General features: G+C 38.5%; 1 protein-coding gene and 2 long non-coding RNA genes across 3 annotated transcripts; 2 read left to right on the top strand and 1 right to left on the bottom strand.

The window, feature by feature from the left end:
- Positions 1 to 43,013: 43,013 nt before the first annotated feature.
- LOC129742846 (uncharacterized) lies at positions 43,014 to 43,785 on the bottom strand. Its single transcript, XR_008736567.1, has 3 exons — positions 43,674 to 43,785; positions 43,419 to 43,620; positions 43,014 to 43,355 (listed from the first exon to the last, which is right to left on the bottom strand). It is a non-coding gene; the product is annotated as an uncharacterized LOC129742846 (long non-coding RNA).
- Positions 43,786 to 45,218: 1,433 nt separating this feature from the next.
- Positions 45,219 to 47,084, top strand: LOC129750175 (uncharacterized). Its single transcript, XR_008738323.1, has 5 exons — positions 45,219 to 45,428; positions 45,493 to 45,719; positions 45,829 to 45,985; positions 46,046 to 46,146; positions 46,735 to 47,084. It is a non-coding gene; the product is annotated as an uncharacterized LOC129750175 (long non-coding RNA).
- A 5,085-nt stretch (positions 47,085 to 52,169) lies between these two features.
- LOC129746352 (angiotensin-converting enzyme-like) lies at positions 52,170 to 70,412 on the top strand. Its single transcript, XM_055739972.1, has 8 exons — positions 52,170 to 52,286; positions 52,477 to 52,567; positions 52,714 to 52,890; positions 68,329 to 68,558; positions 68,621 to 69,227; positions 69,291 to 69,399; positions 69,528 to 69,607; positions 69,663 to 70,412. The coding sequence occupies exons 1-8, from the start codon at positions 52,217 to 52,219 to the stop codon at positions 70,279 to 70,281; spliced, it is 1,983 nt and encodes a 660-aa protein (XP_055595947.1). The 5' UTR covers positions 52,170 to 52,216; the 3' UTR covers positions 70,282 to 70,412.
- The last annotated feature ends 1,677 nt before the right edge of the window (positions 70,413 to 72,089 follow it).

Raw genomic sequence — 72,089 nt, 5'->3', positions numbered from 1 at the left:
AGAAGAGTTTTAATGGTCAAGCTTCAGGAAACATTATACTTGATCAAAAATAGCTTTAATTTGAAAAAAAAATGGTGGTTCATGGTTTGCCTCGTAAATGGTGCACGTGGCGCCCAAAAATGAAAGTCGATAAACTTCTTAATTGGAGACTATCTGAAAAACCATTTGACAGAACGTCTCAAAGAAATTTGCACATGTTAACACAACTAGGCAGCTTCACTAGAGAACTAATAAGTAAACAAACTACCATATTGTAGTTTTTGGTTAAGTATTTGGATTGCGAATGTAGTGAAACATCAGATTAATAAATGAGGGCTCAGGTTCGTTAATGCAAAATCAAATTTCTAAATTCAGACACCGAATTTCAATTCATGAATAACCAAATTTTGTATTTTTAAATTCGAATTCAGGCTCAGCTCTCTCATTAAGAATTCATATTTAGTATTCAAAACATATGTAGATACAGCATTCTAATTCTCAGTTTTTTTCCTTTCAAAATTCAGTTTAGGAAACGTTTCTCAGTTGGGAATCAGAAATTCAAGTGCAGATCTGATAAGGGTTAACCGACCTCAAATTAAGGTCTAATATCTTTACGCTAGGAAAATTGAAACAACTTATTTTGGATTATAATCCAGAATGAAAATTATAAATCTACAGAGCGTTCTAAATTCTGTCAAATTCTAAATTAAAAATTGTAAACAGACCTAGCTTTACCAGAAATATTTAGTAAAAATTACAAAAGAGTTAACTATCGAAGACAAATAAAACCGTTCAGAGTCTTTATTCAGAGTTACAATAGTGAAACCGGATTCAAAACAGAGCTCAGCATTAGAGTCTATTTTCAGCATTTAATTCAAATTCAGAATTTCGAATTACTTTTCCAAACGGGCCGCAGCCCGTAGGGTAGAGGATAACCTTCAAGTCTTCTAAGTCAGCTGGCATAAGATCGAATCTCGATCACGGTATATATAGTACACTTTCTGTGGGTAGGTAGTTTTAGCATTTGTGAGATGCTAGCCATCATATCCTCGAAAGACGTTAAGAAAGAAAGACGTTAAGTTAAAAAATAAAAGGAGATTGAGATCCTGTAAGTGTTTGTGTTCGTTTAAAAAAAGAATAAAAAACAGAATTAAGGATTCATTATAGAATTTAGAATCGGGTTTAGAATTTCTAATTTTAAACACATAATTAAATTTTTGTAGCGTTCGGTATTTGAAACGAAATTATATTTACTGATTGTTGTTGTGAAGATCATAATCAGTGGAATTAAGAGAATGATAAAAAAATCCACATTGGCATGATGATTGGTGTTTCAAACTGTTGAAACTCATCAGTTCGGTTTTGGATCCTCTGGAGCCAAACGTTTTGCGGATCGGAACAATCCGACTGCAGACAATTACTGAAACGCCGTGCAGAACCAAAACACGCTTTGTTTTGGTTCGCCACTCACTTTGTGTTCAATCAGCATTCGAAGAACAATGGATCAATGATTGCTGATGTTTACATGATCACACGGATGAGTACTTTCCCGGTCAGGGAATATGAGAAGTGGAAAGTGACAATTAGTTGTATTGTGATGACCTCACAGACGAAACTGAATAAAGATAACTCAAATCCATATCTATAGGGTCGAGGAGCCAGCCAGGAACCAGAGGACCTTCGAAGAGGGCCAGCCGACTGTCGGAAGACCGCCAGCGCAGACACGAGCCAGCGAGATGTCCCAGGCCTGCACGAAGGTTCCGCCAGAGGTCGATTCCGGGGAGGTTCGTGGACCGAGAAGGTTACTCTCGATGCCGTCACGAGCCCTGCTGCGGTCAGCATGCGTGAGCTCACATCCGACGGGCCAGGAGGAGTCCCTGGATCCGCAACCGGGCAGCGCGATGATCAGGAGGTCCACTCCGGGTTAATTGGGTGGAGCTGATAGCCGAGAGGGCTACTCTTGTGCATTGGTTGTAAGCTGTGGTCAGCATGCAAGTACACAGCGGACCACCAGCGCAGAGGCCATGAGATGCTCCAGGTCAGCCAGAAGGTGCCACAGGAGTTCGAGATCACGAAGTCGGGATTAGAAAGGGTTACTTTCGATGCAGTGTGTTTATTTCCGACGGCCGGGAGGAAGACTTTCGGGATCTGCAACCAGGATTGAGCAGGTTCGAATACTCCTGATGGAGGATACGCCCGAAACGGAGGTCGGAGTAACCTTCTTGTAGAGAGGGTTACTCTCGGGATGTGGAGCTAAGCTGCAGTTAGCAGGCGTGAGCTGATCCAAGTCAGCATGTTATTTTTCCTTTGGATTTGGATATATTTTGGGCGACGTTTAGTTGCCAGCAACTTCAGCAGTGCATCAGAGCCAAATTGGGCGCATGCTGCTGAAGGTTTCCTTCTGGCTCTTCAGAGCAATAAAAGCTTTGGATAAACTGGACAGTCACTAAAGCTGTAAGCCGAGAGGATTATTCTCGTGCTTTCGAGTTGCGTTGCGCATGTGGTTAACATGCGTAACATCCGAGCGGCAGCCGATGTGCCAACAACAGAACATACATCTGAGCGGTTAGCTAATGTGCCTGCTGATCTAAATCGTACTGAGAGTGATCAAGGTTGTAATGTTGGCTTGTAGATGACAGAGAGCGACTAGGAAAGTAGCATGGTATTTTCTAACGATGAGGATCAAGATTCCGTCAATCCATTACCGACTCTGAGACGCAGTCAGCAAATCAGAAAAGCTACTAAGCGCTACGAGGCTAACGTAGCTGCTGATATTAATGAGGAGTTATGTACCTCAGATCATCAGCGAGATCCAGTTCCGGAAAACTGGGTCTTCTGGAAGACAGCTATCGACAGGTGGATGGCAGCCCTGGAAAAGTAAGCGACATGGCCAGCGGCTTATCCTAGCTCACAGATTTCGTGACATGAACTTTCGATGTAGAAAGTTGAACGATGGTGAAGTTATCACCGAGCAGCCGCTCAAAGAGTTAGTTGATCGATTATTTCCAATATCTAGCGACTTCATCGAGACCGAATATCAGTGCCGCGATTAGCGCACTCAGCAAATACCAGGCCAGCCCGACGGGTAGGCATTGACAAGGCCTGAAGCGTGTTCTGCGATACCATCGATGACCGTTATGGCGTTGGTAAACATAAGAAACGAGACACCGGAAACACTAATTCATTAATTGGATATGCAGATGCAGATTATGCCGATAATTCTGATGACCGAAGATCTGTATCGGGTCAAGCTTACATGATCTTCGGGAATCTGTTTTCGTGGTTAGCAAAACGTCAGCAGACGGTCAGTCTGTCGTCGACCGAAGCTGAGGTTCTAGCCCTTTGCCATGCAGTGAAGGAAGGTTTGTGGTTAACAAACTTCCTCGGTGAATTGGGTGTGGTTAGCACTACTTTCGAGTTAATGGATCCCTTACATCCAGTACCTAGAGGAAGCGCGGACCCATCAGCAAATGAAGCACCTAGACGTGAATCATGCATTCATCAGGGAAATCGAAGAAGCGTTCAGGTATCTCCACACATCTCCACTGCGGATGCGTTCAAGTTAAGCAAGAATACTCAAATTGGGTTCATGGTAACACAACAGTGTTGCCAGAAATTATGAGTAGAAGAATCATTGGTAAATGAGTACTTTCCCGGTTAGGGAATATGAGAAGTGGAAAGTGACAATTAGCTATCTGTAATTAATATAGTTGTATTGTAATGACCTCACAGACGAAACTGAACAAATATAAATCAATTCCACCACAAAAACCTGCCTTTTCAACACAAACAAGTAAGATTAAAATAGTAAATACCAATAAAGAGTTTAATTTCATTCGTAAATTTTCAATTTCTGTGGAAATTCTTAACTCTAAATCACAATCGATCTCTAAAATTTATTCTAATTCCTTGAAAAACTAGGCAAAATTAAACGGTAAGGTAAACGCTTCAGATTTGTATGGATTCAATTTCTCAAAAAGGCTAATTAATGGAAAAGATTTTTCAGATTACAAAACCGATCATTCAGTTTTTGAAACGAGACCTATAAGAAATAAAATTAAAATTCTCGGATCACAATTCTGGTAATTCTAGAATAATAAGATCAGAAACCAGAAATATAAAATATTTGCTGTTGACACACAAAATTTATTTTCAGTATTTGGATTAAAAATTTAGATCCGGAAGAGTAATCCAACCCGGCAACTGTAATGCTATAGAATCCATGTGGAGCACATCTCTCAGATTTAAGCTTCTTTTGTCAGATTTAATCCTTTTTCTCAGATTTAAGCTTTTTTCAGATTTAAGCATTTTTTCTTAGATTTGAACTTTCATCTCCAATGCTCTCAAGGCAAAAAAGCTTAAATCTGAGGAAATAAAGCTTGAACACGAGAATCACTAACACTAACAAATAGATTTTGGTCACACGATACATAGACAAATCCTATATCATTGCAGCCCTGTGTATCCAACAAAGTTAGTAAGCAATCTGATTTTAAAAGAAAATGATGCTATGATCTGAATAAGTAAAAATCATGTTTAAATTCTTTTAAAGCGTTTTGTTATTTTCTCAGAAAAGCAGCTAGAGAAATTTTAGTTCTTACCTCAGTTTTTTTTTGCGTAATCTTCACAAAAGTTTAATAAAATTTTGGTTAAGTAAATTTTTGATCTAAAAGCTCACCTGTCTTTTCTTTGATTTCGCATAGCACCGCGAACAGGACCGGCTTCATCCGGTGGCAGTTGAGCGTGTGCTTCCGAGCCTGCGCTTCATCGAGCGACTGATCGGTGATGTTCATGATTTGCTGTAGAATCTCGCCAATATCCTGTTTGCGGGGATCATTATCGACGGAGCTGTCATTCGGCATGCCATAGTTCGGCGGCATCAAGCCGGCATGGCCCATCATCCGATTCGGATCCTCCATGATGGCTTTTGTGCTATGTTATGCTGTGGGGAGATAGAAAATTTGAGAATTAGAATAATTTGCTAAAATCTATGACGGTTCAGTCTTTCAGTCTGTCTAGTCTCTTTCTTTTTTCGTAACCGAAGATATTCATCAAACTAACAGCTCATCAGCAAATCATCACTCAATTCCTCGGAAAAATAAGTAATTAATACGTCTCCCGCAACCTGTCGACAGGTTATCTGGCACATCGGAAAGAAAAATCGCCCCGGACATCAATCAACCACACCAAGAGCAAACATAACCATACCTAGAGAGCTAAGTAAAGATAGACACGCACCCATTCATCCATCACTCTTGGGCGCTTGCGTTCGATTTTATACTTAGAGAAGGCAAATGAATGAATAAGTACCGGACCAAAGCTACTAAGTAACAGCACTCAGAACTTCGGGTGTCTCAACCGGGTCAAATGCTGCTTCCTTACCTAGGCCAGAGCAGAGAAAAATGGCTAGAAAAATTATAGCTAAACAAAATCATTCCCGTCCACGCCGACAGCTGACAGATAAATTACGTCCATCAATTAGGCTGTTCCGCCGCATGGCCGCTTATGCACATTTTATCGGTACTCGTATGCTGCTTCTTTGCTACTATCTATCTGTGTCCGGCAATTAGCATTCGGATATGGAGGGGACCCATCATTATGATGGTGGAACCCTTTTCCCGGTAGGTCACCTTTGGTTGAGCTGCGTGCATACATGCATGCATAACTATCAACAGTCAATGGGAGTGGAAGAAACCCACTCACAATTATGTTTGTCACATTGCATTAAACATGTGCAGGTCCCAGTAGGCCTAGTTTGAATGGCGCACTAATGATTCTGAACGGTGAAATCATTAGAATGAAGACAGATTAAGCTCAGATTGTACGTTTCACAAATCTGCAACCAGTAGACTGAGGTGTCAACAATAATTGCATAATTCGGTGTATTTCAGACATGAGCCGTCTCAAATAAAGAAATTACAAAAAAGATTTATAGTATACCAATCTTCTTCATATCTAGAATGCAAGACAAATGAACACACTTTAAGCCATTTGGCTTTAGAGAAATTTATAATTGTTTTAAGAAAATTTATTCAAAATATCACAGTTTTATCAATGTTTTGTAGAAACTATTGTTTCATTTGAAAAAGAGTAATTTAAAAGTATTGTTGTATCCGATTGTAACTTTGAATAACTCAACCATTTTTAAAACGAACACAATTTCGAATCGTCATTAAATGGCATTTAATCTGTGAGTCGATACACACAAAAGAGCCCTAATACTGAAGCGCTTTACATTGAAAACGATCGTTCAATTGTCAAAACAGCGAAAAAAATGTAATAGAGATAAAACTTAAAAACATATGTGATTTGAACAGGCCTTATTGTTCTCCAGATTAAACGCAACCCGATTTTTTTTTTCTTACGAGCAATGAACATCAAACCGAAGAACATTAACGAACTTAAAAGTAGTATACGAGCTTAAATAGGCGTTATAAAGCGCGAAAAGCTGACCAAATGTATGCAGAATGCCCAAGTAGGACGCCTTCCATTGAAAAAAAAATTTTTTTTTTTAATTTCTTAGTTGAAATAATCATCCTTTTAAATTAAATTTCAACATTATTCAAAAACAAGCAATTCATCAGACCTTCTAGATTGAACAGAGTCTAAACGTAACTTGAAGGTTTGAAGGTTGAAGGATCCACAGGAGGGATATTCTAACAATAAAAAATCCCTTTTAATTTAAAAAAGACATCACCCTTGTTTAGAGCGGGAGGAGTTTTCAAACACAGGAAATTTGCACATAATCAAAAAGTCTGCCAAACTTTATGAAAACACTAAGACATTGGTTTTGTCAATGATATGTATTTCATTAATATGAGTCTTCATTCATGAACATGGGAAGTATTTATCAATACAATAATTTATTTAAATTTTGTCGTGAAGCTTCAATTTTTTTTAAAAAAGGGTGATTTTTTTTTGAAGTTCCGTATGAAATCATTGCATTGAGATTTTGAGCAAGGTTTAAAAATCTTGAAAAAATCATAATTTAACAGTTTTTTTTCCAGATTTGTCAATTTTACAGTTTTAATTCTTGTTCTAGAGAGTTTGTACAGATTTCCTAAATTTTCTTAATTTTATTGAGAATCTCATGACTGGTAATGTGGATTGCTAATTTTCAAGAAAAATGACTCAACTTAATCGATGTTTGGCATGAAGAGGAGTAGGCTACGCGTCGTGCGAACAACACGCGTTTTTTTCCGTTCAAGAAATTTTTGTTTTTATAAAGTTTTTAAGAAATATGTACATTAAAGTGAAATGCTCAAAAAGTGCTTCCTCTGGTTGACAGGGAGCCGGGATACATCATGGAAGTGATAACCGGAAGACCGTGGGTTGGTTTTACCAAAATTGGGACGACATTTGCCCGGTTTGAAGCACACGCGTTTTCTCTGCGGTCCGTGAAATTCCCCTTTATAGCAATTTTTCCGATGTTTTTTTTTTGAAAAATAAAAAGTTTGTTCATGTGATTGAGTGTTTCTCGATGGAGTTTTATCGATGGTGTCGAGAAACTGCTGTGAAAAAGTGTATTTTAGTATATTCATTCGGCTGAATGTTGGCGAGAATTCATGGAAGGTCGACAAGTTCTTTTTACTTTTTCTTGGTTTTGGCGAGTGAATTAATGCGGTGATTGCGCATAATTTTTCCTTCCACATGGATTTGAAATGTTACTAGGATTATATGAACGGTCCAGTTACAAAGGATTTTTAATTTGTTGGAGTTTGTTGTGGAAACAAAAATTTTTTAAAATCGTCGAAAAGTTAAAAGTGTCGTGTTTGGATATCTGATGGGAAGGGAAAAAGGGAGAAGGGAAGAGTCTTTTTTCTAGCTCGCTTACTTGTTCGAACGAGTTCATCAACGTTGATGGTGGTATTTTTCCGGTTCAATCTTCGTCAATTTCATGGAAGAATTCCAGCTTTATTTAAGTCTGTTTTATGTGAATGGTGGATTTTTTTTAACTATCGAATTCCTTCGAATGGGATTATGAAGACCGCTGAAACAGCATCCGAAGCAAGACTGAACGAATTCGATCGCAGAGTGAGACGCAGCTTACTAAAACTCGGTGAGGAAATTTTATATCCCTCTTTTTTTTCATTTACATCTGATAAGTTTACTGCTCGTTTCATTCCAACAGTATTTATCTCTTTCATGGCTTCATGCGTATGGTTTGTCCACAAAAGCAAAACACTGTACTTTGATCTTATACAGAAACAAGCTCCCGATTTTATTTTTTCAATTCGGTACATTTAATGAGGTTTTAAATGTTTTATTAAATTTTAACAGATTTCTTCTTGTTAAATTTGTTCTTTGTAATGTAAAATTTATTATAAAATTTTCAAAATACCTAGTAAAAACCGACAATACAACCAAATCGTAAAAAAATGATTAGGGTAAACATAAGCAGTCTCAGATATATTTATAGCACAAAATGCTAAATATGATTTAAAGGAAGTTTTTTAATTAATTTTAGAATTTAGGGTTAGGTAAATATTTCATTCACAAACATAAACATGATGTCCACCCGGAGAATTAATACAAGTTTAATGTGATTACTTAATTTGCAAGGCCGATACATAATCAATCCAGATTGTAATTTCCTTACTTCTCGGATAATTTTCATCACGACCATTGATTTTTTTTCTAAATAAACAGTGTCAATCTCGTTTGAACCAACAAATTTGAATGAATTTGCCATACACGGCCAATCACGGAGTGCAACCATTATGCCATTGGCCAGGAAGGGCCGCAGGTGGTTGATAGCAAGCTCAAGCTCAAGCTCAAGCTCAACTTATTCGATGTTTGGCATGATTTGCTAATGAAATTTCTGAAAATAGCATCACAGATAACAAATGACAGCAAAATTCACATTTTTCTGAGGTACAAGGAATCTCAGAATTGATTTTGACTTTTTTGGGAGTGCAGATTCCAAATATTCAATAAGTTTTTTTTTGTCAGCTCTTGTTTTTTAGATAACTTTTAAAAATAGGTAAAAAAATAGTGATTTAATTAGTGTACTTATTTGACAAAACTGTAAAATACAAATGCTCATTGACTCAATGATCAACTTTCCCAAAGGCCGCCAGTAATTTTGAGCTCTGAGATCAAAGTTATGGAAGTTTTCTTTTTGTTATTTTTTCCAAACCTGCAAGAAATGGGAATTTTTAGGAAAGTTTATAGACGAATTTAACTGAATTGAATATTTTATACTTTTAAAACCGTTATCATTTCGCAATCTTTAACAAAGCTATTGAATGAGTTCAAATCTGTAATATCCAACATTCAATGACTTTCTGTGTTGATGTCAGAAGAAGTTGTAATCAATTTTTTTTGAATTTCTATAAATTGTAGAATTCATTTTTTGAAAGCGTTGTACCTCTTATACAAGTCTATCTTGGCAATATCTGAGTCCTTGATTGAATGAAAGATAGTAAATTGATTCAAAATCAGCTTTTGCCTTTTGATCAGTGATAAAAGAACGATTTTACCCAAAACTGATCAATTTTAAAATTTTATTGAAACGTAGGCACCAAAAATTCTGTTCCCCTGAGCAATCGTTACAAACTCTTTGGGTTGAATAACAGAATTACAGATGTTATTTTTTTTTTCGGGAAACCAGAACTTTGCTGGGTGTTGTCAATAAGAAATCTTTAATCGTTTACTCAATCTGTATAATAAAACTTTACTTATTTTCGTCATTAATTAGGAACAAATATAAATCAAAATTCATCATACAATTTTACCTTTGCTTGAAACGAAAAATAAGATTTAAACAACTCCTTTAAATACGTTTTTACAATAAATAATATTGCCTTCATTTCTTTAAAAGAACTCAATATAAAGCTTTAATCCTACAAAATACAACAATCTGGATGATTATGGGACAAATGCAACTGCAAACAAGCAATGTGCATATGTATGATCAAGTAATTAATCAAGTAATCAAGTAGTTAATTGAATATATCAATTTTCGGTTCAATAGGGACTGCTGTTTTATGATAATTAACAATCTTTCGTAGAAAAAAAACGTGAGATAAACTTAATTTGAGATAAGCGGGCCGCGGTTTGCTCATCTCTGGAATAAAGGATAATCATTTGGTTTAAATATTTTGTTCAAGTTATGGTTTGTTCGTTTACCATAAGGTTGCCTGAATTTTTTTCAGCTCGTGTCCGGGTCGGACAAACCAAGCATTTTTTTTAAAAAACCTTGCAAAATCTTGCAACTCTTCAAAAGTGACGACCATAAATCCAGGCAATATCCGTGCAAATTTTCTCAAACCCCAGAAATTACTCAACAAAAATCAAGAATGAAAATTAAAAAAAAAATTTATCATTACTTATCGGCAGATTTTGAATTGTACATTAGGCTTCCAAAAAACCTTTCTTGATTATTCTTATAAAACTTGCTAACAAAAATTCGTTTTGGAGGCGTTTGTTGTTTTATTTTGTTTGTTTTGACAAATTAAATTAATATATTCGGGCATTTTCCAATGGAATCCGGGCAACCGGGCCGAGCTGGACTGTTCCCAAATTTTGTATTAAATATCCGAGCAAACCCGGATAAAACCGGGCAATATGGCAACCTTAGTTTATCAGTTATAATTGACTGATCATGCTCAAAAATGATTAGTTTCGTTTTTTTAAACGGCACATTACCAGAACTGGTGATAGACGAAGTCTGACAAAAGATTTGAACATCAACAATGCTGTTCCCTTGGTTATAAAACTCATTAAGTTTTAAAAGGAATTTAAGAGTAAGTATGAATAAGTAAGTAGGTTGGTAAGCAAGTTATGAGTAAGTGAATGAATCGTCATTGTGTTTGATGGCATATTATACAACTTTAATCGATCAATTTTTCACTGTTACGAAATTTAATAATGATTATAATTGTAATGGCATGTGCGGCGGAATGAAAACTAGAGAGAATTTATTTTATAGAAATTTGAAAGAAAGGTGGATAGACAGGCATTAGTGCGCCAATAGGAGAAAGCTTGATAGGTGTTAAAATTTTAGGCTAGAGGGCATGTTGATGAAAAGCTCCCATGAATTGCTCCTGCCTTTGCTCTGCACTAGCTAACTATACATGAGAAACCCAGACAGAGAAAACCCATGTGTAGCGAGCCCAGTGGTTTGAGAGCGTGTTTTTACGCACACTTCAAACGAGCAAAAACGTAGCAACCCATGGGCCTACTGAGCTTTCCTTATGCGAGAACAGGGCTCGCTATACATGGGAATTCTCTTTCTGAGTTTCTCATGTACAGTTAGCTAGTGTAGAGCAAAGGCGGGAGCAATTCATGGGAGCTTTTCATCAACATGCCCTCTAGCCTAAAATTCCAACACCTATCAAGCTTTCTCATATTGGCGCACTAATGCCTTTCTATCCACCTTTCTTTCAAATTTCTATAAAATAAATTCCTTCTAGTTTTCATTCCGCCGCACATGCCATTAAAATTATAATCATACAAATTACGGCGATTAAAATTATATAACGAAATTTAATAATGTATTAACTTTCCAAAAGGAGATGGTTATTCGTAAAACGTTTAAAATTCAAATAATTGCTTTCAAACGGCTTTTTGAGATTTATTGTAAACGACTTTTTGATGCTATCAAAGCTTACATTATTGTAGGGTTGATGAGATTTTTATGTGATCTAAAAAATATAAAGTGAGTAAGCTTAAAAAATCTGTGACACTTCGGCGTTTCTTTTTAGTGAAGTTCATTAAAAGGCCATGCCAGATATTTTGAAGATAAAATTCGTTTTTATACTAACTAGGTTACTTTCAACAAAAGTTATTAAATCTTTAAATACATTCTAGAAATCAAGCCTTAAAAATCAAGATTAACATTCAAATCAATGAATAATCCTTAAAAATTGTGACATTCTAACAGTTCTTTGATCTGTGTTTGAAATTTGCTAAAAAATAAATAGTGGCCACAACTTTTTAATTTTAAAATCCCGGTTTTCCCGGTCCTCAATTTAAAGTTTTGGTTGTCTATTTTAGTCAAAATAAAGCAACATTTTGAACTTATCTAATTTTTTTTATTTATCATACTACAAATCATCATTTTGAAATTCATCATTTTAATAAAAATATATCAATGCTGAACTTAACGACTCATTACAATGAATTAGAAACATTTTTTTTGATGTTTTAAACAGGACTTTTCAATATATCAGTAGTCATTATGGCCACGGTAGGAACCAAAAAGTATTCGAATGTGATATTCATTCTTTGAAAGTTACAGATACAAACTACCTGTTTAATTATAACACCTATTACAGTTAATAAAATCCATGTCTCTGAAAGTTTAAAAGAGTTCTGATGTTCTTTCAATTATGTAACTAATGAAAATAACTCGTTAAACAAAACTCCATCAGTTTCTGAAATCTGTAGACATGAGGTTATTGAACAAGATTACTTTCTCCTACGTCAAAACGGAAATAACCCATCATCAATGGTAAATATTGAAATCCTATCATGACGCAGTGTTAAGATGTAACATTCCTCTAGAAATATTAGGAATTACAAATAAATAAAACAAATAAATTTAAAGAAATTGGAAAAACTAAATACTAAATATTTGAAAAAATCACGATTAAAACGGTGAAAATAATCCCATCTTCCACGGTTTAGTTTTTGCTCTTGGAATTGTATGATATCGTACTAATTTATCCATTTTTTTCATAAAGTTCTTTAAACTTTATCCATTTACCCCTTGAGGTTATTTGAAAATATCGAAGAGGAGGGTGGCAAGAGAAGAACTTTGAATTAGAAAATTTACACAAACTACTCATTTTTTTATTCGAGCTTGCATGTTCTTTTTCAATATGTGATTAGAATAAATAATCTTACTTAATAAATGTACAAAAAAATATTACTTAATTTGATTTTTTCATTCATATCAAGGAAGTTTTTAACGATATGTTTGTATTTTCAGTTACATTTAACATTTTTCTAACGCTATCATGTTTATTTATGGAGATGCTTGAAAAAATTGCATCGGTGCGTTTGAACTAGAATTGTTTCGTTTCAAATGTTTTCCAACAGTCATAAAACAGATTGATTTTAGAGTCTCGAAGAAAGCGTTATAATATTTCAACAGAGCCTTGAAAAACCAACAACCCTCGGTGTACTAAGCACTCCAGTGTCTCGAACGCGTGGGCGTTTGTGTATCTTGGGTAAGTAGATATTATCGCTGGCTGGTGTAGGGTGGTGTATCTCCGGGCTAAATTGGATTACGGTCCCCGGCTTAACCCATTAGCAGCCGCTACCGGCCGCTGCTACTGATGCGATTGACCTGACACCAACCAAGTAACACATTTATCAGAACCCAACCCAACCCAACAGCAAAGGAGACGACGACGACGACGAACCAAGCAGGGCCAAAGCAATCCATCCGGATAAACATACCGGCACATGGCCGGTGTTATGTGCCTTATTTATTTTGCTTTCGAAAAGTTTGTTTGGAATAGCTTCCAATTTCATCTTGCTGTTTCTGCTGGTGCTACAAGTTTGCCTCGGCTTAGTTTACAGAGCTCTCTGTGCGAAGATCCACTGGGCGACGATGGCCTGGATACGACAGGGTACCTGAACGACCAGATCCGAGGTGTGGTTGAAGGTATGTATAAGCGGAAAGTCAACTTTGAAGGTCTTTGTTCAACCTTTTTGCGATCCGCTTCTTCTAAGTATTGCCACCCCCAACTACAAAAATAAAAACAACACAAGACCGGTCGATCTCGCATCGGGTGACTTCTATCCTCAGGTAGGTATCATTCATATAAACATCTTTCGCGCGACTTAGCCTGAACCTGAGTCTGAGTAAGAACACAAGCCTAGAGAAGGTTGTACCCTCCTCCGGGATTTGTTTCTCCTCGTCCTCCGATGAGTGTTACCTGTCCTCTACTCGGTGCTCTGTATTACTTATTTCTCATCCGTTAGATTATAAGGTGGTGCGAAACTCCCGAGTACCTTTCTTCCAAAATATCTTTCCCTCTACCCAGCTCCCAGTCACCGAAATCAGAACTTCGTGTTAGGGGCTGTTTTTGTAGCAGGAACGAACTTCCACATGCCTGGATTCCACCAACAAACAACACGGGTAAGGAAGGCGACAGCATAAACAAATAAAATATGCTGCTTTATGACACTCGGTTTGCTCTAGCGATAAAGTTGAACAGTTTATGGGCACCTTGGCGGCGCGCGTAGTTTACTTGCTCCTGGCCTGGCCTAGCAGAGCGGTTCCATCAGGCGAGTAGGATAGTAGAAGCAGTTGAAGGTAGGGATTGGTTTCAGTATGGATAAAGATGTGTGTAATATGCAAATAGAGTGACCAACTGATTAGGGAAAGGCGTCCGTTGTTGGGAAGACGGGTACAAGCTCCAGATTGTTGGTTGGGTGTAATTTCGAGTTTGGAATACGGAAAACAAGCTGTTGGTTGGGTTGAATAATTGCGACCTGTTACAACAGCAGAAGAGGGAAATGTGTGCCTTCCGTTGGTTCTACCCCGCAAGTCAAAATTATCGACTTGATTAAGGGTGGGTTGGGTTGATAATCCTACGAAACGGTTAGTTTTGTGAACCAGATTTCGAGCGAATGTGATTGCTTACTTCCATTCTATAATCTATAGTTATTACATATATGTATGTAAGCCAACGACTTTGGCGTAATGGTTAGAGTTCAAGTTAACTACGCCAAGGTTCATGAGATCGAATCCCGATCATGGCATATGAAGTACACTTTCTGTGGTCTGGTGGTTTAAGCATTTGTAAGATGCTAGCCATCAGAACTCCAAAAGATGTACGCTAAGAGTTGAGGAAAGAAGATCTCTTCAAAGAAACATGAAGTTTCACTGAGACCCTTTGTGTGTGTTCCTTTTAAAAAGAGCATTTTTTCAATGACTTGATAAATAGTTTTTACATTACATGGCATAGCTTCCAGTACAAGTAATTTTACTACGCGTTTGATGTAGACTAAACTGAATGCAACCGTTTTCTTCCATAAGAGCAAGTTCACTCGTGTTGGGAAAAAGTGGTGAAAATTTTGACACTTGTTGGGCGTTGTATTTTTTTACAACACTGCACAAAACTTGAAGGCCATAGATCTTGAAAATGTTTTTGCATGGCAAAATTTTCAAAATGTGCTAAAAGTGTAAAAACTTCTACCACTATTTCCCAACACCAGTGAACTTGCTCTAACAAGTTGTTAATTAGGAGGAAGTAGGCGATGTTTTGTTGGTATCGCACGTGTTTTTTTTGCTCCGTCGCGGTGAATTATTAATTCACCCTTTAATTTTTTTTTTAATTTATGTAGTTTCTTATTGTAAATTGTGATTTTTTCTTGAATTAGTCGATAATGCATAGTGAACAATAATTGCATGTTTCATTGTTTGTGCCGACCCGATTCTCCATTGATTTCGTCCGCCCTCAGCAGAAACACAATTGCTAAAGGGTGTTCGGATTAAAAAAGTGGTCAAACTAAATTGCGTGTAAATCGATTGTTTATTTGTTTAAAGTTTAAAGTTTAAAGTTCAATTTGTATGAAAGACGTAAAAATACTCAATTAAGATTCCAGTCGACCTAGTCCAAATTCGCGAGACTTTCGTTTGACGCCTGCCATCATATTTTGGCTTTTCCGATCCGCATCTGTGACATAACACCCCGGAAACCACCACCGAAGCAAAGGGCCTCCGACCGCCGCAGCAGGCGATCGTCGGGTGGAGCAGCCGCCGAAGCTCCTCGCCGCATCTGTGGCGTTACAGCCGGGAACCGCCGCCGAAGCTCCTCGCTGCATCCGTGGCGTTACAGCCGTGAACCGCCGCCGAAGCAAAGGGCCTCCGACCGCCGCAGCAGGCGAATATCGGGTGGAGTAGCCGCCGAAGCAAAGGGCCTCCGACCGTCGTAGCAGGCGATCAATCGGGTGGAGCAGCCACCGAAGATCCTTGCCGCATCTGTGGCGTAACCTCCGCCGAAGCAAAGATCCTCCGACCGTCGCAGCAGACGATCATCGGGTTGAGCAGCTGCTGAAGCTCCCTGCCTTATTAGTGGCGTAACATCCGAGGGAACCTCCGCCGAAACGAAGGGCCTCAGATCGCCGCACCAGTGGCGAAGGAGCCGGGGACGATCGCCGAATCCGCCGGCCATCTATCGCCGATCCGGTGGGAGAATCCCGGCGAATCGGTGCGAATAGTATCGCTCTCCATGGCCGCACCAGTGGCGAAAGCATCCAGAGCGAATTTCGTCGCCGCACCAGGGGCGTAAGGGGATATCGCTGCCGATCCGGACCGGATTGCGTCGCTGTAGTAAGGAGCATCCAAAGGAACTTCCGCCGAAGCAAAGGGCCTCAGCCGCCACAGCAGGCGAATATTTGGTGGAGCATCCGCCGAAGTTCCTTGCCTCATCAGTTGCGCAACATCCGGTGGAACCTCTGCCGCAACGAATGGCCTTAGGTTGCCGCACCAGTGACGAGAATGCCCGGTGACGATCGCCGAATCTGCCGGCCATCTGTCGTTGATCCGGTGGGAAAAATACCGGCGCTTTCCGTTGTCGCATCCGTGGCAAAAGTCATCTGGTGGCACGACCGCCGATAGGGTTCGCTTTTCGTCGCCGCACCAGTGGCGAAGGAACTCCGGTGGTAAGCTGCCGAACCGAATCGAATTTCATCGCCACAGCAGGGGTCAACATTCGAAGGAAACGTCAACGAATCCAGAGCAAACTTCGTCGCCGCACAAGTGGCGTACAATCCCGAGGACGATCGTGGAAGCTGCTTGCATTCCAACGCCGTACTGGCCGTGGCGAAGAAAAACCAGCGAGCCGAGGCAAACAGGTTCGCTTTCCGTCGCCGCACCAGTGGCGACCAACGTCTGGTGGCCGAGCCGCCGAAAAGGTTCGCTTTCGTCGCCGCACCAGTGGCGAAAGAATTCCAGGGTACCGCTGCCGTCGCGGACCGAAGTTCTTCGCCGCGGCGGGGGCCAACCTCCGCCGAATCAGAGGGCGCTCAATCGCCGCACCCGCGGCGAAATCCAGGTGGTGCAGCTGCTGAATTCGTTCGCCTCTCGTCGCCAACAGATTCCAATCGCCGCACCAGTGGCGAATGTCCAGTGGGTCAGCCGCCAACTTCGAGGCATCCGAGGAGGGAGGAAGCATGTTGCAACCTTGTGAAAGCGAGTGAGTACACGCCATTTCGGGGATGATGGGAGGTTGAGTTTCCTAAATGTTGCCCAATACACGCAAAGTTAATCCCAGCTTGATTCTTTTTTAATTGTGGCACCGACCACGAAAAGCCCTCATAATAAATGGCGCAGAACGCCAGTTTGCTTTGAACTGCTTCTAGTTGCTTATAGATTTTTGGGTCTTCTTACGGTTTTGCTTAACTTTATCGTCCAATATTTTACGATTGGGTTGGTTGGTGTGGAAGGGTTTTTATACTTGGGCACAACCTGAATGTTGTTAACTGCATACACTTTCATGGACTTTTTTCATAATGGCAGGATTCCAAATCCGACCTAAACAGCAAACACAAGTCATGTTTCGTCTGTAAGGCATCGAACGCTTTTAAAGACACTCTTTTACGTAAATTTACTAATTGGCGGTCCCGGTTGCAACGAAAATGTCACTTTACAAGCCTCAGATGCAGATGGCTTCCCAAACGAGATATTTCTTGGCAAACTTTGATATCTATCATAGTTTATTTCTATGCTTGAAAACGTCTGCCACCTTTCCTAATCCGGTTGCTGTATAAAATTCTTGTTCCGGAAGCTGTCTGAAGTCTGCCTTGGCGCAGGTTTCGTCGTCCATCACCACGCAATCAAATTTTGTCAACAATGTCGTATACAGCTTCCGAGAACTTGTTTTTGCCGTAAGGTTGCGATTAGCAGTCACTACCTTCGTATAAGCCGATAGTTCGGATCGTTTTTTAGCTTCATGCACGGCGACGTTTATTGGCGACATCTCGAACGGAGAGATTGGAGTTTCGTATGAAAGTGCTAGCCACTCTTCTGGTTCGTCACTGCGGCTCCCAGATTTCGATTTCCCCCAGATCCCGGCTTTCTAGTTTTCGAAATACGTTCCCCCGATCACTTTTATTACTTTTGCGACTTTTTAAACGTCTAGACAAACTAAACAAACTCACAAGGGCCAACAAAGGATGAAGGTTAAAGTGTAAACAACAATTGAGGCCCTTACACAAGATTTTTTTTTTTGCTGGAAACCAGCAAAATTCTACTGGTTTTCCAGAAAAATTTCCAGCAATATGAATTGGAGGAAACGATCAGCAAACTAAGTTGCTGGAAAACCAGCAATCCGAAAAAAATGATTTTCTGGAAACCTAGAAATGTTCGGTTATTTTAAAGGGCGTTTTTCAGTCGTTATCATAAAAATTTTCTAAATTTAAAACTTTTAAATGCATTTGTTAGACATAATTAACTTCATTTATATCAGAAACGCGTAATATGAGAAATCAGAATGTTTTTCCAAGATCTATCCGTGGCGAGAAACAACAGCCTTTCATTATGTTTCGGCCCACCAGTTGCTGTTTAAAGTTGTTTTTTGGCTGGAAATCGTGGCAAAAATTTGCTGTGTGGAGCCAAAGGTGTAAAAACTTGTGCTTGTTGATAAGGATAAGAAAACATAAAGATGTACTTTTGATAGAACCAATTAATTTATTGTTTGTTGTTTTGATGGGAAATGTGCTCTGGTACAGTAGGTTCAGGTCTTTAGATTGACCAAACAACAATTTTTCATCGAGATGAATTGTGGAACTGATAGTGCAGTGTAAAGTTCAGTGCACATATCATCGGTCAGTTCTGACCATTCTGACTACGATCCGGATTTAAAAAAAATCTCCAGTGGAATCTCTGACATTGAAAAGATGAATATGCGGATTGTGTCCTTGGATTTACGGAAACTTTCTTTTATCAAGAGCTAAGTATTTTCGAATTCTTTTTAAATTTATTTGAATTTTTTTTTAATATTTATGAAGGATGAGTAAAGAGATCAAAAGAAGCTTTGAAAAATTCTCACCGTGAATGGTTTTAAATACATTTTTATTTTTATTTTTTTTATTTTATTTTTGTGTTCAAATAGTTTCCAGTTTTGTTTTGTGTCACTTCGAAAAAAAAGAGAGTTTAAGTATTGGAAATAATACTAGTAATAGAAAACTTTGTTCACTTATTTATATTTCTTGATGAGTGAGTCACCTCGTTTGTATTCGCATTACGTTTCTGGTTGCATTATTCTCACAGTCGTTAATGTCTTCCTAATCAGCTATAGGAAAATTGTGCTACCTAGCTACTTTATGTACGTCTCAGGATGGCTAAAGAAAAGTTATCTGATGCATCAATTGACAATATATCTATCAGTTGTTTCATCTACCGTTGGGTAAAAATATATAAAAGAAAAAAAAACCGATACTTTCTGTTAAAGATGGAAATTTAGTGTTTTTGAGTTAATCGGTCGAATTTTTATCAATGTTCAATCATCATATTTTTTGCAATTCAAGATAGGATTAATATATAAAGCGCTCATATAAAAAATTGGTAATCATCAACTAGATTTGCTACTGAATTTTTCAAAAACATAAAATAAATCTTACAGTTCACCGTAACACCAGTCAAAAGTGTCCCCCAACCAATTCCTTTTACTCCACTTCCAACCAGAATTATTTTTCTAGGATGCAGAGATAACGTCGGTTCTAACGCATAAAATAGACCTTTCATCGCTTTCTTTTTCCTAGTCAATCCATTGACTACTAGGACGTGGCCGGCGCCGTTATTGACATTCAAAGAGAGAGAATTAGTTTTGTGCAGTGTGAATGATCTGCTAATCCCAAGCAACATTTATTTGACCTCTGAACAAAATTGATGGCCTCGGTCAACCACGGTGTAGCAACCATTGGCGATGTGGAATTCGTTCTACTGAGCCACGCTTGCAATTGTGGAATTTGAAATGCATTGGTATTGGTTGTAACGATAACTTGAGTATAGCGATCTATGTTAAAAAAATGACCTATGAGGTGGACGTGCTATGCTAAGCTAATTTCAAGCGATATACTTTGCAATTGTGCAAGAAATTCAAACTGAATTAAAATAAAAGATGTTTTTTCCTTGTTCTTCTACCTATTTTGTGCTGTAAGTCTTCATTCGAAAACTGATAATTAGGTACTGTATTATTTTCAAATCTCGACAAAGCTAATAAAAAGTAATTCCAATCACCGTAAAAGGCTTAACATTTTTTTTTGCTGGGAATTCCTAAAATATATTCTTTATTCAATAAATAAGAGATCGTAAGTATTATTTACATTGTGGGCAGAAATTCAAAATTGTTCAAATTTCTACACTGCAAAAAATACACATTTAAAGAGTATGTTTTTCCACACATGCCATTTTAAAATTGTTCTGCACATTGATTTTATATTGTTCAAATAAAAATCATTTTCATCACATGAAAAATATATTTATTAACTTTAGCATGTATATGGTCAAAACATAGAAAGTATTGATAGAAAAAAATAAGCGTGCAGCGAAAATTTTCGAGTCAAAATGGCGACAAACAGGGCGACAGAATTCGCGTCGATCATTTTGAACGATTTGCAGCTGCCAGAGAAAGATTTGAAAGTGTTTGGTAAGTGTATTATTATCAATTTCTGATTAGTTTACCTATAATGTTTTTTTTTCGATTTCAGGAAGCCAGTTTGGTGTGAAGCGCCTCGTCGAAGTTTCCCGGGACGAAATTTCTTCGCTTTTTGCCGAGTCCTCCCCCGATGAGGAAAATAAACTGCTGTGGAATGTGGAAGAAATTTTCCGCATAGAGGAGTGGCGACAAAAACAGGTAAGTTTTCTATAGGTTTTCTATCCGCTCTTTCGAAGCTGCGCTGCTGCCATCTGGAGTAGTACGATGTAGCGTGAGCAACATTCTGGGTGAACGATAAATTATAGACAACTTTACATTGCTTTGAGTTAAGTTTTCATAAATCCGAATGATTTTGAAAAAAAAAAACACTCCTTTGAAAAATTGGAGTTTGTTTTAAAGTAAATTTAAATAAATTAGCCTGGTAGGAGAGTAAATTCTATCTGATAGTTCCATTTTAAAAAAAGTCAGTCGGTCAGAGAAAACTGGGGCCGTTCAGATACCACCTGGACAACGGGGGGAGGAGGGGGTATGAAAATGTCCACGGAGAGGGGGGAAGGGGTTTGGGTAGTGTCCACGTGGACATACTTACTTTCAAAACATTTTCTAAAGGTGAATAAATATTAAGATGTTTTTATCAAAATCTTAAAATTGCAAAGCTTTCCAGTTCAAATTTAAGCAACAAGTAGCCACTTGAAAGCAAGCTATAAATATGATAATTTTGAAATTAATAATAATTATAATTATTACAAATTAGATTACAAAAAAAAAACAATTTCAAATCTGTCCACGTGGACAAACGGGGAGGGAGGCAGGGGTTTGCCAAATGTCCACGGAGGGGGAGGAGGGGGTCAAAAATCTCATTTTTCTGTCCATGTGGTATCTGAACGGCCCCTATGTGAATCAATCTTTTCATCCATTTTCTTAAGTTTAAATTTTTGCCAATAATCTATATTTTTTATCATATCTTCATATTAAATTTTATGCGATTCTCGTTGGTCTATATAAAAGAACGATTTTCCCGTTGTTACTTTAAACTATAACTATTGGATTTGGTTTAGTTGTTACATTTAATATATACGTTATATAAAAATTTAAATAGTTTCAGCGTAAGACAGTATAAAATGTTAAGTTTTAATTTAAAATTTTCTACGGCTAGTGGTTGTATAAATATAATTTTCAATAAAATTTTCCAAAAAAAATAAGATCATGAGGTCCGATAAAAATACAAAACATTTTATAACCCTTGAACGATGGCAATTGAAAAGCCTTTAAGTAAACTTGAATTGTGTAGTAATCCAAGGATATAATTTTTTTTCTTGTCAACAGCCATCAAATATAAAAATCCGCTTTCCAGCTTTTAAATTATTACGCCTGATTGTATGCAGCTGCAGAAGGAAACCTAATAGAAAATAGCAAAAATTTAGGTTTTTTCGAATAAAAAATTCTACCTTACCAATTGTTGGGTCTTTCCCAAATTTTAAAGGAACGTTAATTGACTACTCTTTTAACAAACTGCAATTGAAAATGTGCATTTGGCTCGAGTTTTCATTCAAAAATATGTGAAATACTCAGAATAGTTTTTGGAGTAGTAAAAAATTGACCTTTTTTGATGTCGATTTGCGATGCTTCACGGTACATACACATTTTCTCCTATAGCTCATAATAATCTCTGAACCTTCTACTCCAAATCTGTATCCGTCATTTTCTGAAAATCCTAACCAAATCAAAGAAAATAATTATTAATTAGAAGCTAGTATTTCCACCCGTTTGTTTACATTTTCTTGCACACACACGAGCTGTCAAAAATTAGCTTCGAAATCGCGAATAGAACTTAGGGATCGTACGCTCTGGCAACCCTATAGGACACCGTGTGCGATATGATATGGGAAAGCTCCTGCTGCTTGCTGGACCACTGACTGTTCCGGATGAATCGAATCGATCCCGAAATATAACGTAAACCTCTGGTCGGGCAGCAGCCAGCCAGCCAGCGACCAAACGGTTCTGTCGAAAGGTAAATTTATTGATATAAACAAAGAAAGTACGGCTGCGAGTCCTATATTGGATATATTGTGTGGGACCGAAAAGTGGAGGAAATAGCGCAAATTTATGCCCCCTACCTACATACATAGTTGGTTAGTGAGAATAAGAAGCTAGACTCGAGGACTGAGGAGAAAACTGAACTGTTTTCTCGTTTTCCGGAGATCGGTTCCCGGGTTCCATATTTCTCAATGGTGCAGAGCATTTTAAATTATTCAACCATTTTGACTAGGTTATTTTTCGTCCATCGTCACTTGTTTCAGCTCAGCTCACTGCTCGTCTACTCAGGGCAAATTACAACACTATATGGACGTAGAGAAGGTATCTCGTCGAGTCGAGTCGAGCTGCTGATGTTGAACTGAAGGTGTATACGGCATACTTTAGTAATAGATGAAGCACACGGTGAGAATGTTTGGTGTTTTTTTCTACTTTTTTGACTTTCGGGAACACCAAGGCAAGGTTCTGTTTTAAGTGGGAGAAGGTTAACCGCGTCAAGTCAAGCCAAGCACGGGGGAGTTGTGTAGCGAATGCCTACCCCAGTTTCCAAGATCGTAGGGAAGAGGAAAATGGGTGACGCGGAAAAAGTCAAATTTATTTATTGGGGAAATACTGAGGTGGACTGGATCCTGATGAAGAGGAGAAAAAACGAGGGAGAAGAAATCATACGTAGGCCAATACCAACTCTAGGCGGTTGAGGTCGGTTAACAATCTCGGGCTAAATCGAGCGGTTTTAGGGTTCGTTGGCCCCTTTACCTTTCCATTTGAAACTTTCTAAATTTTAATTGGAGTTTTAGTTTTCCTTTGTTATGTTAAATTCACTTTGAAATTCACTTTGAATTAATCAATCCACTGAATTATTAAAATTCACCTATTCGTTTCATGCTCACGAATGATTATTTTTTTACGGGATTAGAGTGGATCCGATTATTGTGTGGATCACTAACCTCAGTTAAACAGCCTTAGAACTTTTGAACTAAATTGGTGTGTCAATGTATATCAGTGAACCTCATTTTTGCTGCAGTTTCGTACCAGAGTGTTGTTAAAGAATATTCTGATTTAGTTTTATGACATATCGGACAATTATATCATCCAAAGTAGAATTTCAATAAAAAATTAAAAAAACTTTTTTTTTGGTTTACAGAAGTTGTTTGCTAATTTTTGTCAATAAACTTTAGGCTTAGTGTTAACCCTTTACTGCATACTCTCGAATTATGGTTGAATCATCTAAATGGATAAAAATCCCAAGAAAAAAATACGTATCAAAGTTTTTTTGAAAATATTTTTCAAATCAGTTATTTTGTTTTTTATTACCGGTTGTCACATAAAAGTTTCTGAATATTCTGTAATAAATTATCAAACACTCGATATTAAAAACGACGGATTTGTAAAAGTTTTACAATTTGTTCGGTAAATATTGAGGTGTTTTAACCTTCCTAGGCTGTTCGCCAAATTTTCAACAAATTATTTTTCGCTTGTTTTGACTAGTAAATTGATTTCGTTCCACTGGTCACATATCTTGACCGATATTTGTGACTTAAGATTCATTGTTTAGGTAATTTATTCAAGATTTTAAATATATAAAATATAAATCGATTTGACTTAGCACATGACCTATAGAACGCTTTGAACAGAAAACCTCCGGAAAAAGACATCATTTTAAAATTCTTATATCTGCAGTATCTGTTGGTGTTTAAAATTCTTTTTATGTGTTTTGAAATTGTGAAAAATAAATCTTTTCAAAAGTATATAAACATTTTAGGGTCCGATGGGTGTTTTGGCCGTAATCTTGGAATTACCGGAAAAAAAATTCTCACTTTTCAAAAGAGGTAACATTTTTTCTTAGCAGCGCTGTATCTCATTCCTAATTAAACCGATTTACAAAATTCAAATTATAGTTTTATTTTGATAACATGATTATCTTTTTCATTTATTTTATTTTATTTTATTTATTAATTTTCATTTTAAGAATCCTCATTTTGCAAAATAATTTCGGTGGCATATTCTTTGATTTTTATTATGACATAAAATTTACATACATACATCACCCATAGAAGAGGTTGCAAAAATCCAATGCCTATTTAGCACATCTCTGTGCCGATAATGCGCTGAAATGTGCACTGTGCCGAAGATGATATGTTTGAAAAACCGTAACTGGCATAAGGACTCGGCTCCCAACTAAAATGATGCATGACCACTACATTCAAGCAAAACAAGAAAAACATTTTATGGGATTTCGTTCCTATTGGATAATTCATCCCAGAAACAAGAAAATAAAAATATAAACCACAGCGCCCGTAGGGAGAATCGAACTCAAATCACTAACCAAATGGTCTTGCCAGACCGACATCTTAACCAGTGTACTATTTGAGCTTCATGCAGGAAGAGGGATATTTGTCATAGTCATTCTGCCACCGATCAATCACAAAAGAAACGCACGACAGTGGCTTCCCGGCGTTTGGCCTCCTTTCAAGGTATTCATTTGTCTTGCGATGGAAACGGGAAAGGAAACGGGAGTGGAGGAAACGGGAAACCTATTGAAAGAGAACTGTGCTTTGCTTACTGCCTGCTATTACACACACACGCTACATATACACAGCTGCTAAAGCCGGGCAGCTTGGCCGGTGCTTGTTTGCCGGTGAATTGAAGGAATATATTCATGTAGCCTGTAGCTTTTGCTACATACACACGCACAGCTTAGCCGTGGTTGTTTGCCGGCGAATTGAATTGAAGGAATGTTTTTTTTGTTGTTGCTTTTACTGCATACACACGCACAGCTCGGCCGTGGTTGTTTGCCGGTAGATTGAAGGGATTGAATTAGAAGGATGTTTTTGTTGTTGCTTTTGCTACATTCACACGCACAGTGCTCGGTTCGCTGGCTGCCTGGTGTTGGCCGGTATTTATTTCCATCCTTCTTCGTCTTGTGATGCGATAGGGAGGGACGTGAAAGCGTTTTTATTTTGTTTCTTTCAGACATACGCAATTCGGTTAACTTGGGAGATTAATGCCGGTGGGAGCAAATCGAATCAGCACCGGTCGCGTTATCTTCTTGTACCAATGATGCTATGTAATTGACTACACGCCATTGGCACAGAGGCTGAATTTTGGGTGTACTACTTTTACATACACACATACATGCTGTTTATGTTTCAGATAACTAATAATCACTATGTTATAATAACAATCAAAGAAGATGCCACCGAAATTATTTTGCAAAATGAGGATTCTTAAAAATATCTTAAAACATTTCTGAACTAGGTCTTTGTAACTTTAAAAAGCTGAAAAACAATCAAAATGATGAAGACAATGACTTAGCTATGAGTTTCATATAAATATTCATACGTATCAGCACAAACCACCCTACGTGGCCATGCGAGCGATTCCTTCAGTCTGCTATAGGAAGGCAGATTCGAGAGCACGACCGGGAGAGCCATGGATTTTGTTCGATTTAAGCTCTCCCGGGGGGTTGTGCTTGCTTGCTACAAAACGTGTGAAAATCTGGTCGAATTCCGATAACTTTTAGTAAATTCGGAAAACGTTGCTACAAATTTTTGAAAAACCACATAAAAAGCATATCAATTGATTGTAGAGATTAAAATCTATCATTGGGTATACAAAAAGTGGGCAGGTTTTATGGAAAGTTTTAAGAAATCACGATAACAAAATGAGAAATGTGCGCATCATAACAGCCGGGTACGAAAATCACGATTTTTTCTTGTTTTCATTCTCGTATTACGAATAACAGTAATATTTGAGATACTATGTGTATTCAGTGAAAATGATGATCATGTTATCAAAATAAAACTAAAATTTGAATTTTGGAAATCGGTTCAGTTAAGAATGAGATACAACACTGCAAAGCAAAAGTTCAAAAAAAAGAAGCTTTTTTCAGAAATTCAACACTAGCGTCCAAAAATTCCATTTGACCTTCAATTTTTCTATATGTTTAAAAAGATTTATTTTTCACAATTTCAAAACTTATAAAATAGTTTCAATACGTCAGAGCAGTTAGAAGATATGGGAATTCTGAGAAGACATTATTTTCGGGGTTTTTTCCATTCGGAGCAGAATCCAAACGTTCGGATAAGTTACATCAACTGAAATTTTATAGATTCAAAAACTAGAATAAATTTCCTAACTAATGAATGTAAAATCATGAAAATCGGTTAACATAGATCATCAGGGGAACGCGCGCAAACTCTCGGGTCATATTGACCCGAACGGCTTATGTGTAACTTTTTTTTCGGCTTGCCAGTTGTGGCATTTCCGGTGGTCACCGGAAGTTGCTTTTTCTACAGGTTATGTATCTCGTGGTTTTAGTAATATGTTCCAAATTTCATATTTTCCGATTTTTTTCAAAAGAGTTAAGACGATTTTAAAGTTCACTTCGGGTCATATTGACCCGAACGGCCTAGGAAGGTTAATAGATACCCAATACTAGTTACTTTTGTAGATTGAAAAATACCGGCATGTCGAATTTCGGTTTAAAATTACGACAAAGACGAATTCTACACGCAGCTGGAACGTGAATACGACCGCTACCCAAAACATGATATCAAGATCGTCATCGGGAATTTAAACGCTCAGGTCGGCCAGAAGGAGGAATTCAAACCGACAATTGGAAGGTTCAGTGCGCACCAGCTGACCAACGAAAAGGGCCTCAGATCAATAGATTTCGTCACCTCCAAACGAATGGCCGTACGTAGTATCTTTTTTCAGCACCACCTCCGACACGAGTATTCCTAGAGATCACCGTACCAAATGCAATCACAGATCGAACACGTTTTGGAAGACAGCCGGCACTTCTCGAACATCATCCACGTCAGATCTTGTCGAGGCGCCAACATCGAGTCAGGTGATCGTGAAGATGCGCCCAAAACTCTCTGTAGAGAACAACATACGAAACCGACGCCCGCCTCGGTTAAATATCGCACGACTGAAGCAACCTGAGGTCGCGGCGGACTACGCGCAATCGCTGAAAGCGGCACTGCCGGTAGCTTGAGCGAGCTTGACGAAGCCGCTCTCGAGGTTTGTTGGGATACCATTGAACAGCGTTGCGGAAAAGTCATCGGGCATGAGGAGCGAACTAGACGGAACGACTGGTTCGACGAGGAGTGTAGGAGGGTGATGGACGAAGTGAACGCCGCGAGGATGGTTGTAGTGCTAAGAAGCACCCGTCGAAACGTGGAAAATCACCGACAGCGGAAGAGGCAGCGAGTCTAAATTTGCCAGTAGAAAAAGCGCCGCCTGGAGCAGGAGAAGGTCGAGAAGCTGGAGCAGCTGCATCGTTCCCAAGAAACACGAAAGTTCTATTAGAAACTCAACGCATTCCGCAAAGGCTTCTTGCCGCAAGCCGAAGTGTGCCGGGATAAGGACGGAGGCATCCTGACGGACATTCGTGAGGTGATCAAAAGGTGGTGCAAAGATCAAGACGGTGGGGAAAGGTACATCGCCGGCGTAACCAACGACGTAGAGGAGCCACTTTCGACGAAGGAAGCCATTTGCCAGCTGAATAGCACAAATCGCCTGGCAAGGATGGCATCGCAGCTGAACTCCTCAAAATAGGTCCGGACAAGTTGGTCGATTGCCTACACCGGTTGATGGTTGGGATCTGGAAGCAAGGGATAATACAACCCATCTACAAGAAGGACGACAAATTGGACCGTAAGAAATACCGAGTGATCATTGTCCTCAATGCCGCGTACAAAGTGCTTTCCCGAAAGCAAATAGATTTGTGGGAAGTCATCAGGCCGGCTTCATGGAGGGACGATGGTCTACGATGGACCAGATCTTCACCTTGCGGCGAATACTCCTAAAATGCCGTGAACACCAAGTCCCTACGCATCATCTATGTATTCATCGACTTCAAAATCACCTATTGTCCATTTAAATGAAATATTTAGAAACGTCGCAGGTAAACTGGCAACAAAACACAGGCTTCCGACAATCTAGTACTTCACTTTTCTTTGGCGGAAGTCTGTCGAATGTCGGAAGTCCGAACTTCAAAAGTAAAATTTAGTGCTGGCGCGATAATACAACACGATCTACCGTGACGATCTATGGAAAAGCTCGTCACAAAAGTGCATTGAGGTAATTTCTTCCAGGCTGGCTTGCTGGATGGTTGGTTGGTTGCGCCTGTAGGTATGCTGCAAAAACTAACTAAAACTTCAAATTTGAGTTTCAGCTTGAACAACATATAGGCGTGGCCCTGAGGTAGCGTGTTCAATTGTCATCATGAAGGTCGGGGTTCGATTCCGAAGCCGGATCAGTTTTTTTTTCAAAATGCATGTATGGGTTGTATGATGGAGGAGCAAACCAGCAGCAAATTGAACTCGCTCAAGCCAGTACATTATCGTCGTAGCCGAGGGGATTATGACCTACTGCATCTAATATGGGTTTTTGACGAAGATGCAAATGAATTTCTGCCAGTAAATGCTTCAACCGAACAGGAGCTGGCTTTTATCGTAGCAACAATACTCACAACAGCATCCGGCTTCTCACAGAAGTGCTCTCTCTTGAACGTCAATGGGAAAATAGCCGACTTAGTTAGTGTAAACAGAATTTGTACACCAGCCACCCGGCGGGTGTACAAATTCTTTGCTCGATGCCGACTTAATAGATGCAGTTCACACTCGGGGACACAACTTAGACTTCGGATAATTCGGGATATCGATCGTGTGGCAGAACTTTTGACGGAAACAGACTGGCCTTCAGCATTTGAAAATGCGACAATCGAAGATGAACTTTCTGCCTTCTATGACCATCTATGGGGGATACTACATCAAAACATTCGTCCTTGACGATCACACCGTCACAAGTCGTTCAAAATATTTCGAACATAAAGCGAGAAATTAAATAAAATCCATCGACGTTTTGAAAATTTATCAGCAGCCGCCACCATTCGAATACTATTCCATCGTCTGTATCATTCCAAGGATGCACGCCAAGCTGTATTAAAGAATCAGTCGATTTTTTTGCCGAATTTTTTAGCAGCGTTTATAGCTTGATAACTCCAGATTGCTCCGATTCCTATTTTGGAACTCTGCCCTACTATGACGTTAGGTTTACGCAACCGCTTTTTACTGAGCAGGAAGTTACAAATGTTCTGGGTACTCTGAATTCCTCCGTCGTTGATTTCGAGAATTGCAGTTTCCCTCGTAAGACCGCGTTGTCTGTTACTAAACCGATCAATTTCAGAAGAAGTTTCTCCGAGCCTTTGAAAAACCGCGTCAATTGCACTGATTCAAAAGTCTGGAAATGCACACCGGGTGGAAAATTACCGACCGATTTCATTTCTCTGCTGAACTACTCCGTTGCTCACCGAGGCATTGCTTTATTAAGAAAAGATCAACATTGACCAACTTGATGTGATATGCCAGTGATTTACATGCCGCAATTATTAAAAAAAATGCAAGTGGATTCCATATACATCGACTTTGCAAAGCCTTCGACAAAGTTCCTCACATTCTCGTGAGAAAAAAAATTGAGGCGCTTTGGATTTCCAGAGTGGGCAACTAAATGGTTAAATTCGTATCGTCAAGTTTAAATAAACATTTGTGGAACTCACTCAACTGTGTTCGAAATACCTTCCGGTGTTCCACAAGGCAGTCACTTAGGACCACTAATATTCGTGCTCTTCATAAACTATCTGGATACTTTCCTTTAATCGTCTAAACTTATGTTTGCAGACGGCTTAAAAATCTATCGGATCATCGACTCCAGAGTGGATTGCGCAGCACTCCAAGAAGACATGAATAGAGTAATCGCATAGTGTGAGAAACAAGGAATGGTAGTTATCGCTGTAAAGTGCATATGTATCACCTTCTTCAAAACAGAACCACAGTTGTCTTTAACTACGCTCGAGAGCTCTCTATATCTCTATATATAAATCACCGGACATATTGTATAAATTATGTATCACTGAGTTACCAAAAATTTTGTGTTCAATTTTGACGAATATAATTTCATTATAAAATTTATAACATTTGAGTTATGATTCTAGTTGTGGCACATCAGCGCCGAGAAAAAAACTCGATATCTCGTATTAGGTCAGCAATGTGTTAAAATCAACCTGTGTTGCTTTAATTCTGGTATACGTTTTAAGAAATAAAATTATTTGAGGTGAATTCTTCAAAATTCATTGGCCGGTACGACCCTATGAATCGTCCAAGTACCGTCGGCACTTGCCCGATTCTCATACCACTGCACTGATAAGATACTAACACCGGCAAACGAACCAGCACCACACGGGATTTCATCGGGGTTTCGATTCTCGAGGGAAGGTGCCTCTTGGCGGAGGCCGCCTGCCTATTCGCAAGATCTTGATCATCTTCGCTTCCCTATCTGGCCGCCATCGTCGGGCGTCCCCCCGGTGCTTTAGTCTTGTTGTTGGTTTTGAACGGGTGGGTGAGACGGGCAGACAGGCAGGCAGGTTCTAAACTGGTCTTCCATTCATTCACAAGCTTACTTCTAGAGCTAGCCAACTAAAACCCAACCCGATGCTACTTATTCCATGTTTGTTTCCCTTCCCTACGAACGCTCTGAACCGAGTATAGTGTATCGTTAGCGGAGACGTCGCCGTACTGTACACAGTAGAAAAGAATCGGATTTTCGTTGCCGAAAGGAAGTAAATGTAGTCCAGTTGACTTTCACAAAGTGATGGTGGCTAGAATCAGGTGACTAGATGAACTTTGTCATCGAATATCCTTTTCAATGAAATTCTTTGCACTTGTCGAACGAATGATTGCCATTATATTTCCAACTGTGCGCAACCCTATGTATCCATACTCGTTGTTCTTATTGTTTTTTGTATCATTTGAAGAAGAGGGTCAGCAGCGGGGTTGCCGAACAGAGCGGTCGGGGTCGGTGAGGACGAGATGCGGTGGAGATGTTTTCCGTCCCTCGCTTGCATCCCGTTCGAAAACACGCACACATTCACTCACAAAATCCGCCTGAACACCGACGAAAATATGAGAGAAGAGGCGTTCAATCGAATTTACATACGCGCTGCTGCCTTCATCGAGAATGCTACAGATTTACCAATGCTAATCCGATCCCATCTTCAAAAGTCGTCTTCGTCGGTCGATTGTCGTCGTCTTGGTTTTGGTTTGGTTTGACTTAGCTCGTCCATCCATTCGATGGAAACAAATGGAAATGGAGGAACGTTGGATTACCTTTTTTTTTGTTCTTCGTCTCGCAGCGACCAGAAATCCTTTCAGCAGTTCATAGGCAAACAGCCACACCACACACTGCAGCAGCTCTTCTAGTGATCACTTTGATGAATTTTCCTATTTGACAATATTTTCGACACTTCTCACCTTCGACACCACACCGAATTAAAAAAAAATAAAACACCAATATCTACAACTTCCCTTCGGTGATCAACACCTCCTCCTCAGTGACTTTTATGCTGCCGCACTTATAATTTTCTTCTCTGTGCTTCAATCGTGTGGGTATAATTAAAAACCAGATTTTTCAGATCCTCCAATCTAACAGAGGGATAAAGTATCCTCCATAAAGAATCGTCTCTTAAAAATCCCGAAAAATTTACGTATACAGCAATGAACTCTCGGCTGGCTCCTTCCGCCTATCACTTTTTTTTCTATTAAACTGCTACCTTTATTTTCCTCCAAAAGACAAATAGTATACACGTAGTTTCCACCGCTGGTAAATATTGAAACACCATAGAAAAATATCCTCTGATACAACACGCCCGGAACAAACGAAAAAACCGATAATAACACACCGAATAATTGTCTTAAATCAGATTTTTTCCAGCAGCAAATATGAATTACACGAACTTTTCGCTGGCTGTAGAGTGAGAATCGAATTTTTCTGTCTGCTTGATGCTTGGGCCGCAGCAGAGCAGAACACAACTTTTCGCCCCCGAGTGTTTTAATGGCCGACGCGAAACACACAAAAGATTTTTTCCCAAACTTCGACGTCGTCCGCACTCTTCTACACGCTCTGGCTCACTTACGACGGCTGTGCTGTGGTGTGCTCGATGTTTGCTGCTGCTAGGTTCCACACTCATACACACCCACACACAACAGGCACCAACACATGTTCACTGAATCGCTCTCAGCTACATAAGTTCTACACACTACACAAGCATATCCTGCGTAAAAGCCGACTAGTCGCGTCTTACTCTGACAAACAGGAGGATAACACAGAATAGACGGGAGAGAGTGGAACGGCATGATGGGGAGAGAATACACTTTGTGGTACTGCGCAGGGCACGGGAAGAATGCCGATTTCGCCGCAAAATGCAGCGACATCTATGTGATCCCTCAACTTGTGATGGAGAGTCTTAGTGGCGATGGTAGCACCATCTTAAGGGAAAAGAACTTTCAAAGTGGTCGTTTCATAACCGGGTATAAAGTTAAAAGACAAACTACAGAGGATGAAACAGCTCATCTACAAGTATGTAATTCTTTGTGCAGTTCCTATTTGGTTAACCCGCACCGTTCTTGAAATTTTTACCCGTTACAGTCCCTGGAGTGTCAATTTGACACTCCTGACTAAAACGACTTATCAAGAACGTTCTTTATGCTGAAACCAATATATTTCCCTTGTTTTCCAACCGATTTTCACAACATGTATAGTTTTGGAAACCTTGTAATGTAAATCAATTTTTTTCTCAGACAATTAGTGGTATGAATAAGGTTGAGTAATTGCTTCGGTAGCTTTTACTTAGTTCGAAATCAATCAAAGCAAAAGTCCAAAGCATTTGCTTAGTTTGGTATGAATAAACATTTGCTTAGCGGATGTTTACTAAAGTCTTAGAACATAGCTTTTGCTTCGAAAAATAGAGCTATCCAACCAGCAGAATCTGAAGTTTTCTAAAGTAAAATGAAAGAAGACGATCAGAAAATTGAAAAGTACGGCTAAAGTAGCCTTGAAGTCGACGAATCGTGTGGTGGGTGTAAGAACGACCGGATTTTTTTTTGGTAAATTTATGCTCGTATGTTAATGTTTAAAGAAAAATGAATACATATTCAAATATGGTCAAACAAAAAAAGGCCTAACTTTAATATTTATCATAAGTTCTCCACCCCCCCCCCCCCCCCCCCCCTCCCCTTGTATAAAAATATAGGCAATAGGTGCGCATTTTGATTTAGATATTTTTTCTTAAATCTTAGAATTATATAAAAATGAGAGATCTGTATAATGTTTTAAATTATTACAATTTATTTATTACTTTGAGGCAATTGGGACTTCATCCACTATAGCCGGATTTTTTTTTAATTTGAAATATTTACTAATTGATTTGTTTAATTTCATCTTAGACGAATGATTTTAAGAATATGAAAAAAGTTGGGTTATCACTTCGACTTTTCTTTATCCACGTTGAAAATGCCTTTTTGAATTGTTTTGAAGTGAAATATTGCTATTTTGATAAATTCATAACGTTATTAAAGAATTTTTTATTGGAAAAGTCTGCTACCGAGCATGCTTAGAAAATAGAGCAATTGCTTGGAGATTTGTCGAGCAATTGCATTAGATTCGAGCTTTATTCATACCAAACTACCCAAGCAACATTTTAGGTTTTATAACCGGCAATAAGACCAAGTTTAAGTTTTATAAGAGGCCTGAAGAGTCTTGTAAATCAATCAGTGTTACTTGGGTAGCTTGTTCTAAAAGTAAAAGCTCCTGACTGAGAAAACAGCTGTCAAAAAAACTTTATTCATAACAACCGAAGCAATTGCTTTAAGCGACTGCTCGATTTAGTTTAGCAAAAGCAATTACTAGGTTTTTTTCATACCACCCAATATTCAGCTACAACACTTCGGTTTTCCGTTATTCAAAGTCTAAAAAAACCTGAAAAAACATACTTCGGAAACAAATGACTGAAGATCAGTTACTGAATGATCAAACAAAATTTTACTTAGTTTTCAAGAAAGCTGAAGCTAGGAGCTATACGTTGCACATAAGGATAATTTTTTTTAAGATCATGACCACAAAAATCTAAAAAAGTAGTGTAAAAAACCGTCAATGAATCGTCAAAATTGTTGAAGTCACACCAGAAAATTTTCGAAAAAAGGATTGGTAATATTTTGGCACATTTTTGCATGTTTAGATTTTCAAAATACGAAACAAAGATTTTTTGACGATTTTTCAGAGGTAGCTGTTTTCCGAACCACCTTTTGTCAATTTGAATTTCTCAGAATTTCTAAGACTTAATTTCATCTTTGCACTGGATTTTGAGTACATTAACGCGAGATTTTCGTAATAAATTTATATTCACCACTAGTGAATCACCAGAGAGCCAAATTCATACTGTTTTTAGTGGTGTTATTACATTAGCGCTGCGAAAATTAAAAAAAAATATGTGCAACATGTGCAAACATGTGCAATATGTGCAGCTCTCTTGGACACTAAGTGAATTTTTTTTTGAGCATTCTGTAGCTGATCTTTATTCTGAAGATTTTTTTCTATTTTTTATTTTTTTATTTTTTTCTTAGACTTTGAATAATGCAAAACTGAAGTGTTTTAGCTGAATATTGTCCGAACAACATATGAGGCCCTTGGAGCCAAAGGGGTATAAGTGACAAAATGGAAAAAATCGAGATAACCATCTAGAACGAATCCTTGACTGTCAATCATCATATGCTATTTTAATCATAATTTTATTTCACTATTTTGTTATGTTTAGATCTCGTTGAAAAAATTGTGCTAACTGAAATTTCCTTTTTGTTTGGAGCCAAAGGGGTATAAGTGCTGCACTTATATCCCTTTGCCTCCAAAGTTCATTAAACTGATGTACTTATACCCCTTTGCCACCAACCCTAACTTGATTTCAAGAAAGTAATGTTTTTTCATCGGGACAAAAATTTATAAAATAAATGCAATTCACTTTTCTTTTGAATAGCTGATGATGTTTCAAAATTTACCATCAACTGTGATTCATCTGATTGCATTTAGTGATAATTCTTGAAGAAAATAAAATGAATGTATTTAATTATTTTTGCTATTTCTATAACAAATTAGCAGATCACAAATTCCTAATTTCTGGATAAATTGAGTGTGTCACGGATAAAAGGCTTATAAAGTACAAAAAATGTTTTTGTACGAGATAATTGGGTTAATATTGAAGCGCCTATCGTTAATTTACTGTAAAAACCAACTCAGAGTGACCGCAAGTCCCGTTTCAATACCCAATTGATTAGGCAAAGACGTACAAAACATGTGGTAATTGGAATTTAGTGGAAAATACCTTTCACGAATTATTATAAATTAATCCTGATGAAAAAACGTTGTTTGAAGAGATTTACTAGAAGTTGCCAAGACCAGGTCGATCTTCAGCCATGAAATCTCTTAACCTACTGTACCAGAGTATATTTCCATCAAAACAACAAAAAATATATTTATACAAAAACTAATTGACTCTTGTAGCAATGAATATTTAACAAGATAAAAAAACCTGGATGTGAAAATTTGTTGGTGGCAAAGGGGTATAAGTGCATGTGTTTGGAGCCAAAGGGGTATAAGTGCCAAATTTAAAAAATATGTGTCGCCTCAATAAACGTCAAATAAACGTTGTTTTTTTGGGAAAATGTTGTAAAATGCTTTGTTTTTATTTAAGAAAATCATTCACATGAAAAAAAATCATAAAAAATATACATGGAATTTACTGGAACACAACGAAGTTCAAGTGCTTTTTTCTCGAAATCAGCTTTCATGCACTTATACCCCTTTGGCTCTAAGGGCCTCATATCTGAGTTACATTACGAGGTTTCCAAAACTATAAATTTAGTAAAAGTCGGTTGAGAAACAAGAGAGATAGCCATAAGACAAGAATTCTTGATTGTCGTTTATTCCACATTTTCTTGGATTTTTTCGGGATTGTCTATAGATTTTATAAAAAAAATTGAGATAAGGCAATTTTTTTATTATCTGAAAACTCTAAAATACTGAAGGAGTTATTTGCCCTTTGGTGTCTTCAGATGAAAGTTGCATCATAAATGGGCTATATAATGGTAGTTTTCGCCGAATATTCGGTGATGCAAACGGTTCTTTTAGATACCATTTGAAGCACATTTACAATTTTTCATGTTTAAGGTCATTACTTAAATATTTTTAAGTATTTTATTTGAAATGCTGATAAAATTTAAATGCGTTTTGATGTGCTATTTATGATTTCCGTTGAAAAATAACAGAGGTAGCTAGGAAATATGGTTTATTGACAGAAAAATCTTATCCAAATTTAACCCAAAAAAATAAAAATTCAAAAAAATACTGGTGTGTCGAAAAAATGATACAAATTTTAAATTTTGGGGAAGATCCGAAGACCCCCGCCGCAAAACAATCAGAAAAAAAATCCCCATAAGTAAAATCTGGCCAAAAAAAAATCCGATTTTTCTCGATTTTTTTTTTATTATTTTCCAAATCAAATTAAAAAAAAAAGTTTTAGTTTTTGAAACCAAAACCAATTTAAAAAAAAAACATATTTTTTTTAATCCTTTGATTCGATACGAACGCTGCTGTTGTGATTCAATTGAAAAAAAAAATACGTTTCTAATTGTGTTCTTTCAATTTTCTAATTTTTTGTTTTGGTTTAATGTCTAGATTTGTTTCAGATTTGCCATATTCTTTCCATTTTTCAAGAATCGTCCAGAATTCCGCTGCCGTGCGAGTATGTGTGATAGAAAGTATGTATGATTTGCTTAAGATAACTCATCATCGTACTTTTTAAGAATCATATGGAAGTTATCTTGCCCAAATCGGGGGATAGCAAAAGAGAGAGAATTCTTGTATTCGGAATGGTAATGATCAAAATTCTACAATCACTGGACAATTTGCAACAATTTACAAAAATCCGCAATTGCAAAAATTTATAATTTTTCTCTATCTGAGCACTGGTTTCTCTCATTTTAACTCAAGTTGACTCATTTTCCCGCACAAATGGACATAATTCAAACGGAGGACTGTCATGAAGAAATAAGCTACGCCAATGATCATGCAAATTGTGTAGCCAATGATTGTGCGGGAAAATGAGTAAATTTGAGTTATAAAGAGACATACCAGAGCTCAGAGAGAGGAATTTTGCGGATTGTTGCAAATTGTGCAGTAATTGTGGAATTTCTATCATTGCCATTCCAAAAACCAATCTATCAGCTTCGTCTGTAAAAACTTTTCTTTTCTATTCTTATTTTTTCTTAACATGAATGTAAAAAGCTTCAAGCAATCATTGTATGTATAAATCCCCGATTTCTTAAAAATCTGAAACGTTTCAAATAAATTTGATAAAAATTCCAAATATCAAGAATTCTCTCTTTATTGCAATCCCCCGGCTCAAACGTGACTTTCGTCCGAAAGAGAGAAGAAGAGAAAGAGAGAGAATACTTTGCAACATTTTACGTAACATTTTTGCTTGGACAATGCATATATAAAAGTAAAAAAAAAAAATGATACTAAGAATATCTCATTATTCGGGTTTAGTTTTTTATATTTAAAGTTATTTATTGCAAATCATAACTTTCGAAAATAGGTCCTTAAAGTTTCCAGTTTTTTTAAGCTTTCAAAAATAAATGAGGGAACTTGAAGGCAAATGTATCAAATATTAACCCTTTAATGCATGACTTTGTTTAAATGAGGATAGCAGTTATTTGATTAGCGAAGTAATAACTTTAAATTAAAAAAAACACAACTTAACAGGTTTGAAGTCGATATTTTGAGCATTATACAAGTTATTGCCATCAAAAATGAACTTAAATTTTGAAATTCTTAATTAATTTCAATATGATTTTGCAAATTTTTTCGAAGCCTTGTTGATTAAGTGCAGGAAGGTGTTTGTGATTAATTGCGATGAAAAAATTGTTTTAATTTGCAATTTTGAAGAAATAGCCGAGATTTTATAAAAGTTTCTTTTTCAAAAAAAAATTTTTTTATGCAATTTTTTCGCACATTTTTTTATATCTGACACATAAATTCAAAATCGTATAAAAAATATCATGGGCTAATTCCTTTATATATCTAGAATATTTTTTGTGAATACATCATTCAAAAATATACACGCGTGTCCGAGATATTTGGATTTTGATAAGTGTTGTTTTAAAACAACACTATGCATTAAAGGGTTGATGAATAAACGTTAAAGATTCAGTTTGGGTATGGAGTTTACAAGAGTTGAAAATAAATCTGATTTTCAACACTTGTAAACTCGATACATTCAGATTTTAGTTCAATCTTTGTTCCTGAAGTATCTTCAATATAAATAACAGTGATGCGAATGTCATCCAAAAGACAGTCGGGATCGTGACAGTCGCATAACATTTTCCAATGACATTCAAAAATGTCTCAATGACATTGACGGTCATTCAAAAAATGTTAAACGACTGGAAAAAATGTCATTCAGTTTTGCAATGAAAGTCGCTCAGAAAAATGTCATCGAATTATTCATCTCGATAACATTTCTGACTTGCGACAGTCGAAGATTCTGTTGGTCCTCTGACTGACGGAATGACATTTTTGAATTTTCGATTCAGTGACTGTCATGGAAAAATTTAAAAAATGTCATTATTTTGACAGTCATGAAGTTCATTGGCCACGGCCAATCTGATCGGTTCCGGAATCCCAAAAATCAAAATGATCAGATTTCAACTAGCGACACATGAATAGAAAGCTCTTGGCCTACACATGATGGGAATTGATAGGAAAAGTGGTTCGGGGCCATCTTGTCCTGGCCACGGCCAATCTGGCTGGTTCCGAAAACCGAAAAATCAAAATGATTAGATTTTAACTTGCAACACATCATTAGAAAGCTTTTGACCTGTACATGATGGGAATTCATAGGAAAAGTGGTTCGGGCCATCATGTGTCGCAAGTTAAAATCTGATCATTTTGATTTTTCGGATTTCGGAACCGGCCAGATTGGCCGTGGCTAGGACCAGATGGCCCTGAACCACTTTTCCTATCAGTTCCCATCATGTACAGGCCAAGAGCTTTCTATTCATGTGTCGCAAGTTAAAATCTGATCATTTTGATTTTTCGGATTCCGGAACCGGCCAGATTGGCCAGCCCACATGGCAAAGTCAGCAAGGAACCGTTTTGACTGTCGCGACATTCATTTTAATAACATTTCATTGAGATTCTTATGAATGTTACGATACGATTATATTCTGTGACATTCAAAATGGTAAATGTCGCCATAACATTTGCCAATATGAATGTCATCGAAGCAACGACCGACTGTCATCAGCTTAGCGTAACATTTTTTTCCATGACTATCACAATCTCGATGCAAGTTGTGACATTCATCCCATTTTTTCACATGTTATTTGACATTTTCTCGAGGGAATTTCTTAGCGATGACATTCACAAAATCTAAAAAGGACATGACTGCGACAGTCGTTGTCAAATGACATTCGGACAGTTATCACCCCTGATAAATAATGTGAACGCTAACTTTTGGCTACCCCTTAACGAATACTTTTGACCCGTTATTCGATGAGACTGGGAGAACTCCTTTTAAAGGATACAGCCACTGTACCCTTTAAGGGGTACTCAGCTTGATAACGCTTGCACCGGATGAAATTTACCCCTTATTTCAAACGCAGCGAATGAAAATTACCCCTTTTTCCAAAAGCTTCCGTATGGTGGAAATTAAAGCTTCTGTTTATAGAGAATGTGTTCCCTGGAAAATAAATAAAAACAACATGTTTTATTTCATTTAGTTTATTGAGATGCCAATTTTTTTTAAAATTTGGATTCACATAAATTTTTTTTTTTTATATTACAGATGATTGGAATACTCGATTTCCCCGCTTGAATATTATAATTATCTTACGATGCACCCTGAAAGAAAAGAAAAGATTAGATTTTAAGTTAAGAAAACATTAACCATCAATCTTACCTTCAATTTTAGATCGCCTCGGTGCGTGTTTTCATGTTAAATTCTATTTGTGTCTGCCTGGCTCGTCCGGAACTTTGCTGTGCTGGTGAAATAAAATGAATGAATATAAATTCGGAAAGAATACAATTCAAATTTTTACAATTAAAACTTACCACAACATCTCTCATCATGCCTAATTCAACGCTTTTAATGTAACGCATCTAAAATTGCCCTTTTGAAGGGAATCGAGCCTTTTAAAATAAGGGGTAATATTGATCCGATATAATGACCCGTTATTTGACAGATCATGGGGGTTCTCAATAACGGGTCAATTTTACGCCTTTAAGGGGTAGCCAAAAGTTAGCGTGTACATAAATTTCAAGTGTCATTAAAAAGGTAAGATGTAAAACGTGATTAAAGCTTTTTTTACTATAAATAGCTTAACTCTATTATTGGGGATTAGAGGGGGGTAGGACAGGGTATCAAACGAGCGAAAAACTGATATACAATGGATTGTGGGTTCAAGCCAGCCTCTGAGTATCTCGGCAAATTAGGAATCCTGAGTAGGCTACTTACGTACCTTTTCAGGATTCTTTATTTGTTTCGAACAGTTGGAAGGGAGTAAGATGAGTCAAACCTGTCCCAATCCAGTGGTAACGGACCCCTTGGTAGTGCTGCAATTATTGTTCATGAGTTAAGCATGAACAATATTTGAATGTGCGTTCGAGACTTCCCGTACCGACTCGGGTCGAAAGACCTATCAGTCACTGGTGGGTCAAACATGCATACATGCATGCATGCATACATTTTAAACTAACAAAGCATTCGAAAGAAAGCTTCTACAAATAGCAAATACATGCAAAATGGTTTCTATCCCAAGGATAGCTGGGAACAGACAGCAAAAAATTAAATCAACCCGTATCGAGCAACCATGTTCGAATGATACCGGACTGATAGCAAACTGATAACCACTAGAACTCGACGCCTAATGGAAAGTAATTTGCTTCGCATTTATATCAATTTCACTACTTTTCGTTACCAATGTCACGAAGAAAGTGGCAAATTATGTAAGCTGGCGATTGTCGGGTAGGGTTGTTTTTTTATGTGAACACGCCAAACATCCCACGAATCGCTGAGCTGTAGCATTTGGTGTTTCGCTGAACCCCTCATAAGTATTTTAATATCTTAACAAATTTTGATTCTAATCACTAATCACTAATCGTACTTCCACAGCCAGAACTTATGTCTGAGTCCCAAAGAACAATAAAAGTGTTTTATTATTCGTTTTGTCTTTCTTCATGTTTTCAATTATTTTAACATAAAAACATTAAAATAATCAAAAACATAAACCGGTTGGGCCTACCATGGAGCAGAGAACGCAGAGAAATCTGGAACACAGGAACAGGAAGAAACGTGGACCACCAGTACCATACGTTTCGAAGGGGCAGTATCATTGGAAGCATGCTAAGAAAAAATGCTCATTAATGAGGAAACCACACGTTATGTAAAGTAATATCACTATTCACTAGGACCATTCTTCAGCGGCTGGAAACGATTTATTTTGTACACAAAAATCACAAAACCTTAAAAAAGTGGCATATTTTAGAAGGTGATGTTTAAGGTTTTAAACTTCTAAGATTATTATGATTCGTTAACTGTTTTGGATTTCAATGTAAATACAATCATTTCTGGTCATCGACCAAGGATAAAGCGCCTTTACTCGCTCTTGAAAATAAAAAAAGAATCGAAAAATATTAAAAGAACAAAAACCCTTCGAGGTCCTTTAGAACTCGAAAGATTTTTTCAAAAATGTTATCCTTATAATTCGAAGCTTTCAATCAGTTCAGTTGTTCAAATGGATAACATTCTGGAAATTGCTGAACAGAGTCGACAAAATCTAGAGAGTTCAGAGTGAAAACACCCTGACTCCAAACTATATTTTAACGAAATGTAAATAAAATAAACAATATGGAACAAACTCACCAAATAAAAAATTATCAACTGGCCTCTGTTAGTTGAAGGTGATTTTCTCTCTCCAGTCTGCTCCCGAAAATTTCACCTAAGCGGAATGAGGCTCAAAATATTCATTTCATCCGCCAAGAGATACCCTTGAAGATCACACTCAAAGATAAAAGTTTTATCCGCAAAATAGTTTCACAGTTTTAAACTAAACCCTTTTACCAAATTAGCGCGACGAAAGCACAGGTGGCTATAATATTGACGACCAGAACTTCCGGTCACCGTGGAAATCTTTGTATTCAAGTATACTTAAAATCACTTTTCCCTTACTCTTCTTAGGAAACGCGAAACCTGAACATACACTGTATCAAAAAATTATCCGTACAGCACGTACCTTGAAATCCAAACAATCAAAAAGTGCACTTTTTCAGTCAATAAAAATACTTCAATTGCATCATTCGCAGCAGAAACTAGTCCTTTTTGTAGATCAGTATTAAGAATGTTTATGAATTAAACCTTTAAAATAATCCAATTCATTTTGTATAGAAAGTCCCAAAAACGACGTCAAAAAATTGTCCGTACACTGAGGTCTTTGTCAAATATAAGTCAAGTAAACAGATATGTATCAGTCTTTCAAACGCAGAAACGTGAGTTGAATCTCAGCAAAGACTATTTCCAGTGGTCTGAGCGATTAATACGGTGAAATGAACTTTATTTAGCATAAACCAGTAGATTTCAACAATTTGTGGATTAAATTAACAGGAAAATGTCTGCTCCTCACAAAAAAAAATCCCGTTGACATCCGGAAACTGGGATTCTGTTGTTTTCCGCTGTAGTTTTTCTTTGAGATTCTTTTGCGAGTATACTTTGACAACATCTCTTTTGGGTCCATTCTTACTTTTCAGAGATTTCTGTCTCGTTTTGAAGTACTTAAATATCAAAACTAAAGTTAACTATTTAAATTTCCACCGTTTCCTGTCATAGATACTTACCATTTTTGGAAGATTATTTTACAATTTATAGGCAGCGGTCCACATAAATTTAAATGCAAAATCCTCCTCGCATCTTTTCAACTTTCCGGAACAAGTTTTACAAGTTATTAACAGCTTGTAACACAATGGATGGCTTCTTCCGGCTGCGGTACAAGTCGATAGTGGATAACACCCAAATAAAGCATCTGTGTGGACAATATCCCTGAAATCACATGATAAGGTCAAACAATGAAGTTAAATTATAACTAAACATACCTTTTTTATGATATTTAGGATGATTTCGAAACAAAAATGATGAAAATTCGAAATCACCTTGACACACGAAGAGAATTTGGAAAAAAAACTATTGTACGCTTTGACATCCCCGCCAAAAGCTTTCCAACAACAGCAAACTTTTTATACAGAGCTGAATAATTGACTTCAAGTTTGCATCTGTATATTGGCGACCCAAAACTACCCAAAATTGAATTTGGTGTATACAAATTTTGAACAACATTCAATTAGTTATTTTGAAGGTGTAATCGTAACACATTTTATGAATATCTCAATTTTTCCGTGCATATCTTAAACAAATTTTGATTCTACCCTGAACCCAAATTCACTCTTAAAATACACATGATTTTTCACTAAAAAACAAGGATCCAGTGATTTTCTTCCATTCAAGTGCTACATATACATTTCACTTAGCAGTCACTTAAATTTCAAGTGAATTCATCCACATTCACTTCAGTCGTCACTTGAATTTGAAGTGAGAAAAAATATTCACTTCCCCATCACTTGAATTTCAAGTGAATGTCGGGTTGTAATTGTGTTTATTTTCAGGAGTTCAAAATGGCAAATTCTAAAGAGCAGCGTTTAAAGCTTATGCTGGATTTGGATTTGCCCAATTCTTTACTCGGCGATTTTGGCGGTAGTTTGTGTTAAACGTGGTGTAAGAAAAAGTTATTTAAAGGTGTTATCATGTTTCAGCTTGTGGGTTGAACTGGACAGATTTTCTGGTTTGCAGCAGGGAAGATTTAGAAGTCGCACTATCCGCAGTTACCGATCGGCCTTGGGATTACGATGGAATTTTCCAATCAATAAATTTATGGCGAAAGCGTAATGTAACTTTTTGAAATCGAAGTGGTGTTCTATAAAAGTTCTTTTATTTAAAAACGCGAGTGATAATTAACTAGAAACTTTTTTTTTTTTTTTTTTTTTTTTATTTTTTTTTTATGCGGCAGCTTTATGAGAAATCACACGGCCCTTTTGAGGCCAAAACTTCTCACCGCGGGGGAAAGCTGGGTAAATGAAATGGGTAGGATTTGGAGGAGACCGCAATACACCGGGCGAATTAGGAATGTGTCCCACTTTAACTCCGGTTGCTCTCTGACAAGTCAAACCCTGGCGAACCAGGACTGGGCTTGCCAATGAGCCGTATTACGAGCGAGGGTACACAGAAAAAAATAATGATTATTACGTGTCATTGAATATGGCCGTCTTGAAATAAATCATCCTGTAATCCAAAAAAACATTTGATTTTAAATTGAAAATCAATTAAAATCACAGCAAATGCCCTGTAACAAAAAGGAGCAGGACATTTCCAGTAATTTTACAGGTCGAAAACAAATTACGTGTGTTTGAATCACGCGGTGTTCAATAATTTTCAAATGCACATTGGAAAACTCAAATGCGCCTGGCATCCTTTGGTTATCGCAAAGAAAGAACGTCAAAAACTGCCGCGCGTATATGTTTTGGTTTTGTTTTGTTTGGATCAACTCCGTGCATGTTGCTTTTTTTTTATCAGATCGACAAAAATCCGCGAATTCGGGAAATGGCCATTCTCCTCAGCGGCAAACCCCACATAGTGTGCGATAAAAAAAAAACAACAGGTGTCGGGATTCCACTTGAGAGAAGAGTTTTCGTTGGCCCGTACGAGTTCATTCGTCTGTTGTCCGATCTGTCCCAGAAACTTTAGCAGCAGGTCCTGATAACAGTAGAGAGTGAAATAAGAAGAATGCGGTGTTGGGGGTACGTTTATTTTTTGAACATTTTTAATCGCAGAAAACTAACTTCATGCTATTTGGTTCGTTAGTTCATGTCCATACATTCATACATTGAGATGTGCACCGCTTCCCAACCGTCGGCGATTAGGCCGCAGTGTGAAGAAATTTGGAGATCGACCGATACACTTGTTGCAGTGCGGTACTCTTCACTTTACAATACACAGTGCAACACCGCAGATTCCAAACTACCACCCAAAAAGTGGAATTTCTGGACGAAGACTGGCTCCCCCAGGAACAGTCCAATCAATAATAAAAGGTAAACTAAAAAGTTCAAATTTCAACTTGATATTAAATTTAACCTAATCCAAAATGCTCCGTCTTAAATGCTATCTGATTTTGCCTTAAAAATCAATTTTCAATTCTAGACTACGGAGATAAGCAAAGTTACAGATAACTGCTTCCAGCTTACCGGATCGAATAAAGACGACGCAGTGCAGGATAGAATCCAATTACCATAGGGCACGACGGTCTAAGGTTATCCGAAAGTTATGAAACTCTCTTATTCTTTTTTTTGCACATCCGGTAAGGAAAAATAAATATTTTATTTAATATGTGTAATCTGATGTCAGCATAATTTTGCAGTTGGACGGAAGGAAAGCTGTTCAACTTTCGATGAAGGTTCATCATATCATCACAACACAACAATATTTCACTCGGATTCCTCTGGTCAACAGCAATAATTTGTAAGTATTGGAAAAATTAAAAGTAACTTTTAAGGTTCTGAAATTGAGCATGAAAAGTAAAACTGCTTTTAATTCGCAACGCACCGATTATGAATGAGAAAAACTTATTTTGTTCTAATTATTTCTCTATAACTTCAGGCGTTTAAAGCTTAAACGCCTAAAGTTATAGAGAAATAATTAGAACAAAATAAGTTTTTCTCACTCATAATCGGTGCGTTGCGAATTAAAAGCAGTTTTACTTGTTATTGAAGTAATTGTCCTTTTTTGCAAAGTTTCTTTATAACTGTTTGTACAAAACTTCACGATATGAAGGTTGGAATTTGCATTTTTTCTGAACCCTAGTGATTTAGTTTGTGGATTTCAATTTTAGCTTTGGGTTTTGTTTCTTCTATTAAAAAAAAACGTTTTCAAGAAAAAATTGTTTTCATGTTGTATGAGTGCTGACTTTTGTGTTTCTGTTTTACTAATACAACTTTACCTGATTGACCTTCAAAGGAAAAACAACTCCAATAAATATTACGTATTATTATTATTATTTTTGATATAACTTTATTTATACCACATTTTTATGTCACCTTTTTATTCTAGGAACAAAACAGCCAGTGACCGATAGACTCAACTCGAAGTTCTGGCTGTAGTACGAAGACTACCAACTTCGCAAACGGAAGCGTACCCGAATGCGGATTCACCGGGAAAACATTCGCGTTGACACTAGCGAGACAGCAATATCATGAAAAAATTCTAATGTAACCATAAAAATTCCATAGATTTTATTATTTAAGGTGTACATTGAATGCATTGTGTGTTGAATATTAAAAAAAACGGTAGCTTTATAACTTTTCATTTATAAGTATTCTATAATAGTTACGTTACGTTACGAACGATTAGATAAACTATTAGTGTGCTTCAAAATAGAATAAGGATAAACTATGTATATCATCGGTTCTTGATGTATGTCATTATGTAAAAGTTTACAAGATTGTATTTTGACGTTTTTTTTTTTGAATAAAATGTTTTGATCCCTTTATATTCGCAATAAAACAGTATTTATTCAAAATCCAAATATTTAAATAAACCTAAATCGAACCTGGGCATCGAAATGACCTTTCAGTTTTACAGTCCTGTAATTTTAAAGAAGCCTGTAAAATATAAGCTCACGTAATTTTAAATGTCATTGAATTTTTTTTCGTCCTGTAATATTACGGTAAATGTCCTGCTCCTTTTTGTTACAGGACATTTGCTGTAATATTACAGAAATTATTTTTTTCTGTGTATTTTATATCGGTTGTATGATGTGGAAATGTGTAACACTGTGTCATGTGAAGTGAGCAACAAATAGTAGCTTTGGTTGGTTTGTTTGCTGGATTCGTCGTGATATTAAGTAGTATTGTGTCGTCTGAAGTGAGCAACAAATAGTAGCCTTTGTAGGGCTGAGTTTTGTTGTCACATTGAGTAATATTGCGTCATGTGTAGTGAGCAATGTTTGAATTTTGTTGTCACAGTGAGTAGTATTGTATCATGTGAAGTGATCAACAAATTTTAGCCTTTGTAGGGCTGAGTTTTGTTTTCACAGTGAGTAGTATTGTGTCATGTGTAGTGAGCAATGTTTGAATTTTGTTGTCACAGTGAGTATTATTGTGTCATGTGAAGTGAGCAACAAATTGTAGCCTTTGTAGGGCTGAGTTTTGTTGTCACAGTGAGTAATATTGTGTCATGTGTAGTGAGCAATGTTTGAATTTAGTTGTCACAGTGAGTAGTATTGTGTCATGTGAAGTCAGCAACAAATAGTAGCCTTTGTAGGGCTGAGGTTTGTTGTCACAATGAAAAGTATTGTATCGTGTGAAGTGAGCAACAAATAGTAGCCTTTGTAGGGCTGAGTTTCGTTGTCACGGTGAGTAATATTGTGTCATGTGAAGTGAGCAACAAATAGTAGCCTTTATAGGGCCGAGTTTTGTTGTCACAGTGAGTAATATTGTGTCATGTGGAGTGAGCAACAAATAGTAGCCTTTGTAGGGCTGAGGTTTGTTGTCACAGTGAATAGTGTTATGTTGGGCCCTACCTGTCACCTAACCTTACTCGATTCAAAAACTTTGAGCCCATGATAGTTTTCTCTTGAGATTAGCATAGATTGGCGTATAAAAATGAGTAAGTCTTTAGAGATTCAAAACAAATGTGGGCTACTCTGTAATAATATTAACAACTTGGATACCATAAAACAGAATCTCCATTAAAAGGTGTTTATCACTGCAGCAATTGTAAAAAAAAAATCTACGTCAAACGAACAATAGAATAATTGATAAATGACCAAACAAGACCATACTACTAATGACAATGCTGTTCCTCTAAAGCCTCATCGCTAACTCTGAACATCTTCTCAGAGCAACTTTCCTCAATCTGTTTCGGTTGAAAGAAATAACACTCCTATTTTTAATTCCCAATATTATCTTCCTGGGCTGCCTTTATATTATTGTTTTTCAAAATCGTAACATCTTTCTTCGACTACCTTAATTGAATTTCAAGTCTAACCGAACAAAAGACAAATCTACCAAAAAGCGTTGAAACGAGAAAGAATTATTGTTAACACGAAACTGTCCAAAAAGCATTCTGATCCAATGAGCCTCTAGTTCTTGTAAAATGCTTGATTTAAGAATAAGCCTTCGAAATTCATAAACCGCAAATGCACACTTACTAGAGCATTGGGGAGACGAATACTACTACCTTTACCTTGCCTAGTAACACATTGAACAGTTATTAACCCGTGACCCATTACAGTCTAGGATACGGGATCACCTCTGAACCTACAGAATACCGGACCTGAAATATAAAACTTTATTAAACAAATTGTATGAAAAATTATATCAGGTCAAACAATCATTACTGATCGGACCATATTGAACACTGGTAAGACGTTTGTTTAAAGCCGTGGGGCCAACACGTAGGTTCCGTTTCACTGGTGTTTATCAGTGATCCGTTCGTGTTCGCAAGATCTGGTGTGATACTCTCACTATTCGATTCTTTAAGATCTTGCGCGACAAGGCATACCCATTTATATCAAAGTGATATAAATGAGCCTCTTACCATGCCCACGGATAATTAACTAGAAACTTACTTAGAAATTCAGATCAATTTCACTCGAACGTCAGTGTAATTCACTGGACCGGTCACTTAAGTGAATTCACTTGACCCATCACTTAAAATTCAAATGAAATTACGTATGGCGAGAATTTACTACAGATGTCATTTATTTTTTAAGTGAAAATTATTTTGCGTGTATAGTAAATCAAATCCTTGGAAACATTGAAAATAAAGTTTAAGAACATGGAGTAATAAATTACTTGTGAAAAAAGGTTTCCGCCCATTTCCAGAATAAATTTGAATTTTTTTCGATGAGCAAATTGGCGTTGAGGACCAAAAATATGAAAAAAAAACGTGCGAAATGAAATAAGAGTACCATTTTTAGAAAAAAAAAACAGGATTATTTCTTAAAATTTGCTTTGAACAATCGGGTGTGTCGAATTGCAACTTTTCTCGATTGTGGCCTTAAAAGTTTCTTTTTTGGTCAAATCAAATGACAGATTTTTGGCAGATTTTTTAAATAAAATTTAGGTACCCGTGTTAAGATTTTATTTTTTTTTAATGGAAAATCGCAAAAATTTGTTCGGAGAATGTCACTTGAATATTTTGTTCTCGCACAATGTAAATAGAATTCCAATTAATGGAGCCCACTGGAAAATTCTCTTTCTACAACTTTTCCGAAGACGGCAAAGCGGTAGAAGAAGCGAGAAAATAGCATTATTTTTTCATGAAAAGGAAATAGTAACATATTGACATAATGAACATAATGTTATTTTAACGAGAAAGTTATGTATGTGTTGTATGCATATTGGTTATCCACCATGGGTGCACGGATTCACCGCAGTTTCTGCCTAAGTATGTGCTCATATGCATTCTTAGATTATTAAGTTCGACAAATCTCCAATGCAACGCCTACACCATACCCGGACCCCATGGCTTCGTATGAACTGTTATGGATGAATGTATTGTGTTGATGTACGTATATTTTGGAAGAACGAATCAATCAGGTGGGCTTGTTTAGTTACCAGCTGGCAACTGATTGAACATTCTTATTTTTTTTTGTTTTGTTTCGATTATAGTCGTTACAGTTGGCGGATCGTTATTGAAAAATTTATCCGGTACAACTGTGTTCGATATTAACTCTTGGGCTCGAACTCGTGGACATCGGCTCAAGAGACAACAGACTTGCCAATTGAGCTATATCACAAGCCCGAACATTCTTATTATATAGTCAGATATATGAGAAAACACATCTTACACCCAAACTTCAGCCTATGTGCCAATGGCGTGTAGTCAATTTCATAGCATCATTGGTACAAGAAGATAACGCGACCGGCACTGATTCGATTTGCGCCCACCGGCATTAACCTCCCAGCGCAACCGAATTGCGTATGTCTGAATGAAACAAAACAAAAACGTTTTCGCGTCCCTCCCCATCGCATCACAAGCCGAAGAAGGATGGAAATAAATACCGGCCAACACCAGGCAGCCAGCGAACCGAGCACTGTGCGTGTGAATGTAGCAAAAGCAACAACAAAAACATCCTTCTAATTCAATCCACCAGCAAACACGTTTAAGCTGTGCGTGTGTATGTAGCAAAAGCAACAACAAAAACATTCCTTCAATTCACCGGCAAACAACACCGGCCAAGCTGCCCGGCTTTAGCAGCTGTGTATATGTAGCGTGTGTATGTAATAGCAGGCAGTAAGCAAAGCACAGTTCTCATTCAATGGGTTTCCCTTTGCCTTCACTCCCGTTCCCTTTCCCGTTTCCATCTTAAGACAAAGGAATGCATTGAAAGGAGGCCAAACGCCGGGAAGCCGCCGTTGTACGTTTTCTTTGTGATTGATCGATAACAGAAAGCCTATGACAAATATACCTCGTCATGCATGAAGCTCGGATAGTACACTGTTTAGAATGTCGGACTGGCAAGACGATACAATTGGTGATTTGAGTTCGATTCTCACTATAGCGCTGTGGTTTTATTTTTTATTTTCTTGTTTCTGGGATGAATTATCGAATAGGAAGGAAATCCCATAACATTTTTTCTTGTTTCGCTTGAATGTAGTGGTCATCATTTTGGTTGGGAGCCGAGTCCTTGTGCCAGTTACGGTTTTTCAAACATACCGTCTTCGGCACAGTGCACATTTCAGCGCATTATCGGCACAGAGATTTGCTAAATAGGCATTGGATTTTTGCAACCTCTTCTATGGGTGTACCTGTCGGCCACTTATGGGATTCGAACCCAAAAATTTTCTTGCCGATACCGGGAATCGAACCCAGTGCGCCTGGCATACCAAAACCAGACTCGCACCAGCCTATCCGCTAGACCACATCGGCGCTTGTTATTTTAACGAAAAAGTTATAGAAACAAAGAAGAAAGGATGCCTAAATTCACAAAAAACCCACGATAAAGCCGTTTCGAACGCACAGCAAAACTTCAAAAGTCCTGCACATTACAGACAACAGCGGATTCGAGCATACAGGTCAATTTGACAGTTGTTTTCCTAAGCACTTTTTCTGTCCCAAGATTTGTTCTGTAATATCAGCTGTTAAAAGGAGTTAAAAAGATAAATTGTACAGGTAACAAATATTCATCTGCATCAGAGGTTTTTAAGACTAAGAAGCATGAACTATTCTGTTGGGGACAACGGCCTGATTTTTTCGAAATTTGGTAACAAAACGGTCCGAACCTCGTGAAACTTCATTGTTCATTCTGAGCTTCAGCTGTTGAAAATGCTGTGCAGATTTCACATTTTCCAAAGCAGTGAAAATTCATCCTAACCGAATCCCCCAGGTGGGGATTTGATGGATTTCCAACAATCTGTTGTTACCAATGCAATTGGCTAGATATCAGTGTGGTTGAAATGCGCATTTGCGCCCGATGGTCATTTCTGGAGCGCCCAAATAAAAACCATCGGCCCAAATGGTCCGGCTTTCAGTTCACCGGTGATGATACGACATTCCGGTGCTCGCAGTTCATCGTCGGAGTGAGATGAGTTTAATTTTGTTATTTCTCAATGTTGCGGTTGGATTATCATATGGATTACAAATTGGCGATGAAGGTAGTTTTATAAAGTTAAAAAAAAAGTGTTTATGAAGTGTAAAGATTGTCAAAAAACGGAGAAAATGTGAAATTAAATGAAGATCGTTAAATGATTTGTGATGAAATATGAAAGGCTCAATACTAGTGAATTACGAAATGAATTTTAAGGAATATTTAATAATATATTTCATCATGTCTCAATCCTGTAGACAGTAGTCCGGCAATCGCTTGGTTCAACCAGATGAATCAGGAATTGAAACAGCTGAACCATGAGGCTGCCCAGTACGCCTGGGATTCGAGGTATTTGTTTTTTTCCTGTTTACGTTAAAACACATATTTTACGGTCCCTGAAAATATCCTCAGGACATCCATCCTGGCAACGCAACAGCGACAACAGTTAATCACAATCAATCTGCTGTTTTTTTTTTTTTTCATTTCACCCACAGCACTCGACCAACGCAGCCGGAAACGGTGGAGAAAATAATCCATCTATCGGTGCGGAAAGCCCACTGGGAGCGGTCGACCTGTAGCCGGGGGTTTCAACATAGAGACTTCAATGCCAGCTTTGAGCGAGCGCTGCATCTGTTGTGTCGGTCGCCTCGGAATACCGACGAGGAAATCGGGTAATCCTACGCCATTAACAGTAATTCAAAAAGCCCAAACAGGAATGTGGTCAACTTAAGTTTTTTGTTCCAATTATTTTCAAAATCTGGGTCAGTGCGTTTTCATAAATAGAATTGCCACGTGAAAACTAAATGTTACGTCTTAGAGAATACTTTTTATTGATCTGATTTATTTAAAGACTAACATTGAACTGAACAAATTTTCACTCCATGTGCTTGAAGTTCAAATCATGGATTGCCTCGATACATTTGAGGTTTTTCGTGATTGCTTCGATGTATCATTTCTCCCCCTCTAAAACATCCAGTACCCTTCGAGCTTGGATGGTAGCCGCAGGAGACGTTTTGGTCGTGCTGGAACCTCTTCCGGAACTTTGGTTTCACCTTCATCCGACTTGAGCGATTCATCGTCTGTTAGAAGAGATGAATTGAAGTGGGGTTCTGCACCATCTTCCGGTTCCGGCACTGATTCATCGGCTTGAGGTACAGGTCGTGGAGGCTGCGAAATTTGAAGACCAAAACCATCCAGGAAAATTGATAACGGAGATTCGGTTTTGGATTCCACCTCTTCGGAAGGGCGTGTGCGGAGCTGATTGGCATGGGACCTGATGAGACGTTGGGATTCTTGAAGCTGAACGTTGTAATTCACATTGCCAATCCGCTCGATGACCACCCCGGCTTTCCAGGACCAAGAGTTCTTGTGATGTACCTGCGCATAAACTGTGTCACCGGGCTTGAACTGTTTGGAGATGGCACCATGTTTTCGGTTGAATGTTTCAGTTTGGCGGTTCATCACGGAGCTGGGCCTCACACGAGTTGGCTTCGGAGGAAGTAGAAGTGATGATACGGTTCGCATCGGTCTTCCCATCATCCTCTGTGCTGGTGACTGTCCATCTTCAGTTGGTGTCGAGCGATAAACAGTCAAGAACGTTCGAAGTGCATCCTCGAGAGTTTCTCCCCCCGATCGAATCTTCTTCAGGCTACGCTTGAGAGAGTCCACAAAACGTTCTGCCAACCCATTTGATTGTGGATGGAATGGCGCCGTCCGGATGTGTTCGATGCCGGACTGCTGACAGAATGTTTGAAACTCAAAACTCGTAAATTGGGTTCCGTTGTCGCTCACAATCGTTTCAGGGATTCCAAATGTAGCGAACATCTGCCTAAGAAGCTTGATGGTTGAGATCGCCGTTGTCGATTTGGTTGCAATCACCTCTGGCCACTTGGAACTGGAATCCACAGCTACGAAAAAGTAGACACCGTCAACTGGTCCTGCATAGTCGATATGGATTCGACACCAGGGCTTCTCCGGAATGGGCCATGATTCCAATTTCACCTTCGTTGGAGCTTTGGCTGCGATGGCGCAATGGGTACACCGTTTAACGAAGTTTTCGATTTCGCCATCGACTCCCGGCCAGTAGACGAAACTGCGGGCTACAGCTTTCATTCGGACCACACCAGGATGTCCTTGATGAAATTGGTTGAGTAATCGTTTGCGGTAAGTATGCGGAACGACCACTCTTTCTTGGAACATCACACATCCGTTGATCACACTTAGAGATTCACGACGTTGGAAGAACGGTTTGACCGGCTCGCTGACGAGTTGTGATGAAGCTGGCCAACCTTCGTTGATGTGTCGGATCACCTGTTTGAGTGTGTTGCATTTGCTTGAGGCGTCACGGAGTGCTTTGAACGATACTGGAACTGCATCAATGTTTGTTTGTAGGATGCTTACCATGTCTTCTTCCAAGGCTATCGCTGCGATGACGTAATCCTCTTCCGGACGGATGCTGCTGTCGATGAGTCGAGACAACATATCAGCACAACCAAACTCGTTCGTAGAAATGTATTGAATTTCGAAGTCGTAGTTCAATAATATCAGCGCCCATCACTGCAACCGGTTGGCGGTGTGGAGAGGAATGCCTTTCTTCGAACCGAAAATCGACAACAGAGGTTTGTGGTCGGTTTGAAGAGTGAACCTTCTTCCTAAAAGCATCTTGTGGAATTTGGTTACAGCATACATAAGCGCTAGTGCTTCCTTCTCAGGTTGACCGTAGGCTTGCTCTGCAGTTGAGAGGGATCGGGATGCATGTTGAATCGCTTTTAAAGAACCGTTCGGAAATTTGTGAAAAATTACGGCACCAATTCCCGTCTTTGATGCATCGGCTGCTACGACGATAGGCAACTTGGGATCGTAGTGTGTCAGCAACAGGTTGGAATTTAGAATTTGCTTGAATTTGTCGAATGATTGTTGACATTCGGAATTCCATTCCCACTTCACGTCTTTGCGCAACAGCTGGTCCATGGGATGCCGTAAGTCGTGGATTTGCTTGACAAATTTGCCGTAATAATTAACAGCACCAAGGAACGAACGGAGCTCGGAAACGTTCTTTGGCGCAGGAATGTTGGCGATGGACTTGATCTTCGCCGGATCGGGACGGATACCCTTTGTATCAACGATGTGGCCTAGATAACGGATTTCGGTTTGGAAAAACTTGCATTTTTCAATTTTGAGCCGGAAACCGCAGTCCTCGAATTTGCGAAATAAGAGTTGTAAGGATTTCGAATGCTCTTCCCAACTCTTGCCGTGGATGATAACATCGTCGATGAAAGGGCGCACACCAGGAATGTCAGCTACTACACCGTCGATGATTGATTGAAAAGCCCCTGGTGCGGATTTGACTCCCGGAGCGAGACGGTTGAATCGAAAAAGTCCTCGATGAGTGTTGATGGTGAGGAGATTTTTCGACTCGTCGGTGACTTCCAGCTGCAAATAGACATCCGATAAATCTATGACACTGAAGACTTGACTGCCGGCCAGCTGCGCAAAAATTTCTTCTGGTACTGGCAATGGATAATGGTTGGCTTCTAATGCGTCGTTGAGTCCCGTCGAATAGTCAGCACAGATTCGTACTCTGCCGTCCGGTTTCTTCACTACTACAATCGGCGCTGCCCACTCCGAGAATTCTATTGGTGAGATGATTCCCAGATTCTGGAGACGGGTTAGTTCGGTGTCGACTAGCGGAATTGAATTGAATGGAACTGGACGTCGAGGACAGAATACCGGTTTGGGGTTTGGTTTCAGGTAAAGATGAACTTTAGAGCGATTGAAATGACCAAGGGTGCCGCTGAACAGTTGCTTGTGCTGGACCATCATCTGTTTGATTTCCTTGTCGATTCTTTCCGGTGAAAATATTGCGATTTGATTGCAGATCGATTTAAACGGAATAGACCATAGATCGAAAAGGTCTAGCCATTCAATGCCGATCAGGTTCAAACCGGAAACCTACGTCACGAAACACCTTGCTTGCTGGGTTTGGCCGTTGATTGTTACCTCGCAGTTGAATTCGCCAAGGAGGGTTAGCGGTTGACCAGATGCATTTGTGGCTTGACTCGAAGAAGGCTTCATGGTAGGCTTGCCGATTTGTTCCCACACTTTTGAGGAAATGATGGAAATATCACTGGCAGAATCAATCTGGAGTGACACTGGCTGTCCGTTGACAAGAACTGAAGCAAATTTCCTGCGGCTTGCACGATGTTCTACTTGGTTGATGATGAACACCCCTCTGGTTTCGGCGCTGGAACGCTTCTTCCTTCTGGAACGCTTCTTGCCATCGTTGTGTTGGACTGTGCTTGTGATGTTGGCGGTGCTTTTGTGATTACAAGAACAGTAACCTTCCTTTTGGCCGGTGCGGTTACAATTCTGGCAAAGATGGTTGTTGAATGGGCACACTTTCACAAAGTGCATTTGACCGCACTGCCAGCACGGTGACTTGGGTAGCTTCGGAGAATTTTGCTGCGACGCACTCGTTGCACTTTTCGTGTTTCTGACGGCGTGAACGGATGATTTGAAGCTTGATTGATGTTCAATCATCGACGTGTCTTCCTTCAGATTGGCGAGGCGTTGAAACTCGTCAATAAGCGACTGAAGAGTGGCTGGGGCTTCGTTTGTTTCATTCTCCATTTTGGTCAGCAACCTGGCTCGTATATCAGCGTGTTTCGCCGATTCCAGACCGCTGACGAATACCAAACACTTGAAGTGGTCCAGAGTGAGATTCTGGAACTCGAAATCCTCGCATGCACGGTTCACCTTTCCGCCGTAATCGATGATGTCATCCATATCGTTTTTGACAATCTGGAGACACTGGAAGCGCTTTCGGAACTTGGAAACCTGACTGCCGAAAATTTTCTTCAAAGTTGATACCGTTTCTCGGAAATCGATGTCCTTGGGAAGTGCAGGCAGAATATAGTTGAGATAGCGGCTGTGGGATAGAGTGTCCAACTTGCGGAGCAGCAATCGGACCTTCGCTGCATCGTCCAACTGCCGTGCGTCGTTCTCGAACAGATCTTGATACCGGGAAAACCACCGCTGGAACGTCAATCCGTTTTCCTGATCGTAAACGAATTCGGAAATGTTTGACGAAAGGGATTCCAGGATTTGTTCCGGAGTCTGTTGCTGAGGCTGCTGCTGGTTTGTCAGACGTTCGAGCAACCGTAGGATTGCCAGCTGGATGTCGGCTTGGCCTTGGCTGGAACTGGCTGCTTGGCGTTGATTGGAACCGGTTTGACCATGGTTGGAATCTCCTCCCATTTCGAAGGACTAGCTATAGATTCGTTCGAATCCTCGTCGCCAAAAATGTTACGTCTTAGAGAATACTTTTTATTGATCTGATTTATTTAAAGACTAACATTGAACTGAACAAATTTTCACTCCATGTGCTTGAAGTTCAAATCATGGATTGCCTCGATACATTTGAGGTTTTTCGTGATTGCTTCGATGTATCACTAAAGTTTAAAACTAATAAGTTCCAAACTTAGAACAGGGATTGGATAAACATATTTTGTGACAGGTATTTAACATCAAGTTTAACTATCCATAATGTTAGTAGTGCAGCGGTGTTGTGTGGACCTGGTTTTAAAAAAAGATCTGCAAAGACTGCCCTGAAGGAATCTGAGTGTTGGTATAAAATCCAGGATACGGAAAGGCAAAAGGTATTTGATACCTGAAGAGGGCAAAAAGAATTCGTTAGCATGAAAGGGTATATTATACACCGACTCTTACATAACCCAATGCAGTGTATCAGTTAAACTAGGGCAGTTGAATCGGCCAAATTCAGCAATTATTCTGATTTTCCCCATGACATTAAACTGGGAACTTCACTGTTCTCCATTTTGATTTATGATGTTACATCTCGCGGAATAATGCCTTTTCGGATATGCACTCACTTAATGGTCCCGCGTCGATTCTCCGGCGCATGGGCGTGAGAGACTTCCACTATTGACGATCCGAAGAGAGCGCCTTCACTTGGTCCCAGTCAAGATTCTCGTCTACAGTTCGGATTTCAGTGGCTAGGCTTCGCCACCACGAGTTTCTGGGTCTGCCTCTCCTTCAAAGTCCTTCTGGATTCCATTCAAGCGCCTCTCTGTAAATTTCGTTCTCAGCTCTTCGCAGCTTGTGCCCAATCCATCTCCACTTACGTTCCCGAATCTCGATTTCTTGCGCCCTTTGATAGACACCAAGATTAACACCCGTTCAACAATGCGGATTTGACAATTGAGTTGAAGATTCGGATTTTCCTTCGTAAAGAGATCTGGCGTGACCGCCACATGTTCCGGAGAACCGCAAATCGGGCCTTTCTGATCCGGGTTTCGATGTCTTTCTTGGTACCACCATCAGGCGTTATCTGGCTACCAAGATACTGGAAGCACTCCACTTTCTTAACTTGCTACCATGAAATTGGAAGGATTTACTGTGTTGGTTTCTATCGACTTGGTCTTTCCGACATCGATTTTGAGACCTCCTGCCTTAGGGCTTTCGGTGAGGTCGTGGAGTTTGCTCTGCATGTCTTGTTGTGTTTGGATCGGACAAGACACCGCCGTGCAAGACCTTGCACGAAAATGCCTCGTACTGTGCTTCGATGAGATGGACTAGTTTCTCTGGGACCCCTCCTCGTCTAAGTGCAGCCCAGATGTTTTCGTGGTTCAGTCGGTCGAATGCTTTTTCGAAATCAACGAACATCAGCAGAAGAGAGTCCTGGAATTTGTTGATTTGTAACAGTATTAATCGTAGCGTTGTGATGTGGTCCACACATCCGTCCGGATCGGAATCCAGCTTGTTTCCGTCGGAATGTAGCGTCAATTTTCTCCTGGATCCTGTTCAGGATCACTTGGCAGAGTACTTTGAGGGTTGTACAGATCAAAGTTATGCCACGCCAGTTACTGCAGGCTACTATTCAAGTCTCCTTTCTTCGGGACCTTTACAAGGACACCCTGCACCCAGTCGGCCAGAATGTTGCAGTACCCCAAATGTTAGCGAAAAGACGGTGCAACATTTGTGCTGACATGGCTGGGTCGGCTTTGAGCATCTTAGCAGGAATGCAATCGATTCCAGACGCTATGTTGAAATTCATGACCTTGATTGCCGCTTCTATTTCAGCCAGCGAGGTCGCTTCCGAGTTGATGCCATTAATGCGACTTACTGTTGGCGCTTCGAGCTGCGGGTTCTGTTCGCCATCGCTATTTGTGGCTCGGAAGAGTTGTTCAAAATTCTCAGTTCAACGCTTCAGCTGATCTGTTCGATCTGTCAACAGCTGACCTGCTCGGTCTTTCAGTGGCATTCTTGTATTAGTCTTTGTGCCACTAAGGCGGCGAAAAATGTCAAGTAATCGGATATATCCAATGGCGGCAACTCCTTCTCCACTTACGGCTAGGGAGTTGATCCAGGCTGTCTTGTCTCGTCTACAAGCGCTCGTTTAAATGCCTTTTCCAGCTCCGCATATCGTAAGCGGGCGACTACTTTGGCTGACCCGGTACATGCCTGCTCAATTCCGACTTTCGCCTTTCTCCGATCATCGACCATCCTCCAAGTTTCATCCGACATCCACTCATTTCTTTTTCTACAAATTTTACCGAGAGTACCATGGCTCGTCGTAATAAAGGCATTTTTGATTCCACACCACTGTTCTTCGACTGTTCCGTCTGTCGGCAGTTCCGAGACTCGGAATTCTAGCTGTTCAACGTATGCCCTTTTCACCTATAGTTTCTCTAACCGGTAGACATATCGACACACGCAACTCTCAGTCGTATCTCACCAAGGACGAGGTGATGATCAGATGCAATCATGCAATGTCTGCGTCATCTGTCCTAGACCAGCGGTCGGCAACCTTTTGAGACAGAAGAGCCAAAAATTGCAAATTAAGGAAATGTCCAAGTTTCAAAGAGCCACAATTCATTTTATCCTTACTACAAATAATGGTGATCGCTAAGATACATTACATCCTGTTGTTAACTCAGTTTTATTATCTTTTTTCACAACGCCACAGATTTTCGTTGTTTTATTGGCAAACGGAAGCGATTTTCATTCTTCTGAATCAATACATTTTCATAACGGATACAGCTTAGTAACGTTGAAATTTTGGCGATTTATCATTGTGACCTGATAAAATTTATCATTTTAAACTTTGGTGTAATTCTTTCCTAAGAAGCATTGAAAATTTTATTTCATAAAAATGCATACCACAAGATATAAATTAATATAAAAAAAACTATACGAGGGTTTGTCACTATTATTTTATTCTTCAGATTCTACAAATAAGCCTTCAATTTTTTTTTTTTTGGTTTTGAACATTCGTTAAAATCCATTGAGATTCATTTGTTTGTTATGTGCATAAAACTATCATTTTAAATAGATAAATATTTTTCGTGCCTAAGAATTAAAATAAACCAATAAACTTTAATTCATAAATGTTCATTTTACGGATTGATAAAAATAAGTCCTAATTTGACAAAATTTAACAATCGGTTGCGAGCTGTGGTTTATAAAATGTGGTTATAAAATTTCTTTTAAATTTTTTTCATTACAAGCATTTCGATTCATCTCTCTAGTTTTCATTTTGATTTCTGAAAAAATAAAAAAAAAAGGTTTCAAAAATTAGATTTTTCGATAACAAAAATTTAAGTATAAATTCTCAATTCTGTTCAAAATTGACACCCTTCCAAGTTGTTTCTTCTCCATACTAATGGAATCTTAAAAATAATAACCTCTGAGTCTCAAATATATCATGGATTCAGATTGATCCTTCTGTCAAAGTTTCTATGAATTCTTATAACAAATTCATATTTTAAATTTTTATACAATTAGTGATTTGGAATTTAATCTATTTGATTTTTTAAAACAGATATTATAATTTGTTGAATGAGTTCTCAGTTTTCACTTGCGAATTTGTAATGTTAAACATTATAGAAATTTGTTGGCGGTTTCCTGGCCAAAAATGTTAACCAATTTTAATGATATAAGATTCGTTGTGTGAATAGTTTATTCTAATTTTTCAATATTTTAAATAAAACAATTTAAAATATTTCAAACAGTCAGAAAATATTTTTAAAATACTTTTAATTCTTGGCAGATTTGCAGTATTTCAGTGTATTTTGGATTTTTGGAATCGTCAAGAATAGATTCAACCGATGATGTAGAAATATGCTGGGGTCCAATGAAAGTTTTGATAGCTATTTCGGATCTTCCATAACAATAATAAATCTTACATAATAATATACATCTAACTTAGGCTTTGCTTCGCTGTTTTTCATTTTTCAACGAACTGCTTTTTTAAACTCAAATTTTAGTTTTTTGGCGTTATTTTGATCATCACTTCATAGAACAAATCAAAACCAAAATTCTTATAAAAACCTAGAAATCAAAATCAACTTTTAGAACAGCCATGACGTTTTAAAAATAACTGCAGAATTGGGAATGAGGTTTAGAAATTAAAAAAAAAGATGTAAAAGTTGTAAGAAGATATATTAAAGTTTATGGCAGAAAATGCTTCTTTAACAAATAAAGTTTCCCCTTCGAATAAATTCCTAAAAATATTCATATTATACATGAAATTCTAAAATTAGACCAGCACTCAGCTCCCGGTTTACTAAACTATTTTTTAACAAACTTGAAAAAAAATTCTCTTGGACTCATGTTCAAAATTAGAACGGAGAACTTGATTTTTTTCATGGATTTGAAAAGGAACATTCAGAGATGGAATTCAATATTTGAAAATTTAAAAACAAAATGTTTTAAGATAAAAAATTCTAATGCACAAAACAATTATGATCAGTATTCAAAGCATTATTAAAATCATCATTTGATGTTCATATTTGATCAGAACGGTGGTAAATCTTTTTTTTTAAATATTCAATTCATAAAAACAAACTCAATTTCATAATCTTAACAGTGAGGACTTTATTTGATGATTATAAAATGCTCTGTTTTTATCCGATTAAAACAGAAAATCAAATTCAACGGAAAACTTCCCGTGTCAGCGAAGAAAAATTTCTCCAGGCTTCAAAATGCTATATCAGACTTTTATGAAAAACGGTAACTGATTTCTAAATCTCAACTTGGTTGCAATCTGACAAGATAGGGGAAAATGAGGATACTTGATCCCTGGGGATACTTGATTCCTTAGCTATATCTCGAAACTGGAATGTCTTACAATTGATCAAATGTTCTAGAAAAATGTGCCAAAATGAGCAAAATAACAATGCTTGCAGTTTAAAAATTATTAACAAAATAATTGTTTGAGTAATTGAACTTTGTTTGAAAAATTTCACAAAATGTAACTTGAAGATCTTTTTTCATCACTTTAAAATGTTCCTTACATGGGAAAACTATGAAGAAAATATTTGTTCCAATGTATCAATAGTTCGAGCGTAAAATGAACTTCATAATGCCATATTTTCAAAGCAATGGAAAACTCTCAACTTTTTTCAGAAAAAGTTTTCTAAAATGTTGATTATGGGTACAATTGATCCCCTAGAATTGGGTACAATTGTTCCCCCTTCCAAACGGCATATTCTTCTTCTGAATTGATCGTTATGATTGCTGATTACGAAATTACTAATATTTATCCAAAAACTAATATTTATCAAACAATTGTCTGAAGAAAAAAGCAAAAATAATTAATTTTTTCTAAATTATAAAAAATAGCGCTTTAAGTATGCAATGTTGTTAGCGTTGAGACAAAGTTATAGAATTTTCTTCTTATGTCTGCTATAAATTGTGAAATGAGAACAAACATGACCGAAATAGTCAATTAACATTCTATCTTGGGGTTTTGTTTGATTTTTATACACGGATTAGGGCTTCCTGAATAAAAGATCAAGTCTCCTTCAATAGGGGATCAAGTCTCCCCTAACTTCAGAAAAATCGCAATTTTTTTACTCCCACGAAAATGCTTCTAGTTTATCAACGGGTTCAAGTATCGTTCTAATTTTTGGAGCATAGAAACTTGAAGTTACAAGCTGTCAGGACGGCGAGTTGCTAAATTTTTCCAAAAAGATATGGTGAAAATAAGAAAAGGGGATTAAGTATCCCCACTCTCCCCTACTGTTAGTTTGTTCTATTTATAGTTTTTTTGGTTTCTTCTTGAATCCTGGGAAATATCTGAATTGAAGGAACTTATGTTGCGTCCGTTTACTCTAGAAAATTTCGAGGATTTTCAAAATTTTCACACATTGAGCTAAAGAGCCGCAGTTATACATCCGAAGAGCCTCATGCGGCTCGCGAGCCGCAGGTTGCCGACCTATGTCCTAGACCATGGCGCCCCATGATGCACTCAATGTCCTGATTATCGGAGCCAATCTTTGCGTTGAAGTCGCCCAAATGGATTTGAATGTCACCCTTCGAAATTTCTCTTTTTTCAGTTGACTGTAAAACTGTTCCTTCTACGATTATTCTTTCGTTTATTGATTCCTATCTTATGAGGGCCACATGGACCTGCGGCCCAATAGGAAACCAACTCCTCGTTTCCGAGTAGCGTGTTCTTCTCGTATACCAGAATATAGCAGGACTTGCCGGACTGTGTCTTGTGTTCTCCAGTGTTATACCAACGGACCTCGCTAAGTCCCAATATGTCTAGCTTGAGGCGGCTAGCTTCTCTAGCAAGTTGAGCCAGCTTACCTGGCTAGGAGAGGGTCAAAACATTCCAAGTTCTAGTCCGTGTTTTCAGGTTGAAACTGGACTTAGGACTTAGTTGGCGGGAGCCGCATTTCATAAATTCAGCCGCTTGCTTCGATGAGGATAACGGCCAACTAAAATTGAGGTGCCGTTTCCAAGTTTAGTCAATTTGGCAAGTGATCTAACCTGAACTTTATTTCTGATCTTTTTTTTCCTGTTGCAGAGAGAGTCTACTGTGACCATTAAGTTGATCTATAGTGGTATTATCCCGCGTTATTATTTTTACTTTGCTATGCTACTTGACACCCCTGTTGCAGTTGTTTACCGGTAGCACTACGAGCACACCCATATTTAGGTGGGAGCTCCAAGTGCAATCTAAGTTTCCTTGAAAAGATCCATCCACATAGATGTACTGCATAATTTTGAGGCGTACAATTCCAAGGTATACACGGCTAGCATTTCACTAATGCTAAAACCGCCAACCTTAATCATACTATTGTAGGATACTAGATTTACTCAGCAGAAATAAAAATAAAAATATTAACATTGCATTGGTTAGTTTTAATGGGTGTGCAGAATTGTATTTCTTTTCTAGTTAAAATTTGGAAAACAATTGAGTGATATGCTTTAAGCGTAAACAAAAAGCATAATGAACATTTTTGGGCAATGCATGAAATGCTAGTGGCATCCCACTCGCTCAAATGGAAACCCTTATTTCGTACCAAAGAGCAAGTTCATCGCGCACCACGTGTAATTGAATGGGAAAAAAGAGACTGAATAATCTCTGTCTCTTCCACACTCTCGAAGCGCGAAACGAGGAGATAGATCAGTTTATTGGAAAATTTTGGAGCGAATACACGCACTTTTTCGTCCGTGCTGATCCGATGAAAAATACCGGTCAAAATGGACGCGATGTCAAAGATCGGTGACTACAAGCACTACAACTATGTGTGCCAGGTTATGCCACGACCGGAATTCGATCTCATGAACGTTGGCTTAGAAGACAAGGGTGCTATCCTCTAGGCCACGATCTGCTGGCTTATTTCTCATCTTCAGCACGTACCAGTTATTCCTGCGTTCTATAAATCTTCCTTCAACGATCTCTACATGATCTGCAATAATTCGCGAGTTCACAAAGGGATTTTTTGTTAGTTAGTATCCGTCTTTAGTTCTACCGCGATAGTTCTCGGGCGATGGGCTCATCGCGAGCACTGGGAAAGCTTGGTAGCTAGATTACGCTTGATGGTGGTACCAAGAAAGACATCAAAACCGGATCAGAAAAGCCCAATTTGTATTTGTGAGTCTCCGAAACATCTGGCGTTCTAGTCAGATATCTCTAAGAGCGTTGTACGACCTTCATGTAAACTTTGTGAATACATCTCTTGATTCTACCAATCATTGTTTGCCGTTTTTGGCTCTCCAATCATTTTTGTACACAAATGAGCTCAAAGTTTGAAAGTTAAGGACATGGCCGTAACTACCAGCTAACTCAAACGGTACTTAAGTGCTCTCAGGGTCGCTCCTAACGGTTTGGGGAGAATTGGGACGAGCAATCGCTAGTCTTAACAAAGTGGAACATTCAACGACCAAAACAAAATACTAGGGACTCACTTAAAAGTTATTTAGACGTTAACAAAATTAGGAATCATTTTACTTTTATTTGACGTACCAGTGTGTTGAAACTCCACCCGTCCAAGTCTTTGGGAGCAGCCAGACAAGCTCACGGTCGTGTCGTCTAGGGCTGCGCAATTCTTCTTCCTGCATTTTGGTGCTGACCAGGAAAATCTTCGGGATCACAGCACGGATTCTTCAAAGTGGAGCCGATTCGTTGTTTACAGTTGAATCAGTTCCACAGGGGTGGGACCCGTATCAACTTTCAGGAACGTTCAATGATGTTTTATAGTGTCCGGTAGCTCTACCACGTGGCTTTGTTTCCAGTGGTGTAGGGTTGGAGCTTTACAACGGAAGCTGTATTAGCGAGCTTCTACCGAGTGTGGCCGGGTTCCAAAATCCGACAAAGCGCCTGGAAGCAGTGGAGCGCTTTTCGAAGCAGTTGGGGATGCTCCAAAATCCCTGCACTACGACATGTGCCGATCACTTCACACTCATTTTTTTTTTGGTTAGGACACCGTCCAACTTTTTTGCGAGGTGTTTCACTTCCAAGACCCGACAACAGTCTCCGTCTTCATTTTTCCAGACCCCTAGGAACCCTTTAAGGGTTGCCCGTAGATTCCTCTCTCAGAGTTTATCTTCCGCCGTTGAGCAGTTCCGGTATGGCATAGTAGAAACAGCTACTTAGAGCACCTGTATCCGTGGTCCAAACAGCCGGTTTAGACCCAAATTCCGACCCGAGCAACCGCACTGGTGATCTATTATACCAGTTTTAACCCAACTTTTTTTAGAGCTGGTATAAGGATTGATCCAAAACAGATGAGATTTGGATCCAATTTGACGCAGTTCTAAACCGTTTGACAGTTAATGGAACACGAGTGCAGTTGCCAGTTTTCTCATTGGATCGGATCTAATTACTTTGGTTCAATTCTTGTATAAATTAGACCCAAGAATAGACCACGAATACAGATGCCCTTAGGAATAACTGGCATAGTCGACGACTGGTATAATTTTCGGTATAGTCCTGTTTTTGCCGCTGATAGTGTTCGTGATATTGTGCACGTTGTTTAACCAACATTTTTCAGTTTTGGGACAATCAACCTCAAAAATGACCATGTGTGACGACCGGCTGCCCGTTTTTTTTTTGTACCGAGAGTTTTTGAGGTTAATTGTCCCGTCTCATCTGTATACGCTCAGCAAGTGTGCGTAAGAAATGTCAAAAACAACTCTTTTTCAAACTCGAGCGAAATCAAATAAATAATAAGCTTCTTGAATGAATTTGAGTGAGCCAAAACTACTAAATAAAATATAAACTAAACAGAAAAACATGCAACGGACGATGAAATGTTGCCGATTTTGCTAAGATAGGAGTGAATCGGTAACAAATACCGAAACTTTTTTCAATTCGGCGACACTGAGGCAGATTTTTCGGGTTGTGGTTCTTGGGTACAAATGGGAGTGAATTGGTATTCATGAAGGATTGTGTTTTTTGGCATAACGCGATGACGCTTTATCCGAAAAAAAAACACATATTGCCCATCTTCATGATGTTTGTGTAGAAACAGCACCACAATTTTCTTCAAAGATTAATTCTGGTACACATCTTGATTGATAGCCAAACCAGACGGCTTGAACCATGGCTTAGAAATAGCTCTCTCGGAAATGGCGATGTATACCATAACGTTCTGTTCAAACTTATGTTTGAACTTGGATTTTATGTAGTAGAACTATCCTTGGAATAGTATCGATCGTTTCCGGGGATATGCGTCTTCGAAAGAGCGAAGTAACTTTCGTCGTCCATAACAAAACATTTTCCGGAATAATGTTTTATCATCCAGTGGTATTTGGATTTAAATGTCGAAATCTGACCCTCAGTGTATTCTGGGACTCTTCTTTCGGCACTTGTCAACTTTTTTCGAAGTTTTTTCAATGTACTGGTGAGAACTGTTGAAATTTGTCCCATCGTAGCAATCGATGGGACAAAGGTCAGACCAGAAGCCAATTGGAGGGTCGTCGTACATGGAGGCCAGTTGGAGGTTGTCGAGACAGAAATCCTGGAAGATCGACGGGCTGAGCCACTTGTAGATCGTCGAGCCGGAAGCCAGAAGTAAGGTCGTCGAGCTGCAACAGGGGCGAGAACGTCTTGCAATGAAGGCGACGAATGAGGTCCGGTGCGTGCGTTAAAGAGAAGCAGCCCCTTCTTCAGGAGGAGCCGCCGAAGTAAGACTGCGAATGTGTATGTTAAGGAGGAGTGTTGAGATTTGTCTCATCGTAGCAATCGATGGGACAAATAACAACATACACATTAAAAAACAACGAAATATGTATCCATAGGAATGGTTTTCCTATAAATAGGTTGTTAAGATAGAAAACAAAGTATTCCAAGTTCCACTGCCCAAGTGCTGAAACAAGAAGAACAATTCTTTTTCAAGACATCCCGTTGGCTCAGTGAATTCTTGTTGTTGAAGGCACGAAAAAGAGAACGAAGTCCTTTTGCGTCCATAATTTTTGCTGGGTTGCCACTACCTTGCTTGCGACTAGTTATAGGGGATTTAGGATATGGTAAACTGTAGAAGTCGCCACATTTTCATTTTTAAAATGTTGTACTGTATACTTTTTGCAAAGATTTTTGTGCAGTTCGTCGACGAAGGATCATTGAGTGAGTAAGAAATAGAAAGGTCAAGGAAAAGTCACAACGGGAAACACGCCCGGCCTTTATACTTTCAAGTTAATTAAGTGTACTTATCAAAGGAAAATTTTACATTTTAGCATTTATATACCACAAATATTCTGACTTTTATCAATTTATTATAGACAGTAAATGATTGATTTATTTATTATTAAATTTTTCAAAAATTAAATAAATAAAAAAAATTTCTCACCAGTGAAATCGCTCAACTGCTGGGCTTCATGCAAGGAATCTATACGGGAGCTCAGATCTGTATCGACGAATCGTACGATCCCTGTACCGGAAACGGTTTACTTTGGGACAGCACCTCGTTCCGGTACCCTATTGCCGACAATAGGAAAATCGGTAAAAATGCTTCACCGAAATTCGCCAAATCTAACAAATGTTTGTACGGCGAACCAGATTTGGAGGAGGTCATGAAAACTGGTAACATTTTGTTAAAACTCGGTTAAGAAATATCAAGGTTTATAAAATATTCAATGTTACAGGAATGATACAGCAGCTAACCGATGCAAAAACCTGCTCAACGAATCAAGAAGCGATTCTCAGCTGGGCGTGGCAGTCATGGAGGTTGGCCGTTGGACCACCGATCAAGGAATCCTACCAGATGTTAATGAATCTAATGAATTTGGGAGCCCAACGTGCTGGATACAAAGATATTGGGGAAATTTGGCGGGAAGAACTGGATATTCCGAACTTACGAGAGCTTGTGGACCGCCTTTGGAAGCAAGCTAAGCCACTCTACCAGAAACTGCATGCCGTTGTCAGACATTATGTTCGAAATCGATTTCCTAGAATGAATCAGTTCGACGAGGGTGGTGTTATTCCTGCCCATTTGCTAGGGGATATGTGGAGCCAAAATTGGGAAGTTTACTCCTCGAATCTGGTACCACATTCGGTTGACATAGAGGCGATGTTTCGGGCGGCCAACTGGACCGGAAAAGAGCTGGTCAAACGGGCTGAAGATTTCTACTCCTCTATGGGACTCCCGATGATGACGAAATCGTTCTGGGAAAGGAGCGTATTCGAGAGGAATGAGAACGTGTCCAAATGCCACGGAACGGCTGCCAATATGTACGAAGAGGGGGACTTCAGGTGAATGATTGAATAATGATCAGGTTAAACCTTGAAAATAATACAAGTATTTATTGCTTTTAGAATGATTGCATGTGCAGGAAACCCGTTGAATGACTTTTATGTGGTTATGCATGAAATGGGACATATCGAGTATTACATGTTAGCCTCTCAACAACCGACGATTTTTCAGGTGTGTATGCCTATAGGCCAAGAAAGTTTTTAAAGCTACCAAAACTCCGTAAACATTAGTATGATAATTAAGCCTACTATAATTTTTTTAAAGTTATTTGGACCAATAACATCTTTCTATTTTTCTAGGGTGGTACCAATACTGCTTTCCATGAAAGTATAGGGGACACGATGCACTTGGCTGCAATGAGCCCTTTACACCTTTGCAGGTAAACCCGTTTAATTTGAAACTAAAACAAATTTCAAATTTCCTTGAATTTTCAGATTGGGTTTACTAAATTCCTCCCTTCTGGCTCCAGAAAAAGAAGAAACTATCAATACGATGGACTACGCGCTGCTAATGAAAATGGCGCTCATCCGTATTCCGGCACTTCCGTTTTCCTATGTTATGGATCGCTACCGATGGGATCTTTTTGAAGGGTCGGTAGACTTCGAGCAGGACGCCAACAACTACTTCTGGAGCCTGCTGCAAAGGGAGCAAGGAGTACGAGCACCATCTCGAATCGATCGTACCCATCTGTTTGATGCAGCCGCAAAGTATCACTTCCCGGATAATACACCCTATGTGCGATACTTTCTAGCGAACTTGCTGAGCTTCCAGATATTGGAAGGACTCTGCAGGAAATCGGTCTACGGAAAGCTGGACCAGGACGCTGATTTACCGATGCCCTTGCATCGTTGCGATCTTTACGGATCCAAACGGGCGGGGAAACTTTTGAAAGCGGCCTTACAACCTGGAGCATCACAACATTGGACCGTGGTTTTAAGGACACTAACCGGTACCGATCAGATATCAGCGGCGGCAATGTTCAAATATTTTGATCCGCTTATGAAGCTGCTCGATAGGATTATCGAGCGTTTCGAGATTCCGGTTGGGTGGTAGAATGTTGTCCTTCATAATTGTTTTCATTGATAAAATAATTAAATAAAGACTAAAGTTGCTCTCTTTTGTGGAAATAAGACAGTCATATCCAGTTGGTTCAATAAAAATATGTATGTATGTGTTAGTTTAAGTAAACCTGTAGATAATGAAATATAAATCAATAAATAGTTAGTTTGAAAGTTCTGCATCTACTTTTTATGTTCATTTTGTTTCATCTCTAAAGGATTAAAGCTTAGTTCTTTTAGAAATGGGACACTTTCATTTGCTAATAGCTCGTTAACTAGTTATTTGATATTGAAAATTTTGACAGCATTTTGTTGCCTGTAAAAAGTACTATCCGACCTATTTTTTTCAAAATTTAAAATTTACGCGTTTTTGAGATATGTAAGATGCAAGAAAAAAAGAAAAAAATAATTTTGCACAGTTTCCTTGAAAATACGTCATTATCAAATTGATAGCTGACAAAACCGTTGATTATTCAAAGAATTACTGAGTTCTTGTGGTGGATAAGTATGCAAACACTGTCAATAATGTCCACAAAGTTCAAATCAAGCATTGGAGAGAACACATGATCGGCAACAACGGTTAAGGATCATAAAGGAAGTCAAGTCTCATACCAGCATTTTTAATTTTCAATAAACGAAAAATTAAGGGTAGATCGCTGAAATGTCCAAAACAATTTTCTCCGATAAGCTGAAAGTGTTGCCTAGTGATGACTCATTGAAATCCAGCCTCAAACAACCATTTTTTGATAGTTCCAAAGCTCTTAAGCTGTAAAACCGGTACCGAAAAAAAAACGTTCAAAAATGTGGTCAAAAATAATCAAATTTGTTCATTTCGAAACAACTGTATTTACTAAAATGCTTCCAGTTTCCAGTTTCCAGAGAAGTATTGGACCAAAAAGTATCAGAAATTGAAGAAGGAGGGTGAAGCCACCTAAAATATAGATTTTTCGAAGTGTAAGTTGGAGAAACTGATCAATACCATGACTGAAAAAAGTGTGCGCCGGCCAATGGGAGAAAGCAAGAATAAAGTAGAAATTTCTTTAACAAAAAACGGTAAATATTTTTTTTCAAATTTTTTCATGAAAGATCATAACATTACCTTATTTTTCTTCATAGAAAGTATTTCGTTCAACCGAATGGTTTTTTAGATACAGGCATTCGTAACTGTCCCATTTCTAAAAGAACTAAGCTTTACCAAATCAAATGTAACATCACAAAGAAGAACATTCTGGACAAGAACGGCTTCTCCAGGAAACTGACCTGACTGATCAAGGCAACGATGGAAGGAACGCAGTGTTGTGTGCGGATTTCGGTTGATGTGTCGAGTTCATTCGAAATACGCAGGGGCTTCGACAAGGTGATGGCATATCCTGCATGATGTTCAACGTGGCGCTAAAAGATGTTCTTCGATGAGCGGTGGTCGAAATGCGGGGCATGATCTTCAACAGATCCAGTCAACTTATATGCTTTGCCGACGACATTGAGATAGCCGGCAGATCATTTGCGACGGTCAAGGAGATCAACCGCTAACTCAAACGCGAAGCAGGAAGGATTGGGTTGATGATTAATGCGTCCAACACGAAGTATATGCTGGACTGCGGATCCGAGACCGACCGAACCCGCTTGTCCAGTCGAAGACTTTGTCTATCTCGGCTCACTGATGACCGCAGACAATGACACATCATCCGTGAGATCTGGAGGTGAATGCTCAGCGGAAGTCGTACCTACTAAAGCAAAGCTGGACGCATTAAAACGGGTCTATCTCGGAGCTATGAGTACGAAATAAAAATGTTATGTACTCAA

Source organism: Uranotaenia lowii, chromosome 2, assembly GCF_029784155.1.
Source record: "Uranotaenia lowii strain MFRU-FL chromosome 2, ASM2978415v1, whole genome shotgun sequence".
Lineage (NCBI taxonomy): Eukaryota > Metazoa > Arthropoda > Insecta > Diptera > Culicidae > Uranotaenia > Uranotaenia lowii.
This window is presented reverse-complemented; position numbering and strand designations above follow the sequence as displayed.

Bases quoted from the DNA above. Each gene is read 5' to 3' on its own strand.
- LOC129746352 (XM_055739972.1), top strand. From the start codon at position 52,217: ATGAGTTTAATTTTGTTATTTCTCAATGTTGCGGTTGGATTATCATAT. The intron at 52,568-52,713 runs GTATTTGTTTTT...TTTCACCCACAG, and splicing joins CAGTACGCCTGGGATTCGAG to CACTCGACCAACGCAGCCGG. The intron at 52,891-68,328 runs GTAATCCTACGC...ATTTCTCACCAG, and splicing joins AATACCGACGAGGAAATCGG to TGAAATCGCTCAACTGCTGG.